Source organism: Chanos chanos, chromosome 12 (assembly GCF_902362185.1).
Source record: "Chanos chanos chromosome 12, fChaCha1.1, whole genome shotgun sequence".
NCBI classification, from domain to species: domain Eukaryota; kingdom Metazoa; phylum Chordata; class Actinopteri; order Gonorynchiformes; family Chanidae; genus Chanos; species Chanos chanos.
In genome coordinates this window covers 13,128,237-13,189,121 of record NC_044506.1, presented here as the reverse complement: position 1 = coordinate 13,189,121, position 60,885 = coordinate 13,128,237, and the positions used below count along the sequence as shown (strand labels likewise).

Genomic DNA, 60,885 nt, shown 5'->3' with positions numbered 1-60,885 from the left:
AGAAAACAAATGCTTTAAAATAGCAATAATGACAACGTGTCACGAGGTATTTATATATAAATATTCTACTTTGGAAAAAAAACCCCAGCTTTCAGGATGGTACGGTAACTTTCAAAGACAGTTAAGTTATGCGTTTGAGAGTGTCTTCGTGTGATTTAATATAACTTCCAGATTGCTCGAGTTCTTCGTGACGCACTATTTGACAGTAAGGAGGTCTCCTTCGCTTATAAAGTCGGGAAACACCTCCATTTAGATGTACCGCCCCTCTAAGACTGACGCAATAACCACGTCTGACACCAGACAGGGAGAGGGATTCTCTTCTCTTTAGGATTCCAGACTGGATGAGAGGAGCAGAGTCTAGCCAATGTGCCGCGAAGAAGGAGAGTCTAAGCGCGTGCACGAATTAGATGATTCTTCAGCAAAATGATCGAACATAGCTGACATGATGGTGATGCCCCAAACTATTAATTACGAAGATTGTGTGTGTGTGTGTGTGAGATAAAGGGAGAGAGAGATGAGACAAAATGCTACAAATATGCCATATGCCACAAGAATGCCGAATTAGTCACTCGTTCTAGTCATAACCCACACAAAATTTCTCCTGTTGGCAGTGCATAATGGCTGCAGGAGTCAGTGAATGACTTGGAGCTTTTGGCTTACAACATGATGAATTTCAACCATTACAAATTATGAGCAGTGTAATGTAATGTTGTACAGTGGTAAAGTCAGTAATGTTTCACTGAAAAAAAATGCTGCTGCTTCCTCACCTGAGGAATTGTCCATTCTGCTGTACATTTATTATGATGGAAATAGTCAAATTCAATCATTAAGAAAGAGGCGTAACACTTACTGAAACCTTTCATGGCAAACACAGTTAGTCCCACAAAGGTATTTATAAGTGGATGAGGCATGACTCGCACATGCCTCATCCAGGTCTTAACAGACCTGTTAAGGCAACAGATATTTATATGTTTGACAAATGATCTTGCTCTTGAAGAAATGTGTGAAACAGGTTCTCCACTGAGTGGGGTATGTAACAGCTGTGATGACGCATGATTTTGAAATGATTAAATTTCACTTTTGCGACATCCACTGCTATATTATGTAATTTCAGAAATGGAAATTTTGTGTGTGGCATCTAAGATAACATCTCAAATAGTGTCTTACTTGTAATAGAAGTAAATATGTCCTGTGGTGTTTTAAATACTTCTGATACAAAGTAACATTATGACATTCTATCTCCTTCCATAGACCCAGCCATGACGGCTAGCGAGCTGTCAGAAGCACTGTAACACACTAGCCCCCTGCCCCTGAAAATATATTGTTTCACCAGTTAGGTCCAGGCTATGACGACACTGGTGTAATGCTAGATGTTGATTTCATCATGGGGACATGGATGGAGTGGTCACCCCTCCTTTACCCCCAACTCCCACTTATTCCTTTGACCTCATGGAAAGCTCTCACCTACAGGCAAAGGGCCTAATTGGGGTTGGGTGGTGGGTGGGGGGGTTGTTCCTCCATTCGCTCTGTAGCTATGTAAAACCGAAACATGTGCTGCTGTAAACACTTCCCCAGACTGGAGTTAATAAATAGCACTGCTGGTCGCTGATTGACGAGCGTCCAGTTCCACGTCAGCCTCTGTGTAGTTTTTCCACCACTGCCTGCCTGTTGTCAGGGAGCTGCTCCACAGATAGTTCCGGAAGCATTTTTTCAAATAGATTCAATCTGTTTTGGAGATCACTGCAGAAATGATCCGTTCTTTCATTTTAAAAGATAACTTTGCAGCAGTTGAGAGTTAAGTTGTAATTGAGGTTTCTATGGGAAGGTTAAGATTACTTTTACGCGATGTAAACACAGCCATGATCTTACACTGATCAAGAAAACTTTCTCAAATGGCACCAGACTCTATAAATTACATTTGAAACCACGGTCCACTTGGTGTCAAGCATGATTTATTAACACAATTTGCCAAGCCTGTCTGTGCTAAGGAACCTGGTTAAAAAACAGGATCTCAATTGTCCAAAGTCTGTTATTCCTGTACTCAGTAGCTTCATTCTGGACGCATTCATAAATCAAAGGTGCAAAGTGTCCAAGAGAACCATTTCAACATCTCTTTCAAATCCACACAGAATTTCATAACGATCATCAAAGTCATGCATGTAGAACTGCATGAAGTTCTATCTTGACATCAGTAGTCAGTTGCCACTTCATCTGAAGCTTAGTCAATGACTTCATGTGACATGTATGATGTTTTAACTGCGTGCTTTTAAATAACATGTTAAAATATTTAAAGGAAAAATAGTTATGATAAACCAGAAACTCATTTTAACCCCCACTGGTATCCCCACATCACTTGGTAAAAAGCTGGGAGAGAGGTCTCTGATGACATAAACATACTCACTACCTCTTCCACTCTCAGGCTAGTTATGTGGGTGATTAAGCCTGGAATGACGTGGGTTGGACAGTGCCGTAGTGGAAAAGTTTATCTTTTCATAGCGATCCCCAAAATCTGTTGTTTGTCTGTTTTCTATTGACAAGACACGGTAAAACTTTCAAAATTTCTTTTATATTCAGAAACTGGGTCCCTGCTGCATAATGAAATGATGGTCTGACAGTTAGCATGTTACTGAAGTAGTCCGTTGGTAAAGCGAAAATATAAAAGAAAAGAAAAAAAAAAAAAAACCCATATTCAGCCTGCCTGTGTTTACACATTCAGAATTCACTCCTTAATCTGGGGGTGTAATCAAAACCACTATTCTAGTTATTTTATGGTGTGATTGGGGGGGGGGGGGGGGGGGGGCGCTCTTGCTGTGCTTAAAAATAAACTGAGGTATGTATAAACGGCTTAAAGTAGAAACAGTGAGAGCAACATAAGAACGTATTTACATGGTAACGGGCTAGGGAGAGGGAGGGCCCCCTCTTTTACAGTCACTCTTCCTGTCTCCCATCAATGCCCTCCTTTGACTGTGGCACAGTGACGGAATCCCCAGGACTGTTTCCTGTTGTGTAGCGCTGTTGCTAGGTGACGGCGGCAGGGCTCCAGCTGGGAGGGTTTTCTGAGGCCGGCAGAGCGCACCCAGGGGAAGCAGAGTCAGCCCCAGCTTGTAGCTCCAGTGTGGGGCCCTAGACACAACATAGACTAACAGCTAGACAGCACAGACTGAGAACATATGCCAAAGAGGCAGAAAATAAGACCTACCGGGGCAAAAGTTTAAAAATCAAAGGCAACAAAGGAACCCTCAATTCTGTTCTGTCTCCCATATGATATTCTGAAAATGTTATTTGTGCTTCTAGCTTGCTTGATATGTAAGGAAGTGGATTCCAGTTTCCAACAGTAACGAAAAAAAATAAATAAATAATTGAGTAAGTACATGAATAAATATTCACATGAACTTCAGGAGAGAAAAGCACTTGGGACCTAACTAAGTAAATAAATTAATTACCACTAGCGACTGAGATGTAACAGCTAGAAATTCTGTGTATGTTGCAGCACACCTCCATTTACTATAAAAACATGCTATGGAGTATACATCTTGTCTCAGCAACTAGGGTGATAGCTTTTTCAGGAGGTATCCTGGATGTTTTGAAAAAACATTACTGCATTACTTTTATTAGTAAAAAAAACTGTATAAGCAGCCTGTGTTATTTCTGCATAGATATTCATGAGAGAATATTTTGTCATTTGTACAAAAGGGAAGGGATAACGTGAAAATGTTGCTTTCCTGGCATTTCAAGGCCATCGGACCATCACATTCTGCCATCTACACACTTCCTGCTCTGAAGGGGGCTCTAGTGAATTGATAACACATTTTCCACAACAACCAAAAATCTCACAATGCAACAGTTTTACACTGATTGACCAAGGATAGAGAAAGCTGATTAAATTTTATACTCGTTCTGTATAAAGGTTCCTTGATTAGAATATATGGCCGTATCTGGTTCTCTGGGAACACTAGAAATAAATAGAGCTCAATGCACACTGAGAATGAAAGGCAAGTGCAAGATGGAAAAATTACTCCGCTCCTAGAATGGTACGCACATAATGTTATGTAAACCTGCTGAACCAAATACTCCCTCACAATCATGTTTCATAACAAAGTACTTCATTGATCTTTCGAAAAATTGGGTAACCGATGCCACCTACAGGCCATGGGCAAACAGATGTTGAAAGAGCCACTTGATGGTCAAAACTCAAGTTATCATGCATTAAAATCACGTGTTTGTTAGATTAAATCAAAATGTATTGCTTTTTATTTGATCATATTAATGACATTAATGACAAAGATAATCATAATGTAAAAAAATGGAAAGACACGGAATGGAAAGCAAGCTCACAAAAACAGAGACTTGAATCATCGTTATTAATGATAACCATAGTTGTCTTCAGTCTTAAACAGGATTGATTAACTTTACCATTTAGCACATTATGGAAAAGTTACAGTGAAATGAACTTTTTTTTTTTTTTTTTTTATAAATCTAATGAACAACAAATAAGTGCTTACACACCACAAAGTCAGTGAGTTGTGTCACAAATGAAGATACAGCAGGTTAGATAATAACGCTTTACTGAAAGATTTACCTGAGTACAGTAAAACAAAAATATGCTGTCAAAAAGCATGGCAAATATGTCAAAATACTCACAAAGAGCAGTATGTGGCAAACCAAATGTATTTTGGCATTCTCCCATTCATACACATACCCCTACATAGTGATACACACAACACAGAGAATGATAAAACTCATTCCTCAAATACACTGGTTCACTGACTTAGTGTCTGCAGTAAGGTAATATCCTAACTTCCTCATTTTTAGATTTTGTTTTCTTCTTTTGGAAATGAGTACTTACAGGACCAGATTTCAAATTCCATAATCCCAAGAAACAGAAAGAGCACTAGTCACAAGTACCACTTTACTTTAGTCTTCATAAAGCCAAAACCTGCATGACAGAAACATTTCATTTAAAGATTAATTAAAGCTGTTGGCATGGAAACAAATATGTCATCTTTACATGATAACGTTAGGTATAGTACATATTTTACCCCATGTCATGATTTGTCATGCAAAGATTTGTTTCGTGGCTTTATGTTGGCATAGTAAAATGTCACTATGAGATCTGGTCAAAGGAGATAATTCAGGATCTGTAGTTACTGCTTACGGCGGGGCTTACAGAGCAGGCACCAACAGCCCAGATTCTGTTTGTCGAGTCTATGATTGATATGTCTGTTTGGGTAAGGTGCATTCAAAGTCAGACTACATCCAATAGGCAGAGATCATTACTTTAAATGGACAGCACAGCTCCAAGGCCTTTGTGCATGTGATGCCTATTCAAATACTGTAAACAGTTTCTTCACATATACTACAGAAAGAAAGGCTTAAAATAGCTTTGATGTAAACTGTGCAGCAATTGTCCGAGTCAGCGTTGGTTACACAGAGCAGAGTCTCTTAAAAAGAGTGTGACATATTGATCCTTTGTATGAAGGTTGAGATTCAAACGGACACTGATTTGTTCCGAGTGTAATGTGGTCCTGTGCGGTCAAAGAAAAAACCTTGCGTCAAAAGGAGATTGCGCTCAGAACAAATCGCTCTATAACACAGAATTATAACACAGAACCCTAGGACTACCGGGTTTGTTTTGTTTCCTCCTCATAGAAAAGCTCTGAAACTTCGCTTTAATGTATAGTACATATAGAAAAAGCAGACAGACCAATAAAAGTCGTCTATGTTGAATCCTTAAAGACATTCAGAATTCAAAATACAAACCATTCAAAATACAAAATTCCACAGCTAAACCATATCCTCACATCTTCTATCCGTCCTTATGATTTGTGGAAACTTAAGTAACCAGAAATAACAGTTTGATTGTATGACCAAAAAATGGTTCTGCTACTATGTTATGTTATATTAAGGGTGCCAGATTTGAACTGAATTTACTTTAAAATCATTCACAATGCTGTTAACTGATACCCCCTCTGGATTATGGAAATAATACCTTTTCATGTGACTACAACAAGCCCAAGCAACATGGCATTTCAGTACAGAATAGAAGTAACCACAATAAATATTAATATTAATAAAAACAACATTCAAAACTCTCAACCCCCACGTGCCCGTGAAATCCAGAAACTGCTTCTATAGAAATAAATCTGATAAGTATTTAAGTGCATCACAACAGAAGAAAGCAAAGATTTCCTCCATTAGTTTCTTCATTTCTTTTCTTGGTCTCTTATTTTTGTGCTTAGTCGTTTCAAGTATTCCAATATTTCAGTGTCATCACCTACAACGGTCTCTAAAAACCCAACGTCGACTCCTCATTCATGAATAAGCACAGAAAGAATAGTGAAGAGCAGATTCACATTCAGTACTAAAGAGTCCATAGCATGAAGCATAGTCAAGCAGATATAAAAGGTTCATGTAGCAGTAGCATACATGCTAGCCACATGATGTGCTTACAAAGCCGTCTTTTTTTTTGTTGTTGTTTTTTTTTTTTGGACAACTGAAGCCCTCATTAACAAATATCATTACCAATCTATGACAGATAGTCTGACATTTAAAAAATATGAGCTGCAACCACACAGCTTATTTCATTTGCTTTATAAAAACCCTCACGGAGATGTTTATAGAGTCCATATGTGCTTAATGAACGCTTTGTGTGTATGCTTTCGTTGTTGCACACATTAGAAAACCAAAAAAGGAAAAAAAAAAAAAGAAAACTGTTCAGGAGGAGAGCTTGGAGTAGCTGGGCGGTGAAAACTTGCGTTTCAGGTATTTGATGATGTAAAGTGGAAGACAGCTGACCACTGTGATGGCGCACACCTTCCACAGGAAGGCATGGGTTGTGATAAAAGCCAGATCTGTGAGAGGAAACGAGACACAAAAACAACATTCTGAATTAATTCTGCATCAGGAGAACTGATGATAAACATACACATCTAACATGGGCGGGTGGATCCCTCTTTTCGTGTCTGTCTGAAAAGAGGCTCTGCAGACCCGGAGACAGTGCACCGTGAAAGAATACACACACACACACACACACACACACACACACACATATGCACGCACACACATATACACACATACACACACATACACACACACACATACATACACATACACACGCACACACACAGAGAAACGATGGAATGTTTCGGAAAATGAGAAACAGCAAAGCAAATCAGACGCCAGATACCATGTCACGTCACATTCACGGTCCTTGACCTGGGTGAATCACTGCACATGACTGAGCGGTCACTGTGGGGTAATACACACAGCATGACCATGAGTGTTGGAGAGAAGAAGGGATCATGAGCACACAGAGAAAAATGAGTGAGAGTTGGCCCAGAGCTCAGCTCACCTACCCAAAAAAGCTCCCAAGGATACTCGCCCTATGCCTGTGTTAAAGGCACAGAGCGGAGGAGGAGCGGAGAGAGGCAGGAAGAGAGAGAGGGGGAGAGGAAGGAAGAGAGAGAGAGAGAGAGAGAGAGAGAGAGAGAGCTCAAGGATTAAAAGAGACAGATCATATTTAAAAGGGGCAGCACAAAAGCGTGAGAGCACGTTTAACTAGACTTGTGGACACACCAACTTACAACGCAAAGGTTAAGCAACGTAACCAGTACAATCAAGGATTCAAACGAACTATTAATGCATTAAAATCTTAAGGGAAGAGTTAGGAAAAAACTCTGCTTTCTTACTTAGTCTAACTAGTAAGATTGTGGACTTTCATACTTGTGGAACACAAAATGTTCAACAAATATTATGCAGTATTCTTCACACATGTACATTATGAATCTTGTTAAAAAACTAAAAATTTGATCAGGGTCCAAAAAACTGTACCTAGAAGCAGCCCCAAATACAAGCTAAACTAAGGCCCATGTAAAAAGTAATGAACTAAAGGATGAGCAATGTGAAGGTCTCTAGACATCAGAAGAGACAGCAACCAAAGCACAACATACAGAGAGAGAGTCTAGTAGGTTTCATTAGAGGCATGTTTAAAACACTCAAACGCAGCTTTTAATTCCTTCTATCACTACTCAGCCCAGGTGGGTCCAGAACATTCTGGAAAAGTGTGAAGGCCTTGTACTCACCATAGTATTCGTTGAGGAACGCGAGGGAGGCGAGGTAACAGCCCAGACTGAAGAACTCGGCCACCGCCATGAGCCAGTGCCACGTTCGCACCGTCAGCGCCACCATGAGCAGCTCTGTCAGGATGAGCGCTGTGAAAGATATGGCCACCACGTGTACAAATTCAGACTCAAACAGGAGCAGAGCTCCATACATCAGGATGCCCCCTGTTGGAGAAAAGTGAGTAGTGTTGATGCTTGTCCAAAAAAACAAACAAACAAATAACACCAACACCCCCCCCCCCCCCCCCCCGTTACTTAGCCTCTTTTATCCAACACCAAAGATACCCACAATCAGTCAAATGTTTACAGATGGCTTGGTCACCATCTCCATGTGGGGGGCAGTATTTCATTTGCCCTTTAAATTCAAGCATGTTCAGGGAGTATCCAAAGTATCTCATATCTATACAGGCCAAGCGGCAGGCCAGATATTAGAAGGGTCTAGCAAAACACCATGACCCTCAGTGGAGTTCCTCCACACTCACTTTCGTCTGGTTCCTACTGTATCAGGGTCGTCTTTCATTTTAATCATAACCACTCTGCAATTGAGCCTAATGGCCTCTGACTGATCGCATAATTGCTTTTTCATACAGTGGAGCTCCGGAACATTCCAGAGAGTTAACCTCTGGATTAAATGAAATCTTTGCTCATATGTCTCCATTTTGTGTGTGTGTGTGTGTGTGTGTGTGTGTGTGTGTGTGGGGTTTTTTTTTTCAGTATTAACATTTAATTAAAAAGAAGGAGCTGTTGGGATGTCACGCTTGGGCAGAAACACAGATCTTTTCTCACACACCAGACGGACAAAACGACCACAGAAATATCAATTTACGAAACAGACAAAAGGCTGCGTGTGAGAACTGGCCACCGTCCGGAACTTCAGTTACTGAAGGATGGGAGAACGGAACAAAGATGGATTCATTAGGACTTCATATCAGCCTCCGGTTACAAATATCTAAAGAACCTGACAGACTTCAAATACTTTCTAATGATTTGATAATCTTTAGATTTTTTCTTATTTCAAATATAATTTTTATATAGGTTTTTTTTTTTTTTTTTTTAAATTTCAAACTATGTTTGAAAACATCCTCTTACAGTAGTGCATAACTAAAAGCCACTGTAAGTAACTTTCAGCAATTTCCTTATTTTGATTTCAAAATACATCAATACTTACTAACAGTGAGTAACTTGACTCCATGTTACAACTAGGAGAAGTAAAATGCTGCCTTTTTTGCCTTTCTTTGTACTGTATGACGACTTGCTTGTTTAGAGAGTGGCACCTGCTGTGCCAAGTAAACATCATTTGTTTTGGATTGGAGAATGCTACTGGATATTCTTACTTTGCCCTCCATACCAGAAACACACCTGCACAAAATGCCATACCAGAAACACAAAATGCCATACTTCTCCACACTAGCTCCATAGTGAAAGAGGTCCTTCACAAGGCACTATGACTTGGTCAGCAAACAGGCAACTAGACATTATGGAAGCAGTAGTCAAATAAACAAACACACAGCTACAGTAAAATAAGGATGTCTCATTACCTTGATACACACTAATCAAGACCCAAATTAGGAAGGTCTTGAAAGACAAGGAACGACCCTGAAAGATAAAGGAAAAGAAGACATTTTCATCTTGGAAAACAAATCAGCACTATTCAAGTCAACCGCATAAATGATTCCTCTCCTAGTCAACGCAAAACAAATGTTAATTCTCTTCCACTGGATGTGTAGAAACACAATTCATCTTTCTCACCATACACAAAGTCCATGGCAGAAACGCAGTCACCGAATGATCAATTTACAAACTACTCGTTTACAAACTTAGAAGCGGGATCTTTTGTTTCTTTTCGATTAAAAATGTTTATTATAGCGGGTGAATGATCTACGGCTGTAGACCTTCACTGAAAAGCACATTAAAAAGCTGGTAGAGTGGAGTGTGAGGGAAAGCGGCCTTACCTTTGTGAGATCTTTATAGAGCTCAGGGTAGAGAAGGGCCATGTCCGGCTTCACGTCCTGATCCAGGACCAGGGAGAAGACTGGGAACATGGTGTAGATAGTGGCGTAGCTGCCGCGAAAGCAGAGGGGAAACAGCACAGCATGAACACAAACGCACGGCGTGGCCACACCAAAAGAGCAACAAGAACAGGGTACAAAAAAAAATATATATATACATATATATATATATATATGACAACCAGCAGTACCATGCACTTTTTTTTTTTTTTTTACCGTGTTAGAAATCATGTTTACATACCCCACCATGAGGAAGCCTTGATACAAAGGTACAGAAGCAAAGTAGAAAATTGAAGAAAACACAGCCTGAAAAGAGAAGAGCAGGTTATAACCGTTCAAAAGTCTGACCACTGCCATTATCTACAAGTCAAAGAATGCGTTTGTGACTGAGAGTCATACTGTTTGGTCTTGCTGTCTGAATTGATCATTAACTCTGCTAAATCTCTAAAATTCCCCAGAAAACAGAAAGAAAAGCATAGGGCTGATGATTAGGACAGAAACACTATACATGGAGTAAAAGCCTGGGTGGGGCCGCAGGTGTTGTAGCAGCATTACCTGCATGGTGGAGATGATCATTCCCCTGTGCATGACAAACTGTCCCAGGGCAGCCGAGCGTTTGTAGCTGTTTCGGCCATGCACCATGAGCAGTCTGCCAATGTGTTTAAACTGAGTGATGGAGAAGTCTGCAGCCAGAGACGCTTGTTTCCCCTCCTATAAAAGTCACACCATTCAAACATGATTACTCTTAGCTTTTATTTCACATTCACGTGTGTGATCTTTAATCTTAATTTTCATTCTTTGTTACATTTCTATGTAATTGCTTTATTTACTGTTTTATTATTTTAACGTTTAACTAACAAACAGCATTTGGTAGCTTCAAAAGGCTTATTAAAAGGCTTTTAAAAACTTTGTTTTGTCTGTCTTTATCAGTTAAGTTACAGTGTAAAGTTGTGTTACCTTTCCCTCTATGCCAATTCCACAGTCTGCAGCCTGTATCATACTGACATCATTTCCTCCATCACCTGAATCAGACCATCAGACAAAAGACAGTCAAGTACAATCTGAATAAGGTGATTTGCTTCAAATGTACATAGCAATAATTTCACCAAGTTCACGTGCACCTTTCCATTAACATGTTTTACTGTTCGCTCACTGCCACCTAGTGGACACTGGTACTCAGTGCACTGCATGGACAAGAACAATACAGTGAGCACAGCGCAGTACACTACAATGCAGTGACTATCAAAATCTAACATTTAAAGCTTATGTGTTCATCTCTAGCAATATTTACTAACTGACTACTCCAACTATGAAAAACGAGGACAAGGTGAATGAGACAGTAATTGAAGAGGAGCTACTGAGGGGCAAATCTGGCTCACCAATGGCACAGGTTCTGTTGGCTGTGTGTTGCTGGAGCAGTCGGACAATCTGGGCCTTTTGGGTCGGAGAGCAGCGACAGCACACAACAGCGGGGCACTGACACGCAAGCTCCACAAACTCATGTTCATAGTACCGCAGGCACACCTGAGCACAAACACACAAAATAACAGATTTAATAGGAGGTCAAGACCTGAACAAGATAATCCAATATGTATCATGTTACGTGTACATGAAGAAAAAGCGGCTTGAAAAACCTGCCCTTAAAGAATTTTCTTCCCTTTCTGTGCAACAAGCTTTCGCATCTGTGTACAGTGAAATGTTACAATCTCCATATGTTTGTGCTGTTAGTTATACCTCTAGTGAGTCTCCTGAGATGACCAGAGCACAGTCATGCTTCCTCCTGAAAGCATTCAACTCCAGATGGGCTTCTCCTCTGTTAGACACCTGACACAGGGCCACACATACTCAGTAACAGCACAGTACCCTCACATAGAGTGTCTTTCATTTCACGGTTCAGTACAGGGCTATACACACTCAATACTAGCAGAGGAACTTCACATACAGTATTCCTCATCGCACAGTTCATGACAGTGCATTACAACAGTGTGTTGTTAACAAGCTTAAATTTGTAAGAAACTGTAAATGCATAGTATTTTTATGGAGTCTAGATCATGATAGTGTGGTCACAGTACTTTAAACTAGGCACAACTAGAGCCATGAATCAACAGCTAGTTTTGGCTACATACCGATTTAAACCTTAGTTAGTAGTACCCTTATAGTAACCCATATTTTATGTAGCTCAACAAAAACGGCTGTTGGAAAAATTGCGGGGATACAAAAGGCACTCACAGGTCTGAAGACATGAATTTCCTGATTTCTTGACACCAGGTGAGAGCTTTTTGCGATACAGGTAGCCGTCTCCAGCTTATCTCCCGTCAACATCCAAATCTGACAATACAAAGTTTTACAGAGAACCAAACAATGATTCTTCGAAAGCTGGTAAGAACTCTTTTGAGAGTGATTTGGAAGACTTCTCACAAAATTCTCAAAATCCTCAGTGAATAACACAGGGGACAAGAAAAGGACAAGAGTTTGCTTACAGCGCCACCAATTTACACAATCTGGAAGTGTGATGGAACATTCCAGTACAACTCCAATTCAAAAGCGCCTCATGTTTGCATTTTTATAAAATAAATGAGAAGTGAATTTACATCTGGCATTTCTTTTTTTTCTCCACTGTACTGAACCACGACCCCAAAACCAAGGTATGTTGTGAACCGTGAATTTCTGTTACACCCAAAACACAAACATTACTCATCACCGTTCATTTCATTTCTGGCATGGCTGATCCTTTATCTAATATACTGAATGTGCTCTGGCGTTAGAATAGTGAAAAGCACGCTGTGAGCACGTGGGTGGTCTGCACTCTGACCTTGATGCCGGCGTTCCTGAGGAGCTCCAGGGTGGGCCGCACGTCTGCCTGCAGCTGGTCCTCCACACCCGTCAGACACAGCAGCTCCATCTCCCTCTCCAGGCTCTCCACCACAGCTGCCACCTTCAGCGCTCGGTCATGAATGCTCAGCTTGGCCTGGTTATAACGGCTCTGTACACCAACAGACACACAACTGCTTTATGCGTGTATGTGTGTGTATGTATGAGTGTGTGCGTGTGTGTGTGTGTGTAAGTGAGAGCGAGAGAAAAAGAGAAAATGCAGAAAGTGTATCTGTACCTCAAAATCTTGATACTGTTCTTCTGACAGAGCCTTCTTTGCGACCACTAATGTGCGAAGGCCCTCCCTAGCCATGTTCCCACACTAGAGGAGACAGACACACAGATCAGATGGTAGGTGAGTGAAACGAATACTGAAAGAGCACAAATTTATGTAGATAAGAGCACATCAATAACAAATTTTATTCATTATAAAGTATATGCATTTTTTCAGGCCTAACATAAATGACTATATTCACTGTTTTCCACGAGTGAAAGCAATAACACACACACACACACACACACACACATATACTGTATACACTACGATCCCTTCCCCCTCAACTAACACACAAAGGCAGGATCAATTCCAAATAATACAGCTGGAGGGCCATTTCAGAGCACACAATAAAAAACTGTGCAACGGCGGTTTATTTTTGATATGAAAATCCAATGGTCAGACGCTGATGTGCTGATTGCTTATTGACATGTCCCCATAGTGGCGTGACACAGACGGCAGGATATTACACTGCATAGAACATCATTAACACCATGCTTAGGAATTATGACATTCTGTACTGCCTCCCAGTCACTCTCTTCATTTAGGTCACTATTTCATTAATAAAAAAACATCACCTCCGGTCTTCATCGACTCCATATTGCCAATACGATTATGAACATTTGATTGTGAATTTTTCGAGCATCCTCGCTGCACTGTAGATTTATCAATACTGCCCTTGCTGAATAAGGTTATGAAAGACAGTTGTGTGAGCGAGAACTCCCTTGAACACTGAATGAGGGATTACAGAAATACGATGGACGTGCATCGCCTTAATCTTCACACACTGTAATGCTCAGTATGTAATTGTAACTGTGCTCACAAAAGTCTCTGAATGAGTGATTAAACAATGTACTTAGGTTCAACTAATGTCAATGGCATTCTGTCACACTGAGAATGCAGGCAGGAATGTTGGGACTGATTAACATGGCACAGATTATATTTCTTTGTGAGTTAAGAATTTCAGCTGTGCATTCATCTACCCTGTAGAATATCTGTAATTCTCCACCAGTGAGGACATTCTCACCTCTTCTTCCAGCCAGTCGTTGTACTGAACAATGCTTGCCATGGCAACGTCAGCGCCTTTCATGTAGAATGTGATTTCACCTGTGGATTCCTCCTGAAAAAAGGTCAAAATGATCAAATAAAAGATGTGAACAGTTACATGCGTGTGTCTGGCTGCATGAAGAACGCAGGATATCCATGCTTACACAAACATGGACACATACACATACATACACACATCCATGGACTATAATAAACAAACACAAAGCTGACATGCACCATTTCAGTAAGCCACACATGCATATTGACAGACACAGACATGCATGCATGCACCTCACTATGCCAAAACTGACAAAGAACACAAGACACACACTCCCAGAAACTGGATTTAGCAGTATGCATAAATTCATACTCACATGTAAATGAGACAGACATACACACACAGGCACACACGTGCCTACACGCGGGCACACACGCTGAAACCCAGGCGCGTGCACACAGGTGCACAAAAACACACACAGAGGGGTGTGCAAACACACACACAGACACACAGGCACACGCGCGCGCACACACACAGGCATGCGTGCGCACGCACACACACAAACAAACAAACACACACACACACAGACACACACACACACGAACACACGAATACAAGCACGCAAATACAAGCACACACCCTGACAATGATGCCCATTCTCTTGCTCTCTGAGGTGAAGGGGAAGATCTGGAGGATGTAGAAGGTGAGGATTTGTCCTGCTGGTGTCTTTAACTGCAGTGAAGTCAGGTCTCTGTTAACCAGGGTCAAGCCCACACTCTCTGTCCAGCGCACCAGAGCCACCTACACAGTTATCAGAGAGAGAGAATAGAGTTTAAACAATCAGTTATACACGTTTATGTGTGTGTGTGTGTGTGTGTGTGTGGGGGGGGTGGGGGGGGGGGGGGGGGGGGGTGGGGGGGTTCCCATGTTAAATACAGATATAACGCAAGATGTTCAGTCGGTAAAGCAAGCAGGTCGATTCTGGTTTAAATAAACGGCAAAAGCGTTTCTCCGGGGGTTCTGCCAGGCTAACAATGTGGAGCTGTGCTTTAGGATATGCCCAAACTGTAATACACCCTCTCTCTGCATCACCTCCTTATCAGCATTCCTTCAAGACAGCTTTCTTCTTCTCTCCCCTCCCTCTCACCGCAGGTCTCCCCCCCGACGGTGAGTTCAGCTGGTCCGTCATCGGTGTCTTCGTTCTCAATTTACAGGCTGAAAGGTTGTTATTATGTCCTGACTTGCAAATTGCGACTTCCTGCTCCCCTCCTGGCTACACCCGATCTCCCTTTGACTTCTGAAGCCGTTCCCGCTATATTTACCTCGGCACATCTGTGTGTCATTATACACACGCGTGTCAGGCTAACACACACACAACCAGATCAGGCACCCGCAGTTAAGCATCTCCATGTTCTAACGCCAAAATTCTTCATCTAATTTATGGAGCCTGCTGCGGTGACTAAAGCTGACTATACGTTAGCGTAGAGAATGACTGGGCATGAATCACGTGTTAGGGAATATCTTTAGGAAATGACCTAATTTATAGCTACAGCAGCCTGGCTTAATATATATTATTAATCATTTCAACAGCCCAACGGAGGAGCCCGTAATCATACACCGGTGCGATTTTCAAAATAAGTACAGACAGAGTGGTTTACGCACATACATACCAACGCTAGCACTTCTCAAAAACTCTATGAAGGAAAATGTATGATAAGAAGCCATGGTGACACCACAGCTCACATTAAAAATTGGCTTAACGTCTTATTAGATATATCCTGTCCACCCATTAGCCTAGGCTGTTTGTTTATTTAATTATATAAACTTTACAAATCAGACTGTTCATGATTCCCTATATTACCAAATTACACATGAATTAGAACCCTCTGACCTCTCTTGTGTCGGAGCAAGAATCACAATGCCTGCTCTGAATAACACCTTGCAACCACTGAAAAACTGCCACTGAAAAGCTATTACTTAGCACCAGGCCCCATTATGCAATTCCGGGGGATAATAAATGGCTAATTCATGAGCCTCCACAATCCTTAAAGGTCACGGTCAAACACCACCCTATGGCATCACTAGGTCAGAGGTCATTGGGGGCTCTATTCAGAGAGAGCGGGTTGGGAAGACCTCAGTCCTTGCTCACTTCATTTATCTGAAGAGATGCGATTAGATTTAAGTGGGCAACGGCTCAGTCTCTGTGATGACTGGGTCCTGACACGGCTGTCAATGAGAGTGAGACACAGAGAATGAGCGCTCAAAGCTAACTGCTAGTATCTCAGAGAAAATTAAATATTGATCAATCTGCACGCAGAGACAATGAGGGGAGATAAGGCCGGAGAGTGCTAACAGAAATAAATAAATATACATATCAAGAAGGCTCAGGGAGCCACCAATGCCAGAGAAAAAGTGAGAGGCAAGCTGTTTTTTAAGTGCTTAAAAAAATACATTTATCTGAAGATTTCTACACAACGACTGGGACTACCACAACAAAAGTGTCAAAAGACATTTTATGAGTGGCATGAGTTATGAGACTTCCAATAATAGGTGTGCAGTTAATACATGAACATCAGTTACATACAATTTGAGGTTGCAGACAATATGCAACTACAAGATGATGTTTTTCAATCTATAGCAAAGGGTACAGGTCATGCTGAAATTCCCCAGTGCACCATATGCTAACTTAATTAAATGACCTTGAAGCTCTGATGCCACTTTTTTTCTTCTAATGACTGAATATCAGGCATATTGATGTTCTTGTTATGAATCAATCGCCTCTTTTACTTATTAAATGTTCCTATTGTTTCTGGGGAATGACCAAACAATAAATATCTACTGAAAATCTCTTCAGACAAATTATGACGGGAAGCATCCTGATCGGTGACCTATCTTTGCCCTCTCGGTCTTTGATATTTATTGAGGCCCATCTTAGATTTCTCTAATAACACAATGGCTATATTACCATTCAGCAGTGCAGTAAATTCTAGACTAGACTAGCTTGGTCATAAATGCCACAGTAGCTATATAGGATTACACATAAAGAGAACTAGTGAAGCCACAGGGCAGTCCATTAGGATGATGTCTTATTATTTCAGATTGCACTACAGGCATTTACTGCAGACATGTGGGATCAACACTGTGAGAGAGTGGGGACCCTTTCCAACCATTTGAAATCTGGAGGTGCGCTTTTAAGCAGTGTAAAAGAGAAATGGTAGCTCCAAATCAGAATTTGTTACAAAGCTTTCATTGGTTTATTATGGTGGTGATGAGAGATATTCAGAAAAAAAAACCCCACAAAGGGGTGTTTCTTTTTTGTTAAAAGCTACACTTTTAATTATCATTGTTTCAGAGGGTTTGGATATGATCACTGACCTCATCGGGGCTGGAGGCCTGGTAGGTACGGTTATCATCGCTGAAGTCCTGATCCGCCTCAGTGTACTCCGTCTCCCCGTTGACCCCAGTGCGAGACTCGTACACGGGTGTGACATTGTGACACAGAGCGATGGCCTTCACCGCCTCATGGATTCGGCTACTGACGCTCTTTCGGACTTTTGGTGCAGCGGGCTGAGGTTTACGAGACGGCGTGGAACTGGTGCTGCTCCCATTGGACTGGGCAGAACTCACCTGGACAATGACAACACAAATAAAGTTAGCTTTAGACTCTGGTACTAGGGAGGGGGGGGGGGGGGGGGGGGGTGGGGAAGGCATAGAAAAAAATTCTATGTTTTACTGTGCGAGCTACACATGGAGCTACCTGGATGAACAGGAATAAAGAAAAAAAAAAAAAAGAGTTAAAGAAAATGCTGAAAATGTCTGTGTAGTTTCCACCTTCATAACCAACATCACAGCGGCACGTCTCAGCCCTCAGAAACACACTTCTCACTCATCCAGCACATACAGCACTAATGGATATCTATCAACATAATAAATATTAGAGACAGATTAATAAGTTATTTGACATCAACAAGTTGGTGTAGATCCCTGCATAATGAAGATGTGCTGGAAAAGACGAATCATGTTCCCAAGTTTGCATTGCCACCGACCAAATGATGCTGCGGAACACTCGCAAAGTATTCACAGCCCATCTGCATAATGTTTGCTAAAAGTTTGCTTCTTATGGAAGAAAATGAAAATTAAAAAAAAAAAAAAAAAAAAACAAGAAAAAAAAAATCCACACCACCACTAGAGACAGTAACTGTAAGGGAAGCACATGACATTCCCATCATATCTGCCTCTGAGGCTTCTCTCTCCTCAGCTGTCTCCTACCACCTATCAATTTAACTCAGTGGCAGCGGCAGCAGCGTTGGGTGGGCAGTGCACAGAGCCAGCTGTGTTTGACAGGGTGGATGTGCTTCAGTGGAGCGTATGATTTCTCCTGATTAACCCCCTTCCCTCTGAGAGCACCCTTCTGAGGATGCCAGGATGACAACCCTCGCAAAGCCCAACAAAGTCACAGTTTGACTGGCAGAAGGGCAGACATTCCTCTCTGGTTCACCCTTTCATAGCTGCCAGGCACACACTCCATTTGTTCATCTGTCTGCTTTATCTCACTCACTGGCTGCGTTACAGTAGAGTCTAGATTTGGGGGTGCGGAATACTGTATTTCTCAATCGGCCATTATTGGAATCATCTTCGTCAACGATGCTCAGTAAGGTACATGTGGTTTCCACAAATTCTAGTGCTAACTGAACATGGTGACTTTGTGATAACTTTGCTATTAAATCAAAATGTGAAATGTTTTACATGGAATGCTTAAATTGTTCCACTTTCCATGGCTTTCCAAATTCATCACCATAGTGTTTCATACAGCACTTCAGGAAACAACTTCGGTGCCATTAAACTGAATAACAGTCCTACTTATTTATGTACAACATTATTGCTTCCAATTCAAACAAACATTTATTGCGGTCCTGGGAAAATAAAAGCTTGCTTATTTATAAACAACACAATGTTTATTGATGCCTGTCTAATTTATTATCATCGAAAGGGCCATTGAACCATCCTCCAGGACAACCTGTGTTAATCTGTAAAGACAACACTCAGACATATGGAGATGATGACAATTCACTACAGCTGGTTCTCACTTTCAGTGTCATAAAAATAAAATACTTCTATTATTTATTCATCCAGAGGCTGATTGTCCTTAGAAAAAGAGAAAAATGGATTATGGAAATTATACTGTTAACATGAATAAGCAGGACAGCACTAAAGAGGTTTATCATCATTGTTCAAAGTCAAAAATCAATTCAATCAGCTGAGAATCCTCTGACAAATGGCAATATCTTAATCTTGAACAAAGAGACAAACCTCAAATCAAAATAAACAAAAACATTACATATGCTAATCCTAGAGGGAAGGGCGCTACAGTCCAGCAGTGGAAAATAAAGGTTTGTTGCCAATCGGTGCATGACTAACACTGTGCAAACCAGCATACCACACAAATGCAACAGAATTCCAGAAACTGCCCGTTGGTGAACAGTTATTCCTGTTGCTTTCCCCTGGCTGGACACCTCTGAATTACCTGAGCGTATGACTGTATGATGTGGCTCTGGATCTCGTCCATTGTGTCTGTCCCATAGGATACAGTCCCAAGATGCAGTCGTTTGAAAATCATCTCATTCTGAGTCAGAGTGCCTGCAAAAAATACAGAACGGTTTTAAGTACGTTCAAAGTTCACTGGTGATATGCCGGACATCAGTGCATCCTTTCAATAGAGATGTTTTGAAAAGAGATAAGTATCTACACACTTCTACCCATAAATCACAAACTATACAAAAAGGGAACCAAGTTTTTGTTTTTTGTTTTTTTTTTGCTTAGATCAGAGTGAAACAGGCTGCTTGTACCTGTTTTGTCTGTCAGCAGGTAGACCAGCCGACCTAGTTCTTCTGGTATGGTGCTGGTTCTCACTACAGTGCCCGGAATGTTCTCATCCCTCATGATCATCCAGCCATAGGCTGATTTACCCATGTCCAGATTCACACGCAGGCTACACACACACACACACACACATACATACATACAGATGCATGCGCGCGCGCACACACACACACACACAGAAACATACGCATAAATTCTCCTGACAAGCAAGCATTATGTCCACCAGAATTGTAAAACCCAAAAACAGAGACTTAGAAAACAAAAAAAGCATTTGACTATGACTTGTAAAACTATCAAGGAAATAATGAAAAACTTTTAAATCATTAAATAGTACCTAGCGTAACCGAAAATAAAAGAAAACAGCTCCATGAAAGCTGATGTGCCCACCTGATAGGGATGATGTAAGAGAACAGAACAACGAAGCGGAAGAGATTGCGGTACCAGGGGCCAAGGAAGCCCTGAAGAGCTACCATTACAACAGACAGGACCACCTGGGCCAGGAACAAGGCTTTGGTGAGACGATTAAGCTCCAGGTCAAGCAGACCCACCTGTGGAGATAAAGAGAAGGAACACTGATGCTGAAATCGATATACATGGTATATCTAACACCATACATAGGACTTAACTTCAATTCTCTGGGTGATTTCCTGAATAAACTGATAAGGCCATGCCTCTGTTACATGTTCCAAGCATGTTTTAAATTCCACATGACTAACCATTGCAGCTTTTACACACCTGCCACTAAAATATTGAATTACTATATGTTTCCTTGATGTCTTGCCATTCACACAGCACGTTTCCGATATTCTGCATTTGAAAGGTACTATTAAAGAAAACCCTGCCTTAGTGTTACCAAAATATCTAGTTAATCTCAATCAGTTGTTCCTATTTTGAAGACACAGAATACATTCCAACTTAAATATCCAGAAGAAGTGTTCTGCAGAGAAATGATGAAGACCTTGGATGTCATTGCTTTGAAAAGCCAGACTGATTAAAAACCAGTGCTTTAAGACACAGAAAAGAACCTGTTCATGCACCTCCAATCACTGCACTGAGGACCCAGTTTAAAAGTGCAGGCCTTTGTCATGCAAACTGTGTGTGTAGACGAGGGCATGTATGAGTGGCAGTGCCCGCTTCAGCCATAAACTTCACTGTTGTTCTCTCTCCATGAAAAGCGCAGGAGGTAAAAAAGGGAAATGAAAGCAGACGCTTCCATATTGAAATGGCTTCCGACAAAGGTCTTAAGTTTTCTTTTCTTTTTCGAGTGTGTCCCTTAGCCAATGGAATATGTGGGAAAATTATGTCAAAAAGAAGTTCTCTTTCCCTCTGGCAAGACCAGCAGTGGAGCCCCCCAAAACACAGGGTTCTTTCATCTGTGCACCACGCTTGTAAAAACAGCAAAACATAACATGGCCCTCAGAAAAAAAAAAAAGGATTTGTCTCAAAAGGAGGGGGAGGGACAGACGGAGCAGACTTAGGGGGAGAAAAAAAAAAAAAAAAAGAATAAGAAAAAAGAAAATGCCAGCGCAACTAAGCCTCACTGGCCGGGCCCCATTCCCTTGAGAATTGGGCAAACTGGGAGGACTGGGAGACCAGTCACTGATTTATCAGCTGTAGTTAAAACCCCAGTGAGCTGCCCCGTTGGTTCGTTCCATGCTTCATGCTTGAACTATTGAGGAAAATAGAAGATGTGGTGGATTAAAATGAAGAAAAATTAAGACAGAAGACACAGTTCATGGCTGAAAGCGAGGAATCTCCCCCCCTTTTTTTTTTAGGGCAAACAATGAGTGGCTGAATTTTCTGGGCTTTGCTGAGGATCGGATGAAGTCGTTATTCATTCAGTCAGACAGGAAAAAAAGGACTCAATTACCTCCAGCTAAAGATGCTATCAATGAATACAAAGTGCATATTTTACTCCATTCATCCAAATCCCATTTAAAGTGAAAAGAATGATTCAATCTGCCCTCACTGGCTGTGTGTTTTGTGTGTGAAATTTGATGACGACTTTGTGCTTGCAACATGCATATTCATGGACTGAAATCTATCAACTATGCTGAAATTGAGAAAATGGGTGTTTTAACAATATATCATTATACTGTTGAATGAACAAGTATACTATGTTCAGTTGCGATAATGATACAGCCTACTGTTTAGGGGAATGTACCTAGACTGAACTCAAGAGCAATGAGCAAGTAACATAAAGGAATTGTAACGAACGTCTTGAATAAAGTCTTTATGTCTAAATGTGTTTTGACTGAGAAAAAAAAGTATTTTGGTTACAGCTCCTTGAAGATAAGTGATCAAATCTGAGAACATTACCGTAACTAGCACCTTGAAATAAAACACTCTACATTTCAGCAGCTATTCAAACAAAAAAGAAGAAAAAAAAAGTCCAAACTACTGGAGGCTTCGATCATCCTCCAGATGAAGGATTGTATCTGATGCAGTGTTGTCACTGAACTGGACAACGGTTCGATCCTCACCTAGAATATCAGACGGTATTAAAGCAGTGACAAGCACTGGAAAGCGATAGCTGATGCGCGGTCAGCGGCTTTCGTAGGAGCATTGTGCGAGAAATGTCACAACAGATTATTAGAGGCCAAAACGTTCCTGTGACTTTAGCTGCGTGGTATCGACTTTCAGCCCAATCTCACTCCCCATATTGGCACATGTGACATCATCTCCTTGAGATATTGAATTCCTTTCTGTCATGGAGCTTACATAAAACACTGGTCCATCAGTGGACCAGCAGAATCAGCAGTCTCAGTTAAAACAACTCCTGTCAAAAACGTCCCACAGCCAGAGGGGGCACGGCCATCGCTAGCATGACCACTGTAGCTGAGACAAGCAACATTCATCAAATGAAATGCTATTCTTTGTTCTCCATGCAGGTCTGGACAAATTTAGGAGTCTACGATAACTTTCTTGGTAACTGTACTGAATCAATTGTTATTTCGCATGCATGAAAATTGCTTATTTGTGTGCTCTGATCATTGGATAATAGAAGTGACTGCAACTGGGACTGCACGTGAATTCATATGATCATCTTGAGGTTCAACATCTTATTACATCAGTCAATGCACCTTTTAGAGTATGAAGGACGCTGTCTATTTTGACAATGAGCTGTATTCTCTCCTACAGTACTGTTTCAGCTTGTAATCAGGTGATGTCTTAAATCCGTTTGGTTTTTGTTGTCATTGACTTTACATCTGGTTCTTTAAATCCGTCTTTACTTTACTTTGCCTTGCGTTACAGATGACACCACCCTCCAGAATTTGCCTTGCAAGTATTGCTCATTATGAATCACTTCTACTTTACCTACAGACTTAAAATGTAAACTGCCAGGTTCCAGCTCAGATCAAGTTGAGTCCATTGGCATGCTGAGTTTATAATAGCCTAAAGCTGACCCCTTATTTTACTTAAATTGTGTCTGGCATTCAGCTGACCTCAGCACATTAGCAACTAAGAGTCCTACGCATACAACCTCACTTTTCTAGTCCCTGGAGTCAACTTCACTCACTGCTACCTGCTTCCAACAAGGCTAGTTAAAGCGCTTCTCATTCTTAACCTCACTAACCCAGCTGTGATGTGAATGCAGCCTGAGACAAGGGTCCTCTGTGTAGCCACACACAATTAAACTTGACTTAGGGACAGTCCTCAAGTCCACACATCAAACAGTATCATTCATATACAGTACATCGATGTTATCATAATTACTCCAGGAAACTACTAAAACACATTAGGAGTAGAGGAAGCACACACACAGGACAAATTTTTCATTATCAGCACTGCAACCATGGATAAATGCAACTGCAAAAATGTTCAGTGTGTATCCATGATCAGAAAAAAAAGAATCGCGTTTAAGCAAAGAATTTAAAGCATACACTGTTGTCTGATTATTCTGAGGCTTTTAAAAGAATAAAGGCTCTGCTGAAATGCCACTTTAGTCCTTGGTTAGTTAATTTCCCTCTAGATTAATTAACATCTGGGACTGACCTTTTGCATTGACAGGTCCAAATTTATCTAAAAAGTCAAGGTTAAAAACCATCTCCGCAGCAAGATTGATCACTGATTTAACCCACTGAGAGGAAACAGGGGGCAAGTATTCCCACAGCAAGTTCATCGCTTTTAGGTAGCAGTATAGGTCAAATTTGAATGATGAAGCAATTTAAAACAAATGAAAGAGCCTTTTCACATCTGCAAAAATGACGCATTGTTCCCTGTCAAAAACCTTCCAAAATAGGGACAAAAATCTGTTGATAAAACAATAAATCCTAAAAAGAATTCACAATAAGGAAGCTGTATGGACTAGTCTCCAGGTCACTGGTCCAGTAACTAAAAATTAATATGAGAAAAATGAGAAATGATAAAGAAATGCATATCTATTTCAGTTAATACTTTGGGTTAATGCCTGTTGAGTCTTGGCCATGTTAACAGCACTTCAAAACTAACCTTATTTTTTGCATGAGATGTGTTCAGCACACTTCTTGTTTCCTTTCCAGTGTAGATCACCACACCTATAACTGTGCCTGGGACAAACAATACAACAAGAAATTTAATATATTCATTTAAAACAGATGGAATTAGAACTATCATTAAGAGAAACCAAATCAAAGTTAAAAAAAAATAGGCAAACAAACAAACGGTATGTGTTGTGTGCGATGTTCTTGAGACTTTCGCTTTCTCAAACAGTCTAATAAAACAAGATCAATAACCTACCTCTGTGATTGGTTGATTCATTAAGGTGAAGTCATTAGAGAAGAAAATTTGCACAGTTAACATTGAATTAAAGGGTAAGAGGGAAGGTGAATTCAGCTAAATGAGTACCTGAAGAAATCAGAATTTAAATGATGCAGAATGATATTGTATCCAGAAGTGTAAACTGAAGGAGAATTTATTGTAAAGTTGATTATAAATCCCAAACTTCGATTTGAGTCAATGGACAGTATTGGCGTATCAGTACAGACTTAACTCCACACCCTGTCGTATTCTCACATACATCATCTGAAATCTGTGCTAATAGCCAACATCCTCAGGCATCTACCCAGCCAGAAAACAACAAAATAGATTAAATGTTTTCTGAATCTGACTCCTTGTGTCACACTGACTGAAGAATACCCCTAATACTCCCAGGGGTCCATTTAATGGACCATGACTGCAGGTTGTATCTGATTTCGTTCAGATGAGATCCTGCGGTGGATTAGTCTGGATCTAGATGACGTCAGGGGTCTAAGTTTAGAGGGGGGGAGTAATAAGAGAAAGGGGAGGGGCTGTATGGTCAAGGTCAAGCCAAGGGGGATCAAGAAGAACCTTGAAAACCCCTGAGGACCAAGTGGGGACAACCACAGATCAATAAATTGGAGATCGCTAACACACGCAACTGTGCTTTGGGAAATGGCTGAACTTGGATCAGGTTCCTCTGACATAACCCTGATGCACTCCACTAAAAGTTTACAGGCAAAACTGCACTGAGAACTGCACCTCTTACCAAGGCCAGGGGGAGGAGAAGATTTCACAAAGACACTTAAGTGTCCCATTAGCAGGTCATCATCTTTCTCTTTTTTGATGAAGTCTTATTCCTAAGATGATATCTGATGTAGGAAATATTCTGTGAACAGCATATGAATGAGCTCTGGGCTTGAATGATGTGAGCTCACTGTTTCAGTATCAAGTTCACACACTTCTCAGCAAAACAATAAACTGTAAACTGACATGAAACTTGACCCTTATTGAGGTTAAAGTGAATTGAGATAATGGAAATATTTCAATTACATACCAAGCAGTCGGGAGTCAGACCAACCACATACAATCTAAGGTCGCTTTCAAATCACACACTTTGAAAAGCTTTCCGCTTTCTAAGCAGTCTGTGTGTGAAAGAGTAGGGTTTGCTCACCAGATGCCACCACTGTGCTTGCCCAGAGGGTGTTTTCAATGCTTAAACTCTCATGGATGGGCGGGTCAGAGTCTTCCTGTAGAGATAATCACAAAAGACTGTACAATGTCAAAAGTTACAAAAAAAAAAAATCACAGAATGAAGGCTAAGAGAGAGACTCTGAGATTCAGCGCAAGTTACATATATGAGACTTTGTCATTTTTTTCCAATGATAATGAACTCCTTAAGACATAATAATCAATATCATAAATAATATATGTCCGTAGATGGTTCGTCTGAAGAATATTTTTTCAGATAACCTTGAATTTAAAAGTCAACGAGCAAAGGCAGGCTCTTTAAAGATTTGTTACACTCACTGGAAGCTCTTAAATTGCAAAAAAACTCCAAATGATCGAGGCTATTTCACTTGATTTATCCCAGTTGTAATAAAGATGGGAATACAAAGCAAAAATTCAATGGGATGTAGTTAACGCCAACCACCCCCGCTGTATGCTGAGCAGATAAGAATTTGTGCTGTCGTCTCATAAATAAAGAGGGGGAAAGGAAGAGATATCTTTGGGTGAAACTGTGCTCACACTATGCTGTGGTTAGATGAACACAGATGATTCCTAATTATCCAGTGCCAGAGGGGTAATATATAGGGTGTTAACGAGGCCCACACACATAGAGGCAGCCAAAAGGCACATGCATGCACCTTCACAAACAAGCAGCACTTTAACACAAAAAACACACACAAAAAGTACTTTCATCAAGCAGTGGGGTGTAAGTACCAAAAATATATACACCAGGGCATAATTAATTCTGAATGCTATTGGGATTGTTTGATATCTATGGGAATGAGGAAATGGATGGTTTAACAGCACTGATCGTACTGTCTCTGTCTTAACTAAAGACACATGGTGAGAAAAGTCGGTGTCAGGAGTGGACAGAGGGCTCGGGTTACAGCTCAAATGGCCTGTCTGATATGATAACTATGACACTTCAGCAGGCGCATCCTGTCAGCATTCAAAAACAGGGGGGGAAGGATGATGGACCGTTTCACTGCTCTGACATTGACGGCTTAAAAAAAAAAAACGACGCAAGGGCAGTGAGTCACTATGTAAAAGATAGCTATACGACAGCATTACAGCATCAAGTCGTATGGAAATAAACTAAAAAAAATTAAACAACTCATACGCATTGTAACGTCAGGAAACTGATGTGTACGACAAAAAAAAAATAATAATAATAATACTTTGAGGAGTACAGTCTGTTCTCTTAGAAACAATTAAAGGAATAAAAAATATAGCGATCAGATTAACGCCTGCCAGATCATGATATCCAAATTGTGGAGGGTCTGGAGTGTGCACTGTGGCGAGGGAGGTCTGTGGGAACCTGTTTTTGAAGTGAACTCTAAAGGCAGCAGATATGCAAAAGAAGGCAAAGGGGAATGAATCAGCATAGGAAGTGATCTGGAGCGGAGCCTGGTGTGTGGCCAAGAGTGAAGCCTCCAGACAAAGCTGCTCTTTGTAAGGGGGCTCCCCTCTCCCCGCTGCTTCACTAATCTGCTGTTAATAAGAATCTCTGTTCAAAGAGCGACCGGGGAGAAACTCCAAAAACCTGTGATGTCATCATCGCTGTGAGAGATGCAACCTAGTAGAATCCCCTTCAAAATCCTACAGAACCATAAAACATAGAGCCATAAAACATAGTGTCTATACTCTGGGTTAAACCCCTACTTGCAATATCTTTGGAGTCACTGGAATCCATAATGGTTACAACAGACAATATAAAGATATAATATGCAATTCTTCCTTTACAGGGATGTTTGGACATGAGTTTCTTACCCTTGTGAAGTTTCCTTCAAAACTGTGAATGTCCAGCTGAGGTTTCTGAGCATAGACATATGCACTGATGGAGAACAAGTCCTGTATGGGGGAGAAACAGAAAGCAACATGAAGATGGCTCTGCTGAAGCACACACATCTGTCAATGAACAAACAGAGACCCCACACACAACAGACACACAGGAAAACACTAAAAACCTATAAAATCTATAGACTATGAGGTCCATGTCACTGTGCAGTGAAGAGGAAATCTTTCTTTGGGAAGGCTAGAAACACACATAGTTGCACTATTTACACTTAAAGTATTCAAAAATGTTAGTGCTTTGTCCAAGTTATGAGTGGACAACAAACACGTAAATGTCTTAACTAACTAAATCAAGGGCTAGAGTTGTAGCACTGTACTCCAATGATCAATCCCATGTCATGCTGTTATCCTAGATGAATATATATGACAAGATGAAGATCCAGCGTCTCACAAAGAGTCTAATTTACTGCAAAGATTCTAACAAAATATCGATCAAATTGTAAACTATACAGTCAAGAAAATATCTCAATAAGATGAAATGAAACTAAGAGAGAGACTTAAAGTGAAATACAGACAGATCACACTAAAAGAGAGGACAAAAGAGAGCTCTAGGATATGACTGTCAATGTAACGGGAAACTTGGTGCACTTCTAGCAGTACAGCCATCATGCAGCAGCTTGCTAAAATTTTAATTGTGTGATCACATTAAGTGGTTTCGGAAAGACAAAAACAAATTGTAACCCTCGCTGCTAGAGGGTGTCATCTCTTAGTGAACACTACTAGACAGAGACTGTCAGTTTGACGGATTCCGGTTGTCTCTGCAGGTTAGGTTTCGAGGCAGTGCGTAACACACCCCCAGAGAAGTAAATCAGATACACACAGATATCAAACATGAGACAAGACAATCAGGGCCAGGATGGTAGACTGAAACACACATCACAAACTGGCGTGAAGGAACGACATAATCAGAAACAATAACCTTCCATACAGAATTTTAAGTTCAATGCAACCCCTCCAAAACCACTGGTTTGGTTTGAACAAGCTGCAGGTACAAATTAATTCCAAATCACTACTTATTAAAACACCTTAAATGCTCATCTACAGCTACACACGTATCTAATCAAGATACTGAAAATACATACCCCCAATGCAGACAGTCTCTGAGTGCAGGCCACAGCGACTTTTAATTTCCAGTCTGTCTCTCCATCCAACTGATCTGTTCTGATAAAACAAGCCCCTAGAAAGGTACAAAAACATTCAAGCACATGATTCATCACAGAGCAAAACAGCTATTATAAAAGTAGCTATCACATATTCCAGAAGAAAAACTGTGTGAGCTGTCATGGTAAAGAGAATATGTGCTCTTGATATATAGAGAGCTAAGTGTGTATCAAACTCACTAATCCATTCACCTTAGGGCAGTAACTGTGGTGAAGTCATAAACTGTATTGATCCAAGATATAATTCCATAAAAGACTGATGAATTGTGATGGCCATTGAACAGATGAGGGTAAAGGCCACGTGAATATATTCCCACTGGGCTAAGTATGATGGGAAAGCAATTACGCTTCATCTCTGCTCTAAACTGACTCTCAAACCAGTCCAATGAACACTGGAATGTCAATTGCATAGTAAGAGCCCTTGTTTTGGAGTGGAAAAAAACCTTTTATAAACACTTGTTTTTTCCAAATACTCTTTATGTGAAGCAGCAGTCCTAATGCACTGAAATGCACTGAATGACTTGAAATCACACTAAATGTTTTAGTTAGGAATGTTCACTCTCACTCCTGTCTGACAGACATAAAGTGAAGGGACAAGGCGCTCACTGCTGATTGTCATATTGGCATTAATGAGATTGATGAAAATGACACCAGTGACTTTTACTTCTGAAGCTGCAGAAACAGGTCAAGTGACCTGACAAAATCACTGAGGGATAAACTAGAAGTGACACTGCTCATTAATGCTGAGAAAATCTGAGCATAACTTGCACGGGTGGGAACAGTAAGTAAAGTATCATTCTCCACAACTGCTTTAACCATCTATTACAGGAGAAAGACAAAACCAGGAACAACTGAGAGACTTGTTTTTGTGCAATTTGAAGCTATAAGCCACTCTACTAATGTCTACAAAAGTTTCATGAAGACATAAATTGCTCTGTGTTCTCTAGTTAGAATCAACTGTTGATGGGTGAGACACAATCTTTGAACATCAAAGACAATGTTATAGTCTGATTGTGTTGATAATGTTATTTATCCCTTTAAAGCTCAATTCAACTGTATGACAATACTGTACATATCTCCTCTGCAATGTGCTACAAATGAGGCCAAATTGAAGACCAGTCCCTTACCAGTCTTCTCAGAGGTCCGCAGGAATATCATATCAGCTGGAATCCTTTGGTTCTACAATATAACCATAAATGAGAAATAAGTAACGCTTCAGTTTAAAAATCCCAAATTCATATAATTCTTGAGAGACAAATCACTACACATTATCAAATTACACATTAGACCCACTATACATTATCAAACTAATTCACATTATCAAATTTTATGTCTGAATAAGTAACTGATTTTACAAAACAGACTAAGCTATGACTGTTAATTAGAAAGAAGGAAAAGTAGTTAGATGCAATCAGGTAGACATTTAACGTGTGTTATCTGTCTTCAGCCGATATTCCTATAAACGGCTGAATATACGGTTTTAATTTACATCTGCATGTAATCCTCTGAATCGAACTTTCTTTGATGTACTGGTGAATGATGAAAATGTTTCAGAAAAATTTGAATGATTAGGACAGGCCTTGATATTTTAACCTGTCTCCTTTTACTTGAGTCCTTTTCATATCAAGTTGTAAAAGTTATTAAAGTAATACCAAACAAGCATGAAATACATGCCGTACAGTCAATTAAGACACAAGAAAGGGAGCACGGGAGAGTAACGTGACAGGCCCATCACTCAGCACATATATACACGTCCCACGTCTGATATATGTATGTCCATAATTACACTGCCAGTAACATAAGTCCTGCTGTAACATATATCCTGAATAATTGAACAAGGTGACTGCGCTAACAAAGCAATTAGGATGAGCCAGACTCAAGTGATGGAAAACAAAAAAGACATGATGAACAAAAGGATCATTTACTGGAGTCCATATCACAGATCACACGACAAAAGCTCTTGGTGTTGCACAGAGCGATAAAAAGGACACAAACCTTTTCGACAATGATGAGATCTCCTACTTGGATGTCAGAGCTCTTCACCTGAACTTTACCTGGGCAACAGAAGAATGGGAAGAATTTTCAGTGGTGTGATTATTTTACTCTACCTGATGTGGAGTATATTGAGGAATAAACAACTCGTGCTGATCTCATTCCATACTGGTGAAATGGTCAGGATTTCAACTGCAAAGCACCAAGTCACTCAGTATTTCTCACTTCCACTCAATCAATATCCACAAACTTCTTTTTCTCAAGGTAGAAACACAAGCATAACCAGACAGAGACCTTTCCTACAGGTTAACTCATCATAAAAAAATGCTGAACTATTTTATGGGCCATGGGAACAGAATTATGAGATTCTTTGGCAGTCATGGTATCATGAGGATGGATGGAGAAACATTAACTTGAGTTTTCGGCACCTCGCACTGTGAGCTTGCTGTAGAGCTGGGAATTCATTTCTTTGTCTCTTTGATAGCGCCGAACCTCATCCACGGCCTCTCTCACCATGGTGACAGCCAGTACAAAGCCCTAAATGACAGCACTCAGGAATGAGAAGTGACCAATGATAGAGCAAATTCAAAGTCAGCAACTTGATCTAACATAACGACTGTCAAGTTCGTTGCAGATGCATCATAAAAACTGGGTAAGTCATAGACAGCTGGTCAGGTTTCACACCAATGTACTTACCAGTGGAGCCCAATAGGTGTAAAGATACCCAATTTTCAGAGATGGAACGAACTGTGAGCAAGCTACTACCAGAAAATACAAGTTGAGGAAAAACTTGAACTGTTGGTAGAGCACCTAAAAGAATAACACAAACATGAAGTAAGCTGATCAGGTTAGGACACATCTTACATCCCTATATCACACAGACATAAGGTGCAAATTTATAAAAGGATATGACCACAAAATGCTTTAAAAGAGCAGTCATATCATTATCAGTATATGAGAATGACAGTGAAGCGCTCACAAACTCAGTATACACAGCAACAGTGACCAGAAGCTTGCCTGCACTGATAGATTGTTTCACTAAGTGATGCTGATAAAAAGCCTGTGGTCCTTAGTTATTCAAGACCTGTTAAGAGATGTCCTATGATCTCAGCAGTGCTTAATGAACATAGCTATGTAGTTTATTCAAAATTTATAAGACAAACTGAAAATAAACCTCTCCGTACACACACGCAATGTGAACTGCTCTGAATAAGACATCAGGCAGTAGTCATAATGTACTGGATCGGTTACACATTGAATGGAAAAAGATACATTAGAATGCTGTTACCTCTTCAGTTCACAGCTAGTTACACATTAACCTGATTACAGACGGAAATCTTCTCAGAGGACGGTGGGGTAGAGATTTCACTTTAAAACAGCCAGCGTTATTCCTATGGCTTAGACCAGTGGTCAGCCCCAACACTGAGTCAGAACAGACTAAAGATCATTATAGTGAAGACGGTTTGAGCTGTACTGTTCATGAAAAGTGAATTAAATCTATGGCCCGTAGTAAATCATTCTGTGATGGTCTCTGCCACAATAACAAAGTAATTCAAAGCATAGTTGGTGCTATTATTTTTAATAATACGTATTATGCTGCAATATTTCTCTCTTACTATCACCAAATATTGTGACAGACTTTCCCCAGGTCTTTCTAATCTCAATTCCATATCACTTTATCAATATAATTCATGTTACAAATCAATCACCAGAATAAACATAAAACTCAAAATTCAATAAGGTTATTTTGTAATGTGACACCTCTGCAAATAATGACAACAAATAAATGTCTTCTCTAAGCTGGACATTATTAAAAGCCATGGAATCAATGACACTCCATAGTTAATGGACTGGTTGACCTTCAGGAAAACACATACTGCTAAAGCAATCTCTATATATTCAATAATTTAAAGCGGGAGAGAATACAGAAGGTCCATCTGAATATGTCTCTTACAGACATTGTACACCTCGGCCAGAGGAGAGGACAGTGTGTTTTGGAGACACTTGTTTTTGTGCCTTTTAATAAGGGTCTGGGACGGTTAGGACTGTGCACTTGCCTAGCGGATAAAGAGTAAAGATAAGAGATAAAGAAAAAAAAAAAGAGTTTCGATGTCTAATCTACATAATTCTAAATGGGAACACAAAACCAAAAGATAAACATCAAAGACATGTTAATTGCTGTAACGTTATAAGGCACAAATGTCTGTTATATCAGTATCGCTAGGCATCGATATGCAATTAAATATTTTAAATCGAGTAAAAGGTGAGCACTGAAAATGGTTCAAAAACCCAAAAAAAAAAAGGAGTATTATTTATGGTATAATACCCGTTTCTGGTTCCCCTCTGTAGCCAGCAGAGCTGTCTTAAAGCCACCTACAAAGGTGAATCAGTTCTGGGCAAAGCTCAGTGCCAAAAAAGATATTGATTAAATATGAAATCTTGGTGCAGACCTACCCCAGGCACAAAGGTCAGGATGTTGTATTTCTGGTTTTTGATGCTGTTCTTGGGGTACTTCTCCTCGCATTTCTCTGGGTAGCCAAGCCACACAGTGCGAGCTTTCAGCTCTTTCTTCCTACGACACACGTGGGCCAGACACTCGCAGCAGCTACGCGGGGAAAGAGTATGAAGACAGAGAGGTTTGTAAGCAACACCACCACCAAGGACATGCGGCTTATAATCCATAAGCATGCCCACTTCACATGAAATGGAGCCCTCATAACTAAACAAACTAAAATTCTTCTTTGTGAAGTTGAATTCAATGTGTTGACCTTTCTATTCATTTTATATTTACGCGTGATTTTAGTCTGCTACACCCTGACGTGAGTGAAGAGTGAGGCCTCTACACTGTCATGCTGATTTGGTTGGCATTAAAATAAATTACATAAAGTTTAAAAGAATAACATTTGTGTTGGCCTCTTTGCCCTCTGCCTTTACGTGCCAAAGCCCTGATTCATAAACGAGATTATTTGTTCAAATGAATGTTGTTTAAATATTAGGCCGTTTGAATAAGCAGAGTTATTCCGCATGAATTATTTGTGTTTCATAATCCTTTGTCTAAGCATACAGAAAATTACTGGAAAGCATCAAACTGGTGAGCTGTGCAAAATCCGATTTGTTCATTAGGAAAAGAGCAATATTCTGCTTACAACTGAGATGCATCGCTGATAATCAAATGGGAAAGGAAACTTCTAACACGTATACTTTCATTATCATTCGCTACACTATACAACTAATCTTCCTTTATCAAACAATATCATATTTTATTGGCAGAGAGCCTAAGAATGTTATTGTAAAAGTGTGGTAGGGGAAAAGGGATCGAATCCAAGTATCATTAATGGGATAAACGTATTTTCAGCGACAGTATTTGACCAAAACGCTTCTTGACTGATGATGCGCAGCAAGGAACTCAACCAAAAACATGACCTTAGCTTATGTGTATGCATTTCATGCACAGTTACTAGTGCGTTTGAGAGCAGGACAGCCAACCTGGCACTACCTTGCACTCATCTGTGTGTAGAAGCGAAATACACACAGGCATGAGAGAACTCTATGAATACTACACTGCAAAAGCTAAAAGGTGACCCTTTCAAATATGTAAATGCGTTCACACCAAAGAAAATATTGCCATTCAGGCTGACTGTTCATTTCACAACAAAACAAAGAAGTAACAAGAACAAACAAAAATGTCATATGTCCACATGGACTGTAAACGAAATTTGTCAAGCTCTGGACACACATGCACACAAATACAGACTATTCTTTGTCTCACTGTCACATCACTGAAAAAAATTACCTTCCACACAGGACTTTCCAACCCCCACACAGGAACCAGCCCAGGCCTCTGTGTCTATGGTTGACTCTGGCCCGTGGCAGAGTGTGGTAGTCACTCTCTTCATTCTCAAATCCTTCCTCAGACATCATCAGTGGCATCTCGTCAAGGCTGGAAGCTTCGTCTTCAACCTGGTACCTAAAAAAACATGGCAGTCAAATGAGGTAAAACCCAAGGAGACAGACAAAAACAGAGAAGACAGACATAAACAGAAGCGCCGCAAAGCTTAGCAAACCAATTCTGTTGTTCTAAGACATGACAGATTAATCATTGGGAATTTCATTCCTAATTTTAAACACTGCTTAAACAAAAAGTGTCCTCTGATTCTTTGAAGTTTAAAACAGATTTTGTGAGACAGTGAACACAAGCCTAAGTCTTAACACTACTTGACCAAATAAGAAAAAAAGGGAACTGGTATCAGGCCCGACCGAGAACACATGGCACATTCTGTTCCTCTCATAGTGAAACGGGCTCACACAAATCTCAAATGTTATGCGGCAGAATGTTATTGTGACATATTGAGACACATTTGGCCCTTAGAGTATATCAGGTTTCCCCCACCACAACAGACCAACGATTAAGGCATCTCCCCTACTTAGAGCCTACTGTCAAGCCAAGCACATTCCCCTCTCTCTTGGGTAATTCTCTACGCTTTTAATTCATGCAATTAGACATTTGTAATAAAACCTGACAGACTCTTTCTAACGGACAAACACTGAGCCACTCGCGTTATCAAAAGCATAGTTGGAACACACGACTGAGTGTCGATGAAAAGCGAAAGACATCTTTCAAATTTATATTTGAATTACATTTTTCCAACAAAACCTCTTAGCTTTATACAAGAGACCCATTAACAGGCTATATTAAGCTTTCTGTATTACTTTAAATGTTATAACGTTTACATGATTTTGGAGTAATTTAGTAATCGCTGATATGCACACCACCATCCAACCAGACCCCATAATGTCCTCATATGAAGGAAATTTATGCACATAAAGCTTATGTGTGGTTCATACTGACTAAGCATTACAGGGCAAGAATATCATAAAATGCCAATTGGGAATTGCTTCAAAGATTAGACTATATTTTCACATCTCCACCCATCCTGTCACAACCTCTGGAGTACTCACACTCAGAAAACAAATACAAGATGCCATGGCCAATGATCAAACTAAAGGAGAGGAAAATGTCCTTATCTAACATGCTACTCAAGGACCTGGATTACTAATTTCAACGACATACAAGTTCACTTGACAATCAGAGTTATACTTAGAGAAAAGGAAGCCTTTTCTCAAGAACCTGTTCATATCCATGATGTTCAGTCTGATGAACATGAAAAATTTCTTGGGCCTTGCTGTAATGTCTGACTTGCATATAAGCTAATGCCTCAGTATTACTTTATGTCTGAAGCTTTACGTACACTTAAACTGCCCTCTCATATTAAGGCAAAATACACAACATACTGATGAGTTATTAAAACATATATGCCTCCACCATGTAGTGGTAACACAATCCTGTGATCATTTACACATGGAAATCATAACAGTGATTATCTAAGCACAATAAACTTTAAAAATATTGTTTGTAAGCCTATATTTTAAGACGGGAGGTGAAAGGTTACTATATGAAAAGCTGACAAACGATACAACTGCATGTAAGACTTTCCACCTAAGAAATACAGTCAAATATTTCATCGAGAAACTATGTTTTCCCGTCAGCGAATTATTATTCGATATAGTTATGGGATTGTGCAAAACTGTTTATTTTGAGCTTTAATGTTAGTAAGATGAGTAGTGGCTGGGCAAGAAGTTAGGCAAATTAAGTGTTTGAGCTGAATTCCTCAATATAAGAAAAAGTCCAACCCACAATAAATGGGAGACTGTTGTTAGGGAGAACAGCAAGTTCGTATCTTTACCGTCTTTGTCTCCGTAAAACCACGAGAAAGCACTTTGAATCGAATGGTATTTTTCTAACTGTTTACCGGGTTCAAGTCTCTTGCCAACAGAAAAAGACATGGGATGTGTTTACACCAAATAACATTGACACATCTGCGGATATCTCGCGACGCCTTTTCCAGCAGCTAATTTAGAAACAGAATGACAAGTCGGTAAACTGCTCTGATTGTTTCTGTCCACAAGTTTAGACAAGGGTGGAAAAGAATATCTAATTACGTGTCTACCAGCCTGCTTTTAAACATTTCACAGGGTGGTAAAAATTTGTACTCCCCCATACTAACAGGGTTAAGAGGGAGCTAGCGTATTAGCTTGCTCCAGTCTCAGACACCTAAATTAAAGACAACAGAAACATCAAAATAGCGAAACCCTTCACACATTCATATTAAAAATGTATTGTCCAACCAAGTTATAAATGATACGTAATTTGCTCTGTACCTAGAATATCTGCCAGCATTATAATAAGGGGTTTTCTTCGAATTCTTCCGCACTGGATTCAACGGGATGCTATCAGCCATCTTGGCTGTAATGTGTATGTAATTACGTCACCACCAGTCCCACACGAGTGACGTTTTAAATCATAAAAAACTAAAATAGCACCTGATGCCTTCGGAGTGAAGTTGAAGCTCGCGTCATTGGCTGTCGGTTTAAAGAGTATTAGTTAAAAGACGTTGTCTTAACCTCTTAAGACAACAATATTGCTGTGGTAGCGTGGGGGTGTGTCCCTTCATTTAAAGCCACACTGTGTGTATTTGACAATTAGGTTACCAAGTCAGACATTCAAAGTAGAGTGTGCGCAATGAATATTGATGATTAGCTTATAATATACTAGTGCATTTACCTGTTAATCTGCCTTACCTTTTATATTGCACACTTTAGTTAGTTTAGTTTCGTTATCGTCTGTCTTACTTAACGGTGTAAAGAATGGTTGCCTCACTACGTTTTGGCTCTGCTGTTAACATTAATAAATCTACCTTCAAGCACTGACAACATATTTGTCTCTTTGAAATGACATATACGTTTTACACAGCTGTTCGTAATACACACAAAGAGTAAAACTTAATCTATAGAGACATGATTCTGTCTGAAGTAACAGTCCCAAGCATGCAATGTGTTTCGTATGATTTGGACTTTTATTGAAGGCAATAGTATTTCAGACTTATACAAAATAGATCCAATTCAACCAGGACATTTGTTGGTCCACATCAGTTTGTCATGTAAAAATACAGCAGGCTATGTGCAGAAAGTTGAAGTTTCTTCTTTTCAGTTCCTGGTTTTAAGTCTGACTGTGTGGTGTTGTATAAAAATAATTACTCTTTTTCATGCACAGAGGAGAAGGCAAATATCCTCTCAACAATAAAAACAATAAAAATAATAATCTACCCTCTACATCTGTCTTATGTGTATTAATATTTTATCACTACTTCATGAGAGGACACAACAAAATGGTAAATGATTCTATGGTTTAAAAATGACATTATCAATGCAATGCAAATATCATGGAATGAAAATGAAAGAAGTTTTCTATAAATGTCTCAAGAAAGTTCATTCTTATAGCATATGCCTTCCACAGCATTTGCAGGAAAATATACCATTAATAGGCATAAATCATGAGCCACACAAAAAAGTCCTTGCTCCCAGGAGTTTTATAAATCATTATTTGTAACATAAATACATTTTCTTGAAACATAGGTTGAATCTTTTATTTTGTCTTAAGATTAATCAAACTGGCAAATTCATCAGTCTTCTACCAACAAACTGACAGAGGAAAAATATTGCACAGTATCATGAAATCTGATTCATTCAGGTATGGAGTGAAACATGACATTAGAGTAGCTCCAATGATTCCATAGTTCTCTTCTTTTGGGGTGGTATCATGATGTACTATAGGTTTTGTAATCAACCTTGTTTTGACCAAGACTGTATGAAGACTATTTCTTCATACCTCCATAACTATATATTACCTCAATGGCAACATGAAATGTACATTTCACCATTGTGTCAACCTTACTCTGTCAATGAGCAACAAATCTTAGGCCTTACTTTAGCTACAATAAGAACAGAGTAGGACTTTGAGCATTCTAAAACAATATAAATCTTTATCCATACAAATATAGTACACAGAGTTCAAATAGATATCCCTTGCATATATGTTATTTTTGTAATTTTCCATTCAGTTCAACTGAATCTCTTTGTTGTCATCAGTGATCATAGAGAAGGGGCCAACACCAACATCTGCATTTATTTTTCCAAGTGATGTCACCAATTGACAGTTTCCTGTGCTAGTCCTGTCCATGGCCAAAGGTATTGCTGGAATCTGAGAGACAGCTCCATTCTGAATGACGGATATTTCACTGTTCTTCACAGCTAAACCATTTGTGATTGCTGCCGCATATCGACTCCAAAAATTTGATTCTACATTCATGGACTGTGTTGGTAGGTCCTTATGAAACACTTCGGTGAATTTGAGGGCCTCTCCACCCAACAGAGCCAGTGGATTTTCAACAGACAAGCGCCTACCTCTCCTGGCAGGTGTGTTATTCCACATGTGAGTTCCCATATGAACCTGAAAGGAAGAAACATGAAAGGAGATAAGAGAAAATATATTGTCCTCATAAATTAAAAACAAATTATGGACAGTGATGGTACTGAAAACTTGAGAAATAGTGGCACAATTCCAAATATTACTGCATCATTTGGACTGTGACTGGGCTCTCTGTACAGTGTCTACACAAAGACTGACTATTAAAATGACAGAAGCAAAGACATAATCAATTTGAATACTATAAAATACATCCCGCTTCTTCACTGTGCCATTAAAGTAAGTACAGGTATGTAATTATATTTATGCAAGACAGTAATGTACCTTGAGATTTCCCTTTGTCGTAAAAGCTCTTCCACAAATTGAGCACCCAAAAGGTTTTTCTCCAGTGTGTGTGCGCTCGTGAATCTGTAAGGCACTGGCAGAGGAGAAGTTCTTCCCACACGCGTGGCAGTTGTGTTGTTTGGGGGTTCGTCGGGGTGGTGGTGACCCAAGCAGGGATGTGATTCCCTGGATCATTGTTTCAGAGGGGACTGTAGGAGACTTTAGACCAAATGGTGTCTGGGGGCCTTCTTTTAAGTTAAATGATCTACTGTATCCATTCATCTCTGGTTTGACTTTGCTTTGTGCTGTACTACTAATCACATTTAAGGGGGTTTGGTTTGTACCTAGGAGGAAAAAAAGCATTCTATCAAAACAATTTACTGGCATATTAAGGATTTGCATTGCGATATTTTTGTGGTTATTGGGGTAGAATCATCTTACCATGCTCCTGGCTCCCATTCTGCACGTTGTAATTGGAATTTTCATGTTTCATTAAAGATCTGATGCTTTGAAATCCCACCTGATTGAATGCAATTTCATTTTCCAAAGAGGGTGCTGGGGTCTCTGGCTGTTCACACTTAACTGAGGCTGTAGTTTCTTGTTGGTTCTTAGAAGGAAGATTCAGGGAAGCAGAACAGCCCTCAGGGTGACTATGTGGTGGAGAGACAGAAATATGCATAGAACTAGATGACTCTGACATTGTAGGACTCCCAGCACTGTGGCTTTCAAGGTCTCCTACTAACTTGAGTCTGTATGGGCTCAAATTGATTTTTGAGTCACTCATGGAAACCTGTGGTTCTAATGCAGAGTAGCTGTATGGATTAAGAGGTAACACTGAATTAGAATCTTCAGTAGGGTTCACAGGATTTCCATCATTACCCCCATTTTCTATGTCCTCGTCAAATGAATTGTCATCCATGCTATCTTCATCATATTTATTTGTACCCTCAAAACTCTTCTTGTCAAAGCCAGTATCAGTGTCTTTGGCCTGAAGAATCTCACTCTGGGCTGTGTTGGGAATATGGCCTCCCATGTGCATGCGAATGTGTTGCTGTAAGACAACAGCATTTGTGAACTTCTTTTGGCATATTGGGCATGAATGTTGAACCCGAAGGGGAGGCTTTGCACGGTGGACTCCAAAATGGGTTTTTAAGTTACCCTTTGTGGTAAAAGCTCGACCACAAACCTTACATTTAAAAGGCCTCTCTCCAGTGTGAATACGGTAATGCATCTTCAGAGCACTTTGACAACTGAGTACACGGTGACATATTACACACTGATTTGGGTCCATCATCTTCTTGTCAATATTCTCTACTAGTTGCTGAAGCTTTGATGTTTCTGATGTTTGCATTGAGTCTAAGAGCCCTCCAAATGGAAATTTGGCCTTATACTGATCTGAGATAAGAGGAGGAGGGGTAGAAGACTTGAAAATAGACAAAGGATTACCAATCGATTCTGGACTTTTTCCAGTCATGGGAATTTCTGTTTTCAAAGATTCTGAGGGCACAATGTGGGTCTCAGAAGAAAGATTTTCCCCTAGTCTGGAGTTACTGTTTAGAGGCAGATTAGTTTCCTCAGTTTTTGGGACATAAACTGACTCCTTCTCTTGGTTTGTCTGGTTGGATGCTTTAATGGTAGAGATGTTTGGTTCAGGGCCATCAAGGTTAGGTGACAAAGGTGCATATTCACTTCTTGCTGGGGAGGGCCTTTGTGGAGATCTCCCTGAGGGTGTATTACCGCATGATTCACTCAAGGTCTCCATAAAAGTGACTGTAGGAGGAAGCTGAAGGCCAACAGATGTTGGGACTGTTGATGGAATGGGTTTGCTGTCTAACCATGTTGATCCTGTTTTCTCTGGGGGGAAAGACATGCCATAGGGAATGCCAGAGCTTGTGGGAACATTATCCAGATATTCTGGCACTGGGTATGGGTTCATCTGGACATGAGGATACTTATCTTTGTGCCTCTGAAAGTGTACTTTAAGGTTTCCTTTTGTGGAGAAGCGGTTACCGCAGATGTTGCACTTGAAGGGTCTTTCTCCAGTATGTGAGCGCAAGTGAATCTGCAAGGCACTGTCACTGCCAAACACCTTGGCACAGAACCTGCATTTATGCTTGAAGAAAGAATCCTCGGAGCTGGGCTTAGAGTCAAATAAAGAAATATTGGGCAATTTGCTCTTGCGGTGCTTCATCAGTGCAGTGAGTGGGTCCAGTGCATTGGCAGTGGCTGCTATGCTAGCCAGTGGGTTAGGGAAGATAACTCCACTGGGAGGGCTTTGAGGTAGCAATGGTAGATTTGCTGATTGGCTGAGGAGACTGTTTTGCCCCAAAGGCAGCAGGTTGGATGAGCTCAGAGGCTGAGTGCAGCCACTGCTAGAGAGAGCACTAGTGTAAGGGGTTAACAGAGGTGATGCTCTGCTGCTACTGGATGGAGAAAAACTAGAGTTTACTGAATAGGAAAAAACATTATCTTTTGTTCTGGGATTAATTTGTTCACTGTTTTTATGTGAGGACATTGAAAATGACTTCTCAAGTGTGGAGGATGAGGAGACAGAGGCCTGTCCATTCACAGCAGAGGGCATAACTCCCGACATTGGTAAGACAGGAGGAGGAATGACACCCTGGAGCTGAAAACTTGAAGGACCTGCGTGCAGGCCCTTTGAGGCCGGGTTAAGCGCAGCTTGTGTGGGCTGCCTGTTTATCACAGCTACTTGGCTACGAATCTGTTCAATGAGCTGCAACTGGTGAACCTGCTGTTGCTGCAGAGCCATCAGCTGTTCCAGAATCATGGGTATAGCTACGGCATTGACTCTCCCTCCGGGCACATCACCATGAATACTCTGGGAAAACTGAGCAACTGCAACTCTGGTGCTCTGGAGGATCTCCAAGGTTACATTGGTGCTGGGCATCCCATAGTTTGACATGACAGATGGCAAAGGTAGAGGCGTGGTAGTCTCAGAGGAAACTGTTGATTGGGGACTGGAGTGGGATGTTTTATCCACAGACAGCTGAGTATCCATGGGCTCATCTGGTTTTTCTTCATGCTTCCTCTCTGTAACATCTGGACTCTGCTCATTCTTCTCAACAAACTCCAAGTCTTTCTCTGTGGTCTCAATCTCCGCAAAATCACTATGAACACTTATAGCTGAGCAAGACTCAGCAGGGGAGTCCTGGGGAGCAGGAATCTCATCATGCTCCTTTAAGATGAGCACTGGGGGATCTTCCGTGCACATCCTCTGGTGCTCGAGTAGGTCTGACCACTTGAAAAATTCTGCACAGCACTTCTCACAGACATGTGTCTCTTCACTCCCACTCAGGCTTTCACTTCCACCATCCTCTTCGTCTACTTCTCTCAAGGTTACTGTGAGGAAAACATAGAGAAAGAGGGAGAAAATAAAATGGATAGGAATTACTAACATGATCTATTTCCCTTAAAACAACAAGAAGAATGAACAGGTGAGATGTACCTAATGAATTGTTCTACTCAATCAATTACACCAGCCCAATTTCTGTATTCTTACACATCAGACCCAACAAATAATTTTTGTGCACAACCCATCACATTACATGATATGTCAATTGCAGACACTGCCACTTAATGAAATTCCATGGGAGCAATTGATTTCCAATATTTTCATACAATTCACAGCTGCCTAGTCTGTTGAGACCAAATTGAGTCTGACTGACTAATTTGAATTCCCCAGTGCCATAAAATACACTCATTTCCTGGAGAATTTGAGGAGCTAATCCTCAGCATTGACATAGCTGAGCCCTTTCTGCTGGAGACCAATAATTTTAGAGTACTCTAGAGTACTGAACTAAACTTGAAAACAATGAAACATATTCAAAATTAAATGCTTCAGTTACATTGAATTTCTTTATATTTTGAGTTGAGGGTTGATTCCTTAAAATGTTGAGAAACTGTTAAAGTATATTTAGGTCTAAATACATTGTTGTGGTACTAAATAGCATTTCATGTCACTACACTAAATACAGTATGTGCTTAAGAAAAATACTCAACGATGTTTTCACATCAATGTTGTCTTACAAATAAACAATAAAATAGCCGGCTTAGAAGCTCTCTAAAAATGTTCTTTTTATCAAAATATTTGTATGCTCCTGCAATGGAACAGAACAGACAAAGTGGGCCATTCTTCTTTCCCGTTACCATGTTAGAAACCCTTCATAAGTCAGCGCAGAGGTGGGAGGTATATGAAGGTATATTATTCTGAAAAAAGTTGGGGGTGGGGTGGGGTGGGGGGGGGGGTGATAACACCTTCATGTTATTTTACTTGTACTGTGCCTTTACAACATAGCCCCTAATGAAGCAATCACTAATCAGCCTTTTCATACAAACAATACGAAATCTACATTATTCAGAGATTTACAAAAAAAAAAAAAAAAAAAAGATGAGCCATGTAAACAGAAAAAAAAAGAATTTCATAGTCTTAAAAGAAGACTTGCATTCAGTATAATGTGACGAGACAGACAAACTGCAGGCAAACCTCTGTTCGAAAAAGGAACCGAATTTGATACAAATGTTCTATCTTACGCTGTAAACGTTAGGCACTTGATCTTCAGCGCGTATTAGGGAAAGGGGAATTTTTAGGGTTTGGTGGTACACGACAAACAGGCAGATGCGTCTGTGCATCGACGTTTAACAAAATCTGACATGGCCTCTTAATGTTGAGCGAAGTTAATGAATGAGCTAACATAAACAATTGGAAAGAAACAGTAGTCCTTTTATTGTATTTGTTGTCTCAGAAAATAAAAGAAAGAGACACTTCAAAATAAATCCCTGTAAATGTGTAGGACGCAGCTACCTAAACCCCTCTGTTGATTTAAAACTGTAACCTGTCAAGCAAATTTTAAAGAAGTGCAAAAGTAAACTAACTAAACTAAACTAACGGGGAAACTGGGGATAGATTAACAGCTAAATAATTTAAGAGTATTGAAATTGACCACAAATGTCCTACAAAACAAGAGCAAACAGACCTAACGATGTTTGTAACAAGTATGGTCCAAATAGAGGCTCAGCAGGCTCTAAACGTCAAGTTGACGATTTTAAGTAAATCTACCAAAAGACTCTAAAAACGCGTTGCGTCCTTATCTATCTATCTATCTATCTATCTATCTATCTATCTATCTATCTATCTATCTTTCTATCTATCACTGGCGCCAACCAACTGAGCTGCTTTCTCTTAAAATCTGCGAAATATTAGCGCACACTCAACAACCAGTTTCTTCCAATGTCTAATCAAGGGACAGCCTACTAATAAAACATGTGTTAACTGTGCCCCTTCAATCGCTGCCACAAAATAGTATCTTACTATATTTTGTGTTTTGACACCTTTAAATAGACAGCATGCTTGATCTTAGTTATTATTAGCAGTATTATTAGGCTATTATTAGGCTACAATTATTATTTAGCACTAAGCCTATGCTAGTTGTTTTGAGATGCAGCAATGCATAAGCGATGCTATAGGTTAACTAAGAATGCTAAAGTTGACCAAACTGACATCATTAAATTTTCAATAGAAAAAGAATTAATTATTACCCCTTATTATATAGGCATTAATTATTTATCATTTTGGACCATTTTATTATTGTTGTTTTTTAATTGGTTTCGAGAGTAATACAAATGCATTTCCTAATATTTTTAAAAGATCACCTGGGAGTAAAACAAAACCGTTTCACGTACTTTAAATACACCCCTCCAAAACTCTATAAAAGTACAATTCAGAACGAGCCAGTTGTGGAAAAAAATGCATGTCATGAAGCGAACGACAAGATTTCCATGTCAGAAGATATTATTTTATCGACACATCTGAGAGAGGACACATTTACTTTTCGACATAAGTTTTGCCCAGATGTTTAATATTAGAACTCCACTTTAAATATTGCATAGCCTATGTGGGATAGTTTCTCACTGAATATTGTATAATGTGGCGTGATTGCGTAGCCTATTTATTAAAGTTACTTTTGTGACAATTTTCGTAGGCCTGTAGCAAACTGTTTTAAATTATACTAGATACAAAAAATGCATCAGCAAACTTTGAGAGTAGCATACAAAACCATTAACATGAGATGGGCAATTATTTAAAAGATTTACAGAAATAATCGTAGCTGCATGTTTTCAGTTAACCTTTTGCAGGGACACTTTGAAGGTTGAACTGGTGTTCATAAGGGCAATAATATTTAGCCTACAAAAGATTAGCATGATTAAAGTCAATTACCTCGACTGAAACATTATTGTGTAGATGTTCGTATTTTAAATAAGTTATGGAAAGATGAGACTTTCAGTCGCATGGGACAATGGAAACAAAAGTTTAATCCTAAAAATATATATAAACATATATTTACATTATATACACAAACTGTAAAACTGTCGGACGATAAAGTAATTTCTATCGCCTTGCTCAATCTGCATGGCAGTGTTGACAATATAAATTGTGGTTTCGAACATATAAATGCACTGTGCCTAATCTACTGCACGTCGTCTCTAACTCCTCTTCGCATGTGTATTTAGTGGCTGCTACTTCTCTCGAAGAAATACTGCGTGCCAAGATTACAAATAAAACACAACAAATAGCATACATCGCAGGTCACAACCACTTTTTCCCCCTTAAAACTTAGTCTGAGTTTCTTGATTTGACCAGAGTAGTGCCTTCTTTCAAATACACGGAGCAGCGATTTAAAAGGTAGCCTATTTACTTCCCAAACCATATTAAAATGTTTGACTAATTAATGGCCTCCTACAGAGTCAAAAATTACCTAAATGAGCTAAAACTACAACCTACAGGCCTACTATGAAAAAGATAATTTTCTAACACAAATCAGTGAGTTTACAGACTTTGGGTGAGATTAAGTATGACATGGTAGCAAGCGTTTTCATCGTTTTGTACTAAAGCAATGGTATTTCACGTACCGCTATCCGAAGTGCTCTCTATCTCTTCTCCCTCCTTGTCCGAGGACAGATGCTGCGGTTTCGCTTGCTTACGACGGGACATGTTGCTTTTGTACCTGTCTTCTGAGCCGCTATCTGCAGATACATCGGTAGCGGACGAAGGCAATCCGTACTGTACCGGGTCAGTGAATATGGGATATTAGATGTTGTTGCCGTTGTACAGATTGCGCATGTCGGAGTTATATAGAGAAGAATGAATTACCATTCCCAGTACACTGCTCGAGGAGGGATTGGCCGAGTTCCAACAGACACACATTGGATATGGAAATGAGGGATGGATTTGGTAATTAGCTGTTTCACTTCCTCACCACTTGTCTTTGCACACTGTATATGTTCGTCAGCACGACAAATATCACCGGGAGGAAATGGTCTTCCCTTATGTCAAATTGCACCGTCGACAAGTCTTTTCATCTGGAGAGACTGAGGCTCTCTTCACTGTTACGCATTTTAGTCACTGTTCTAAAGATTCATTTTCTATATCAGCAATTTAGAATCAAGTTCAGTTAAGAGTTAATTTTTCTCAGTCTCTTTGTTGTTGCTCCAGTGCATGTTGCTCTTCTCTGTAGAAAGCTGAAACTGGATCCACTTTGAACTTGTAAACTATTTGTCTCGCCTGTTGAACTTTCAGTCGTCTCGACTCAAAACTGATCCGCCCTCACTGCAAAGATGATATTGAACAACTTTTGCTCTGCTTATGTTCTGTGACACAAAACCCCCATTTCCCGCAACAATCTTAGTTTGTCAACACCAATAGGCTTCTGGTATTTTGCAAAGGATAATCATCTCAGGCAAAGAAACATGCTTCAGACTGGCTGACTTCGCACATAACCTGCCATATAAAGAACGATCAGTCTCGCTCAGAACAGCCAGCGTTCCAGACATACGTTGTTGGTCATATCCTTCTAGAACACCGTCGTGCACATGGTTCGGCTACGTCAAGTGACTCCCCAGCTAACAAAGTCGCTGATTTAACCCACAAGCATTCGCTGTTTCCTAAGGCTTCAGGGTATAACTAGTTCCTTGAAGGTTTTACATCAACATAAGAAATTACACGATAGGATCAACGTTCGGCTGTGAGAACCTCTCCGTGCGTAAAGCAGGAACAAATTCTGGAGAGCCGCGGAATTAGTCCTTAGTCCTCTTCTAGTCGATTACATAGAACGACCGCTAGGATGTATCACACAGTTTCACATAGAACTCACAACTAATTTAAACCACTATGACCACCTGCTTGCCAAAATGATATGACACTTACTTAAATAATGCATATGGCAACACGTCATTTGCAAGTCTTTGTCAAGCGTATCATTTTCAATACAAACCATGAAGGCTACGTTTAAGATCAGTTAGCGTACATAATGTCTCAAGAGTCTGCAAGACCGTGTTGTATCACTGCTACTTTGATAACAGCTACCTTTGACTGCAAAAGGATGCTGGTACTTAAAAACAAAATAAGCAATTGATCATTGGAAGCACACAGTTGACACATTGTAGAGACATATTGATCAGTGTTTTTGTTGTTCCCCTGGCACTGAGAGATAAGAGGACTCTTTGGTCCAATACAATATAGTTTGACTCGTTATCTCAATGGCCAGATGATGGATCACTGGGGTAACCAAAAGCCTTTATCACTAAATTCCCCCAATTATGTAATATTGATTCTCTCTCACAAGCTTGGCGCACAAAAAAAAAAAAAAAAAAAAAAAAATCAAATTCCCTACCTGACCACCATGTTCACTCCCACGACAATCTAAATCAGCAACAATCTCATTCATAATATGTTCCCTTATCTATGTATGGTCCGTATGAAACCACTGTTTATGTGTCTCTTGGTTGAAGGTCCACGACAGTTTATAAGAGTTTTATTGAAAGTGATCCACCAGCTATGTTTTGTTCAGTAATTATTATGAGTGTAATTATGAGTTCATCAGATTTTGATAATGATGACAGTTTGATGGAGATCAGTGTAATTGTAAAATGCTTGTTCTTTGTTTTTTGCCAGTGGAAATTGAGTGCTGTTTCCCCTCTAAATTGCATAAATGAAGTGGGTACAAAATAAATTCCTCGCATTCTGAGGTCATTCTACTTAAATATTCATAATAGTTTTTCTTCTTTGATACAAAATCACAGACCAGATCATTATAGCAGTACCATGTTATGGCCACAAGAAATTTTTACACTTTGACCTGGCTTTTGAAGAGTAAAATAATGCTTCAGATTTATTTAAAAGGAATTTTGTTTACTTGCCACAAAAATGTAGCTTTTCATGTTGTTTAATGGTCAGCTGTTGTGTTCATAGAAACCAAAAACAACCTTAACCTCAGTGTACACAAGTGCATTGATTCTTCACCAACAGTTTGTGTTGTTTTTTGTGTCCTCAAAGAATTTTTAGGACTTCAGTAATTAAAATTACTCTAAATTTATTTAGTGCTGAATATTTTTTTTCTCTTGCAGAAGCATAATGGATCAATCTGTATGTACCTGCATGCAGTTATGCACAAGATAAACCAACTCCTATCTTTAGTGACTTTTGAAGGGTAAGCACCTTCTGGATGTAGATACATTTAGATTAGGCAAGTGCTGAAGGGGGCAGATCTTCCTTGTTGCATGTTTCCCAGATATGAATAATATACTAACATAGAATGTATTACACACTAGTTTCAAGCTTTTAATCTTTTGACAACAAGATGCCAAAATGTGAATGCTTAAGTAAAATGTAGGCTGAGACAGCTTGCTCTTCATAAACTGATGCAAGCAGCCGACCCAGTGTCAAAGTAAGACTAATATCTAAATAACAAAACAAAGTGAAGAAGTGAAAAGCTGAAAATAAATCAAAACTGAACAAAAGAATCGACATCTCAGATGGGTATATGTCAGATAGAACCGTTCCTTTGAGGCACATGCTTTTTTTTTTTTTTTTTACTTTTAATTTACTATATCCAACATGACTGCTCTGTGCATCCAATGCTTGTATCTGGCATTGTGCATTTATATTGATTTTTTTCTTTAACACAGGATAAGAAGACAGAGGGTTAAGGGAATGAGAGGGAATGGGGAACTTGCCTCAGATGGCTGCTATTCTCTGGCTTATTGCCTCCTGTCGGCTGTGGTTTCACATGATGTCCACTGTGTCAGGGTTACTTCAAGCAATAAAGGGTGTGATTGACGACACCAAGAGCTTGGAGCAAACTGAAGAGAGATAGATTCAATGCATGAGGAGTGAGCCAGAGACGACCACAAACAAGACTTGAAATGGAATTTGCTTCGAGGACAATAAATCATTTTTTTTCCTCTAAGGATACCTATACTTGCAAAGCTGACATCATTATACCAAAACTAACCAGATCACTATGACTGATGTCAGAAGGATGCTGGGTTTTTTTTAACGAATGGATCATTCATTTATAATGTTAAATATGAATGTAGTTCACAGTAGATGGTGGCTGTGAATAATTGGCTCATTAAAGAAAAGATATTTAGATTCTACTGGTTTGGCATTATCTGTTGTCAAAAGTAAAGGCAACCTTTGCCATAACTCATCCAACAGTGGATTTATTCATTAGAATATGTATTTACTATATGTAAATATAGGTACATATGTTTGACAATGAGCAAAACCACAGTCACTTTTTTTTTTTCATTTTAAAACAAACAAAATTTGTTGTATTGTAAACAAAATGTCATAAATATGGTGTTTGAAGTTTTGCTTACATAGGCATACATAACAACAGACTCTGAAAAAGTGTGTGAATTTATGGGGAAAACAGGATATTTGAGCAGGATTTAAAAAAGGATTAATAGGCAATCTCAATGGTTAAGCCAGTAAAACAGTAGATAATTATGGCCTGTAGGTGTGTTTGGTCCAAGGTGGGCAAAAGAAGACTCCAGACACAATGCAACATAGTAACATTTATGACTTGAGAAAGAACAGACGCAGCCACCAGAATGCATCACGTCAATTCCTATTTAACAGTGCATTAACATTTTACACCATTTAACTGCAAAAAAGACTTTCATTCAAGGTTTTTTATTTTTATTTTTTAATTCTATTTATTTATTTATTTATTTATTTATTTATTTATTTTTTGCCTTGAAGACAGATTGTGAGAAATTCATAAGCATCTGTGTCTAATCGCAGCTCTAATATCTTGGTTTTTTAAAGTTTATTTTTGTCTGAAGTTTTTGGCATGCAATGGGCATACTACTAATTCCGTTGCCATACGTGCACAGGCATACATGACATCCGTTTGTTTCAATGACGTTTGTCTGAATGTAGTCAGGATGTGGACTTTACAGTGTCTAACAGAGAGCTTCTGTGTATTATCGATAATACATTTTCTAAAAACAGCAAAATGATCATAATGGGAAAATAGGAAGGTTCTTTTATTTGATCAAACAGTTCAAAATTCCGTTCAGGTCACTTCATTTGATTTATCAACTTTTGATCATTTATGCATTTGTGAATTTCAGTGATATGCAATTAGAGTTATGTCCTATAGACAAAAAACAGTCTACAGGTCAAAAACACAGGGTCGGATGCAAACATAATGGAGGGATGCAAAAGCTTTTACTGTAACTGTGTGTGATGCTCTCTGCTGAGATAACAGAAAGTTCTAAAGAGTCGTGGAATTAGCATGTTCTTCACTGATGTAAAGACGCAAAGTGCAAGTTGTAAGTCATCGACTTCCTTGCCACTATAAAGAAGCTCATATGAGGATTTCCTACTCTCCATGTCTAGCAGTATATTCCCAGCTGGAGGCAGGGACAAGACAGTGACAAGGAAGCCTGTATTCCAAGCATGCCAGAGAAAAACTCCAAAACCAAGTTAAGAGGCTCAACCATCGCTGACCAGCTCTCGTAGGATTCATAATCACTATGAAATGGCATTAGACTTCAGTGAATGATTTCATTAGCTTTCACTGATGCTCAGATAACACCATATGAGCACATTCAAATGGTCCGCTTCTGCCTCAGTTTTGCAATGATTATGTCTGTTTCAGTTCAGTTTTGTTGTTGTTGTTGTTGTTGTTGTTGTTGTTTAATCATACGCTATAGAAGGGTCTTGGGATCATGTAAATTCTTATCTGCACTAGTTTTTGGGAATTTTAACGGTTTTATCAGCACATTTACATTCCATGTGTAGCTGATCACTGGAACAGTATCATGTGTAACCACACTAAAAACAGGATAAAATTTTAAATAAACAGGTGCAGTCAACCCAGATTTCACAAATTCCTTATTAAACAACATCATACAATGCTGAAAGCACATTGTGTTGTTGGACTAAACTTTCATGTCTTTATTTAGTTCTGTAGGGCTTTATGTATGTGCCTTTCTAGCATCCTTTGCGTGCCTCTAGCCATGGGTCACAGATGCATGTGACATTTACAGTCTGAGAGACTTTAAGACCTGTCAGAAATAAACAGACAGTGACTATGATACATCTGTGCTGAATTTATGAGACTGACTCTAGTGGATCCATCCTTCTAGAGAGCTGTAAAATTCCCTGACAAAACCCCTCTAAAAACAGGACTTAAAAACCCTCACTCAAACAACAAACATACCAAATGTTGCAGGTATGTGTCTTCAAAACCACAGTTATATAAGTTTTGAGAATTCACTTAAAGATAAGCTTTTTACGTTGCTCTGGCTTTGCATCAAGATTCACATATAAGAATTTAAGTGTACAGTTAATTGTAAATTGCAAAGTTTTTGAAGGAAAGAACTTTAAATCCTTAAAACATTTGCACTCCAAGTTCATGCATTCTCTAAAATGAAAAGAAAAACAACTCTTCACTCCATTTTTATGTGAATGTTGACTGAAGAGTGGTCTCCATCTGTGTAAACCATCTGAAATAGTGACTTCCTGCCAGTCTTAGTCATAGGCCTTGGTCAGACCACAGTGTAAGAGTAATCAAAGATCTCTGAAGTAAAATACAGCTCTTACTGAGTTCTAGAATAGAATCTGATAGACAAATCTGCAGTGGTTTATTTTTCATTTTTCCCCATTTCAAGTCTTATCACATGTCTTTAACACTTTGACATATCAGCATAATTTTATGTTTTTTGCCCTCAGTACAAGAGAATATGGGCTCTGAGAAGACTTCTCCATTTCACTTGTTTTCTGTGATACAACAACAACAATCATCAGCATAACACGATAATGATGACTGAATTTATTTAGAGAGTCAAGCGGCCCACCACCAGATCATTTCACCTCGTGTGATTTCTTTCTCAGGAGAACTCGCTTTAATACACATACCCTCTTTCTCTTTTTCGCCCCTTTAATCAAACTCTTTTTTAAGATGCTCTAACCACTTTTCCTCTAAAAATGGGCACTGATACACATCAAATATAACGTTCTTGGAAAGAGCTCATAAATGCCAGAAACATTAAGGACAGAGAGGACCAGGGCAACTTTCCCAGAGGTCACTCTTTTTATCACTTTTTAATCGTTGTCTTTTAGAAGTGAAACAATTCTTCATTTATATTTTGACTTTAAAATGTAGATGACTGTAAAATCATAAGATAATATGAGAGGATATGAAGTTTAGGACATCATTCACATTATTTTTTTTTTAAAAAAGAAAGTCTTCATGTTATTAGACACACACTTTGGTTTTCATCTTATGCAAAGGTCAAGGAATTACTAGGTTCCAACAACTTCATCCCTATTTCTCAACTTTCCTCATGAAAACTTTACTGGTCAGATGAATAAATTTTAACAATGAAGTTTTGCTTTAAACTCTTAGATTTCTTTTGTGAAGGATAATGAATAATAATAATACGTGGATATGGAGCCAGACAGCAGACACTGCTTAGAAAAAAGTCTGTCAACAGGGTGATGTTTGTATTCTGTCTAGTCTTGTCTCATATGGGTTAGCCCCAGTCATATCATCCTGTCACAACAGACAGCACATGTTTTACTGGCGGGTCAAACTCACTGAATACCCTGTTATTTTAGGAAAGGGTGAAAAATGTGAAGTCTTGTGTGTCTGCCATGCAGTGGAATTTGAATAAACAAACAATATTGACACTGTGTTTGTCAAATGTCATATTTTATATCCTCGTGACTTCAAGCAATTATTTTGTCCTCTCTAATGGACATTTCTAAATGGGTGTATCTTCCGAACCATACATGCTACTGAGTTAACCTCCATCGTACACTAAAGGGGACATTTAGAGCAGTCCAGTGATACCAAACGTGTAGGGGGTGGGGCTTTGGGAATTTCCTCTTCCTCTTTGAAGAAAATGTGTGATGATGGCCACCATTATTGATCTTTCATTATGGGATACCTTTGATTGTATCCATTAAGGCAGCAAAATGTATTCATGCTTGTGAATGGCGCTGAAACGCTGCGGATAAAATACTTCACTTGTTTAAAGTAGGATAACAGCGAGGTATGAGTCAGGCATTGCTTGCTGAAGCAATGGTAGAGGAAAAACAAACATCAGAATGAAGAAAAGAGTAACGCAGAGCAGTGGGCCTTACAGCACTTTTATGACCCCTCCTGTGTTAGCCCCACTGCATATCCGCCACTCTCCGGGAAAACAACACTGTGTGCTCTCCGCCCATCAAACCCTCCTCCCAGGGAGCTGCTCTTTAATCGTTTGCCTCCACTTTGACTTCCTAATGGTAGTAAACAAACGCAATTTTGCATTTCCTGTAGTCTAGACGCTACAAAAAGAGCAATGGCAAGCCAAGATAAAACATATGGGATGCATGTATTAACAGACCAATGTCAATAAAATCAGCTTTTCACACAAGACTAGAGAGCAAAATTCACAAATAGTATATACACGTTCATTTTTATGTCAGAAAAGCCTGATTTCTCCAAACTAGGCTGCTGCCATATGTTTTACCAGTGCAGGAGGTTACTTTCATCATAATAGTCACCTCTGCTATAAAATATATTCTCCAGTACTAAAACATCGTCCTAAATGAAAAACGCTTAATTGCCTGCACAGCTTTGTGGTTCTATGAATGTGAAACTCTCATTTATTGGTTAGTGGTAAACAGGTGATTAAGAACAGTTTGATCTCCCACTCTTCATTTTATATTTTTATTAATACTGACAACACTGATACTGACAACAGCAACAACAACAACAACAATAACAACAATAACAACAATAACAACACTGATAATAATAGGTTGAAAAGAGAGAGCTGACATCAGTATGCATTTGTGCGATTTTCAGTGCAATGCAGGATATCATAATACTACATAAATGAAACATATACGCCTCTCACACAATCGTATGCATATCAAAATATGGGAATAATTTATATAACACTTACACTGCATTGTAAACATGTTTTATTTTTTCTTAGCAATAAATTAACTGCTAATTAATTCACAGATTCTGAATAGTTTTACAATTTTCAAATGTCAAGAATCAAAAGTTTAAAATACTGAATTGCCCTCAAGTAGTTTCCCAAGACCTCTAAAGACATAAATTCAAAGTGCAAACAAACGATACAGAGAGCAAAGGAGAAAGTGGTACCTTTATGTGTGCTCTGAATAGGAGAGAGCCTCTTGGGTGGAAAAACTAGGCCTGGGAAAGCTTAAGGTAATATTGGTCATCTTGTGCATGAGTGTGTTTTGAACAATTCTGTTTTGTGCTTGAATAAAAATCAACGAATACCTCTCAGGGTTTGGAGACAAAGCTGAGCTCCGGCTATACATCTGTGAGTTTTGAAACAAACCTTTGTTTGTGGGTCTTAGTCACTTGTGCTCATGAAAGCAGACACTTACATGGAAACCCCTTTTTTTTTCCTTTTAAAGGAAACTCTCTAAACCAACATCCTGGTATAAATTTGCAAAACGCAATACCAGCCCGATTGTGTGTGGGGGGAGACGCAGGACGCATACAAATAGCCCCCCTCTAAAATGCTCCTCTCCTCTCATGGCCCAGCAGCTCATGTACAATATATCAACAAAAGAGGGCATTAATGCTACCTCTGGGGAACTGCAGGGATACTGTTATTTTAGCTTTTTACAGTATTTAATTGGAAGGTTCCCCTGAAACATTACACCAACCTTCGAATGGCTTTTCCCCAAATCTAAGAAAAGATTGATAAGAATTTCTTTCTTCTTCCTGAACGCTCTTCAGGCTTTTCCCCCCTCCTCTTTCACGAGAAAGGCAAATTTTTTACCGAGGGAGAATAAAGTTTCAAGTGTGTGGCATTTGGAAGCGACAAAGTGAAATCGGAGGCTGGCTCATATGGATAAGGCTCGGCTGGGAAAAATGGGAAGTTGGCAACGGTGCCAGGTCAGTGAGGAGGTCCTAAGCCTTCTCCCCCTTCACCAGGTGTCTGCTCAATTTAAATGATACTATTATTCATAGACAAGGGAGTAGGTATTAAAAGTCCCCCTAAAAATCATTTGCAACTGAATACAGATATAATCCAGGAAATATAAGTCTCCATTCTGACCCTACCATTAAGCAGACAAGAGCCTCTTTGTGCAACATGCGTGTATTAATCACAGCTGAGGGAGAGAGGGGCAGGAACAGAATGAATCTCTTTTTTGGTGTTTAGAGGCTAATTGATATGTCGGTTGCTCAAACATTCTTTGGGTTCACAGCTTGTCCGCAGACTTTTCCCCTGTAAGTGAATGTAAAATGACTTAAGATATACATTTGTTTTTTTTTTTCCTTTTTTTTTTTCTTTTTTTTTTTTGTTTGTTTTTTTTTTTACAAAAAATGTTTAGGTCTCCATGTCTAACACTAAGAGATAATCTAATATTTTTCAAGAGAAAATGAAGAATTAGAAAATGCACGATTAACACTGGATCTTGTCAGTTTGTCCTCCTTTGGATTTGTTCTCCTGCAAAACCTTTTTGTTTTTGTTATTCTTCTTCAGGTTAGTGCACAGTTAGTGAAGGACAGCGTTTGTGGTCAGTGTTTTGAGACCCCCCTCCCTCCACCCCCCATCCCAGCAGCTTTTCTCAAACAATCATTACATCACTGTTCTTCTAAGCCGATTTTCAGCAAGCTTGGCTCTGTTATTAAAATAGTAATTATTTTTGAGGCAGAGGACAAAAGCAAATTCTCTCGAGAGCTCCTTAGGTGGTTACAAAAGTAAGGATCTGCCCATTCCCATTCTGTTCCATCCTATATGGCAATAATCCCTTTGCTCTCATACAGTAAACTTGCTTTGATGATGGGATAAAGTCCCACAGAAACACTGGATCGATTCCATCCTGTGGAGAAATGCTTTATGGACTGGTGTCATGCACCGATGCTGTGGTACAATGGGTACACAGAGAGTCTGATCCTGTTGCACAGTAATTAAGGACCTTGTGGAAAAGAGAGGTGAGGACGACATGGCCATACTTCATACATGGAAGAGAAAATTCATACATGGCTCAAAAAAAGAATAACGCAGTAGAATTCATATATCATACCCACAGACAAAAATAAAACTGGTGTGACCGGCGTATCAACTAAAGCACATTGTGAAATCTCCACATGGTATTGGCTTTCTCAGGAAAATATCGAATCCTGAGTGGACACTGTAGAAATACACAATAAGTGATCAATTTTTGTTCATAAACTCTTTTATTTTGCTTGGAGTTTTGAATAAAGACTAAGGAGGGGCTCAGAGAATTCCACAAAGAAGAAGTTTAAGGGAAATGAAGAGTTCCCCCCCCCCCCCCCCCCCAAAGAAAAGCTCTTCCTAGGAGATGCCAATCATGTCTTAAATCCAAGTTGGAAAAGATTATAGGCAAACAAGGATGAATAAATGTTGACTTTGGAAGGTTTTGGAAGTCTGAGATGCCACAAAAGTCAAAGAGCACCCATGCAATAATGAAGACAGTTCCTGCAAATGCTGACACCAAGTCTTTTAAACAGCTATTTTGATAACTGAAGTTATACTAAAACATTGGCAAAACAGGGACAGACAATATTGCGGTACTTCATCTGGAACAGAAAGGATGGCATCATTGAAATGATAAATGCTCTGTTTGACTTTAAGGATTTAGTCAGCTGGGTTAAGTGAAACAAGAAAAAGAAAATACTGAACAAGAAAACATTTGCTGTTCTCCAACATGAAGCTGTTTTTTTTTTCTTGCTTTTTTTTAGAGGGCATAAATCTCTGTTCTGTGGCAGACAAGGAAGCTGCATGTAAAAGCCTTTGACTATGATCCAAGACCCAAAAAAAGACCAATATAGAATACATTTTCAGTAGTAAATGCATATGATATTAACTTCACCGTAGATATGGTCACCTGCAATTAAAATGCAATTTTTTTGCACTGGTCCATTGCAAAACACACCAAGTTGCATGTGTTTTCTGTTAAATTCTGTTCATGAATAGATGAAAAAAAAAACAGCAACCATTTTTAAAATAAATGTAGAGGCATATCAGCTAAATTAATTACACCAAATGAATATATTCAGTTTAATTTGTACATTTATATTTTCGTATAAATACTTGAAATGAATTGGCATGAATTGAATTGAACTACAATGAATTTCATCTAACTGGGCTTCAGAAATAAATAAGTAATCAAACAAACAAACCATAATCAATGTTTAAGAGCAATAAACAATGTTGTAGAACAAAGCAGAAAACATTTTTCATCAAGAGAGACACAGGCATGTTGTACATTTGACCTGTACAGCTGGCTTGCCTTCAACTAAACTCATTTTGCAAAAAGCAATTTTGCAACCATTGACATTTTTCTTGAAGTAGTGCTACTTTGTGCATCAGATGTGATCGCTTAACCAAGTCTACGCACTAGAACTTCAGAAAACTTGGCTTGGGCCGATTAATCTTTCATGTGACTCATCTTACTAGGACCTGACTGTTAGTGGAAAAAGTTGATTTAAACACAGGGTTCTTACTCACTTTCCTTTAATGACTTCAAGCCTCATATCCCATACCAAATTCCACACTTTTATCACTGCTCAGAAATTCCCATGACACAACCTCGTGCAACACAATGATGTACAAAGTTGTCCGTCAATGAAGTATGAAATTCCTATCCTTCAAGCTTTACTTCATGCCACTCACTAATTATATGACAGATTGGATCCCTGTTGTGTGTGATAATTTCATTCCTGACTCTGTGAGAAGGCCACATTCATATAATTCTTCTGCATAACTCCTCAGTGTTCCTCAGCGGAAGATTACATTTTTTTTCCCATATTGCCAGATGGTAAGATGCAGAGATGGAGAGAGAGCTTTGGGTTGTGGTGTTGTGTGTTGGAGGGTCTGTGTGTACTGAAGTAATAAGTAGGCTGCCAGGACAGCAGTCACTGTTGAACTTAAAAAGACTTCCTCAAGCAGAAATATTTAATCTCCTTTTCGAAAGTGGAGAGAAAGAGGAAAGACAGGGAGAGAGAGAGTGAGAGAGAGAGAGAGAGAGAGAGAGAGAGAGGGAGAGAGAGAGAGAGAGAGAGTGAGAGAGAGAGAGAGAGAGAGAGAGAGGGAGAGAGAGAGAGAATTCTCCATGGGAGTTGCCTTATTCAATAATCTTCACATTCTAAAAATAATATTTGTTAATACAAATTCAATGTTAGCTAAAGACAAAACTCATAAACTAATCCGGAAATAATATTGTTAGTTCAGGTGAGATTTCCATGAGACTGACTGTCAGATTAATTGTAACCAGTATACCATCTCCTGAAAGAGTGCAGAAATATTCCAATATCTTCAACATTACATACATTGAGATAATAAATGATTTCAATGAGTTAGTTATTTCATAGAAAATAACTCTTCAAAACCAAAATGTAGAAAAACTGATGATGGTACACATAAACATTCATTTGTTCAAACCATTAAAAACGTGCTTGCCATTGCTTAAACTTAAACTTAAATTGCTCTTCCACAAAAATCAACTTAAAAATTACAATACTTAAGATGCATGTCTTCCAATCTGTTATTTCATTTTCAAAATCCTTCCTTGCCCAACAGGGGGTGGCAGTGGTACTAAATCTTCCTGAATGTTTTCTGGATTACTCACCGAATCCTTTATAACATGAGTGGGAGACTCCTAAGCTGAATGAACATTTATGTTGTAAAAACAGCTTAGGATCCTGTGTGCTGCCAAAAATGTCCTTTTTTTTTACTGCCCTGACTTCAGAAACCATCCTCACAACTTCATCTGTACACCTTTTAGATCATATGCACATGCTCCATAGTTATGAAACAAGAAATTTTCTCCATCAAACTGCTGCTTTATAATTCTATGTAGAAGAGTTTGAGCACATCGATTTGTGATGAGACATACATGTTTTTGTTTTTTTATCTTAAGAAATCCAGTAGCTGACAACCACTGCCTTACTCACTAATGTCTGGCATACCCCCAGGTATCCTGGTGCTAAAATGAACTGGGGGGCATGTATGTGCAGAATGTGAAGCTGTGACAGAGAGTAAGCACCTGCATGTCTGATGCCAAAGGAAGGCTAGCCAAGGCTGGATGAGCAGCTGGCATAAACCCAGAGATATTAGCTGGAGGATTCACTACAGAACATCAGTAGTGAATGGGGTCAGAGCCCTGTCCCGTTCTGACAGTGCCCCTCCTGAGCAAACATATGTTCACCAAGAACCTTGAACTAGTTTGGACATAAAACTTGTGAGCAATGAACAAACATACACACACACACACACACACACACACACACACACACACACACACACACACACACACAATGTTTAGGAAAGAAGAACATTTATATATTGCACTTATCCATACTTTCTCATTATTTTATCATCATTGCCCTTTGACTCTACAGTATTTGCAGAAGTACATTCTTTTCCAACGTCTTTTCAATTTCTTTTTGTCCATATATTTACATATGGGCATGTATTTCTGGACACTCAGTCTACTGTAAATGTACTGTAAACTAAACTACACAAAGTATTTTCTTATTTCCTCTGTTGTCAATGAATGTCCAGCATCTTGCCAACTGCAATCTAAATTCAGGAGAGTAATGTATTTTACTGTTCCATCCAACATCTGTGCAGACAAGCCTAAACCCTGTGGAATCTGTATGCTCAATTAAACAATGACAGAATCATTTCTCTCTCTCTCTCTCTCTCTCTCTCTCTCTCTCTCTCTCTCTCGCTCTTGCTCTTGCTCTCTCCTCACAGTTTATAATT

General features: G+C 39.4%; 2 protein-coding genes across 3 annotated transcripts; both read right to left on the bottom strand.

The window, feature by feature from the left end:
• Nucleotides 1-6,497: 6,497 nt before the first annotated feature.
• atp9b (ATPase phospholipid transporting 9B) lies at nucleotides 6,498-37,453 on the bottom strand. Of its 2 annotated transcripts, XM_030789194.1 has the most exons (30): nucleotides 37,374-37,453; nucleotides 34,948-35,121; nucleotides 33,609-33,759; nucleotides 31,851-31,964; nucleotides 31,583-31,691; nucleotides 31,158-31,216; nucleotides 30,290-30,341; nucleotides 29,085-29,179; nucleotides 27,919-27,999; nucleotides 26,093-26,168; nucleotides 24,652-24,728; nucleotides 20,587-20,747; nucleotides 20,166-20,308; nucleotides 19,844-19,956; nucleotides 17,695-17,946; nucleotides 14,959-15,120; nucleotides 14,302-14,394; nucleotides 13,239-13,322; nucleotides 12,942-13,112; nucleotides 12,359-12,457; nucleotides 11,864-11,953; nucleotides 11,509-11,653; nucleotides 11,087-11,151; nucleotides 10,685-10,840; nucleotides 10,371-10,435; nucleotides 10,073-10,181; nucleotides 9,659-9,716; nucleotides 8,082-8,285; nucleotides 7,356-7,388; nucleotides 6,498-6,851 (listed from the first exon to the last, which is right to left on the bottom strand). In XM_030789194.1, the coding sequence occupies exons 1-30, from the start codon at nucleotides 37,451-37,453 to the stop codon at nucleotides 6,715-6,717; spliced, it is 3,408 nt and encodes a 1,135-aa protein (XP_030645054.1). In that variant the 3' UTR covers nucleotides 6,498-6,714. The 2 variants fall into 2 exon arrangements, with proteins under 2 accessions (XP_030645054.1, XP_030645053.1); XM_030789193.1 differs by lacking the exon at nucleotides 7,356-7,388.
• A 1,655-nt stretch (nucleotides 37,454-39,108) lies between these two features.
• On the bottom strand, nucleotides 39,109-46,810 carry sall3b (spalt-like transcription factor 3b). The gene is made up of 4 exons (XM_030789191.1): nucleotides 46,729-46,810; nucleotides 40,243-43,161; nucleotides 39,802-40,145; nucleotides 39,109-39,501 (listed from the first exon to the last, which is right to left on the bottom strand). The coding sequence occupies exons 1-4, from the start codon at nucleotides 46,808-46,810 to the stop codon at nucleotides 39,109-39,111; spliced, it is 3,738 nt and encodes a 1,245-aa protein (XP_030645051.1).
• Nucleotides 46,811-60,885: the final 14,075 nt, after the last annotated feature.

Excerpts from the sequence above, each read along its gene's own strand:
- atp9b (XM_030789194.1), bottom strand. The coding sequence starts at position 37,453 with ATGGCTGATAGCATCCCGTTGAATCCAGTGCGGAAGAATTCGAAGAAA. Across the intron at positions 31,965-33,608 it reads TCCTGACCTTTGTGCCTGGG|GTGCTCTACCAACAGTTCAA; the intron begins GTAGGTCTGCAC and ends TTATTCTTTTAG. Across the intron at positions 19,957-20,165 it reads CCTGCTGACAGACAAAACAG|GCACTCTGACTCAGAATGAG; the intron begins GTACAAGCAGCC and ends TATTTTTTGCAG.
- sall3b (XM_030789191.1), bottom strand. The coding sequence starts at position 46,810 with ATGTCCCGTCGTAAGCAAGCGAAACCGCAGCATCTGTCCTCGGACAAG. Across the intron at positions 40,146-40,242 it reads GAATGGGAGCCAGGAGCATG|GTACAAACCAAACCCCCTTA; the intron begins GTAAGATGATTC and ends TTTTCCTCCTAG. Across the intron at positions 39,502-39,801 it reads CGACAAAGGGAAATCTCAAG|GTTCATATGGGAACTCACAT; the intron begins GTACATTACTGT and ends TCTTCCTTTCAG.